At 37.6% G+C, this 60,948-nt stretch overlaps 2 protein-coding genes across 2 annotated transcripts in view; one reads left to right on the top strand and one right to left on the bottom strand.

The window, feature by feature from the left end:
- The window catches only part of LOC139718147 (COMM domain-containing protein 6-like), a 10,837-nt gene extending 3,565 nt beyond the window's left edge, over nt 1–7,272 (top strand). The window contains exons 3-6 of the mRNA XM_071629631.1: nt 218–294; nt 1,945–2,056; nt 4,875–5,081; nt 7,079–7,272. Of these exons, the coding sequence (XP_071485732.1) occupies nt 218–294; nt 1,945–2,056; nt 4,875–5,081; nt 7,079–7,129 (447 nt within the window). The 3' untranslated portion in view covers nt 7,130–7,272. The remainder of the gene's footprint in view (nt 1–217; nt 295–1,944; nt 2,057–4,874; nt 5,082–7,078) is intronic.
- A 5,178-nt stretch (nt 7,273–12,450) lies between these two features.
- LOC139718158 (calcium uptake protein 3, mitochondrial-like) lies at nt 12,451–59,568 on the bottom strand. Its single transcript, XM_071629642.1, has 12 exons — nt 59,466–59,568; nt 48,188–48,235; nt 44,242–44,324; nt 43,669–43,758; nt 28,720–28,785; nt 22,706–22,788; nt 20,505–20,544; nt 17,618–17,755; nt 15,918–16,026; nt 15,096–15,185; nt 14,114–14,181; nt 12,451–13,066 (listed from the first exon to the last, which is right to left on the bottom strand). The coding sequence occupies exons 1-12, from the start codon at nt 59,530–59,532 to the stop codon at nt 12,992–12,994; spliced, it is 957 nt and encodes a 318-aa protein (XP_071485743.1). The 5' UTR covers nt 59,533–59,568; the 3' UTR covers nt 12,451–12,991.
- Nucleotides 59,569–60,948: the final 1,380 nt, after the last annotated feature.

Below are 60,948 nucleotides of genomic sequence, written 5' to 3' on the forward strand. Positions count from 1 at the left end.
GTTTTTTTACTGCTGTGTGTTTTTCGCTGTCCTGTACATTTGCCATTTTTTGAGATACAAGAGTTTGTCAACCCAACTGCCATAAGAAGAACTTCATTCAATTTAGTGTGATATGATATCCCATATACGTGTATGTGTGAGTATATATAAATGTATATTGACTCGCATTACATCATTGTGCATTTGTTTTCTTTCTACATGAATCTCTTTGAGCTAGAAATTACAGGCAGCTGGGCTGGAAGCAAGCACAGAGTCAGTGAGAGGAGCTGCAAATGCATTGTCATATCTGTTCAGGTGAGAGGAGGATGAACGTTATTTCCCCGTGACACCCGTTGATCTTCAACCTTTGTCTTTGTGACCATTTAACATACAAAACTGTACTTGTCTTGGATATCATTACATGGAATACTGGAAAATATGTGTTCTGATATGAAGGCAATAATTATTTTTTAAAGTTCCATCCAGTAGAATTCTCATCATCTTTAGATCAAGTGATTTTCACCACTGTCAATTTTCCGTCCTTTCCATTGCCATTAAGCATCAAAATCATCAGAGTCTGGCTGTTTTCCACTGTAAGAAAGTTCACACCATAATGTTGCATGTGCATGAGCCAACATCACTCAGGCCAGTAGTTTAGTCTGCACATTGTGTACAGCACACAATTCAGTTGGACTTCTGGCGTTGTTGCACAAAAGTTTTTGGCGACAGCTGAGAAATGGTCATCAAAACACGAGTCAAATTGAGCCAAAAGTGACCTTAGCTTTCAATCCTAGCAGAATCTTTGTCAGGGCAAATTGACAAACCTAAATGCAAGTAAACACCAAGGAGCTTCAAACACACTTATACAGACTCCAGGCATGATTATGCCAACATAACTTGCACCATCTGGGACAGTCTGTGGACAAGGAACAGTGAAAACAAAAGGTGTAGGTTGGGTGTTTCAAGCAGGGAGCCAACAAGGTTAGAAGGGGGATTAAAATCAATGGAGTGAGCAAGCACAAAGGAATGGTAATGTAGGGCCACCAGCAGTGATTATCCCTGAGCTCATGGGTGGGCAAGCTGTGAAGGGTAAAGATGAACGGGGAGGCAACATCAAACAAGACCAGGAACAATACAATGATGGTAGGTATTTAACCCGTTGAGGACGGTTTGATTTTGCTACAACACGCATTTCCCATAGACACCTGCCCGAGTATACTCGGGACTCGTCCTCAACGGGTTAAAGGGGGAAAGAATAACACAATTAGTGAAGAGGGGATCCCAAACAGGTAGTGTAGAAAAGTCCAAGCACTGGTGAACAGAAGTATGGCAAAAACATAACAATTGGAGCCAGCTGGTGTAATTATGCATCATGCATAACATTGAAGAAAAAACAATTAAGCTTGCATACTTAGGATGACCCTTAACATACACTTGTATGGGAGCTGAATTTACCAGTATAGGAGCTTTTGTTTTTAGGAGAGGGTTTAGGTGCAAGGGAAAGTCAGACTTCATGTTTAAATTTTGTGATTTATTTTTTAATTGAAGCAAATTTTTAGATAGAAAAGCGATTGAAACAAAATGTAAGGGATATCATTTACAGCATAAAATATTATGTGCCATGGTTGTATTACAGATATCATTTGAGATATGGCTTCAGTGTCACAAGGACTGCCTTTCTCTGGCAGCTGTCTTGACCACACTGCTTCCTGGTAAATGTCATCTGCGGGGGAGAATTAAATGCATTGAACATGCCGTGTCCTTGGATGAACTCATATAGATGAATCAAAATATATTTGAGGGCACTGCCGATCGAGTCGAGTGAAGCCTCATCCACATCGTTAGAATAGATCTGAACTTGTATGTCATCTGCAACATATATCAACATCACCAGTGACCATTCCCAATTGACACATATGAATTCTTGTTTTTGTTTTTGTTTTTTTATTCTTATCGCCCACTCAGGTTGGCAGCGAGGAACCAAATCTCGGGAGAGGACTTAGGGAAGGAGTTGAGTGGTAGTCTAGCCTGGTCAGACTCAAACATTGCTGCAATCAAACATGTCTGGAATCAGCAGGTAGGCAGGATGCCTTGCATCGTGCATCCTCTGGGTAGTTGGGTAGTTCTGATTTCAGTTAGTGGTCATTGACAAACATAAGAATGGAGCAATAATGTGCATCAAGGAGTATTAAGCTTGCACTATTTTAAATTATAGGGGATGCAGTGGAGATTTTTGTCTGTTCTTCAGAATTCTAGTGACATTCATAAATATTCATCATTTTTAAGTGTTAGTTTTAATTAAGTAATTGGTTATCATTATCATTATTATTACTGTTTTGGCCCTTTTTTTAATGATACTTTCAGTTTCTGTAGTCTTATTGGTTTCCAAATATCTGGAGGGTATTATTTGAGATATCAAAACAGTGTAGGTAGCCTTTACTGACATACAAAAGTCATGGTCAGACATGCCAAACACCATGTTTTCTCGATCCTATGTGTTATTGGTCTCTTGAAATGCTCGTTCATTAGCACTTGTTAACTGCCCAGTACATAATTTAATGAGAAGTTAGTCAATAAAAACAGTTTGATATCATAAATCCTCACACATTGGGTGGATAAGTTATGGTGTGTCTCTACTGAGGGTACAGAAATTTTAAAGATATTCCTGGGCAGTTGATCAAGACATTTTATCCTTGTATACAATTGCTTGATATGTTCATATTGTGCTTCAGATCCTCTCTGTCTCAGTGTGCAAAAGTTGCTTTGAACAGGATTGCTTCTGCAAAAACCAAAGTCCAAAGAAAGAGGAAGTTTATGCTATGCAGTCTTTAAATTACCTTCATGTGGGTCATATTTGAATCTAGACTTCATATATTATAAATGTCACCAGAGGTAACGATATTCTCAAGCACCTTTTTTTCTCTAGAGTGCCCAGTTCTCTGTTGTGAGACTGCCGATAGCTGTTTTCTGCCCATAGTATTTCCTAGGACAGATAAAAGGTATTATTGTGCCATACGTATTTGAAAACTTGCAGAGACTCCAACACCAAGCACCTTTTCAACATGAGATTCTCTTGCCTGGACTCTCTAGCAAGCTGGAAACTCTGATCGCAAGAATATGTGTATAGTACTGTAAAAGGGGAAATTTTCACGATGTTGAAATTTCCGCGCATTTTGTGTAACCAGAAGCTAGCATGAAAATAAAAGCACACAAATATTTTTCTTTGCCATATGTGACCGTGCATCACAAAACCAACAAAAAGTCGCCACCCTTGATTTTACGTGAGGGCTCAAAAAAGGTTAAAAGGGTCAACTGAGTCAATCTTGAAGTTTTCATATTTTCTGAAAGAGCTATCCTTCTACATTTTTCTTTAGTTTGGTATCATAACATGAATGGGAAAGTGTTTTCAGCAGTTACTCTACAATCCTTTTGGGGGAGAGTAGAATGATCAGGTATGTCTTAGAGGCCCCTTTTCATGTCTTGAAATCCTTTGCACAATCTTCACGTTCAACTCTAATAACTTTTGAAAGGATAATGCTACTGCTTTGAATGTTGGCATCAATCATGGACAGAATGTGTTAATAGAACATGCTCAATTTCAGCCTAATCTGTTTAGCTTAATCTGCTAATCCCTTCATTGTTGTTGCTCAGGTGGCTTACATCCTGTGTTTTCTCTCTTTCTATGCACAGCTAGCACAGCTTGGTGAGGATTAAGCTCTTGAATTGACCCTGCACTTCAAAGCCTCTTTTCTCAGTTCACACTTTTCCAAAGGGTGTGTGCTTTCTTTCCAGTATTTAGGTTAGGGGAGCCCATTTGAATGGAGTAATACATCATTTTAATAATCTGTCCGTAACTAAAATTTCACATCTGGTGACCTTTTGTTGGTTTGTGATGCAGAGTCACATATATTCCAGTAGTTGATGTCTTGATTCTGCGGAATTAAAAACACGAGAAACTCTTCTTACCTGGCCAAGGGCAAAAAATTAGTCGCGCGAAAATATCCACTTTTACAGAAGTATGTGCTACCCTTGTGGCTAGGGTCAGACTCTAGGGTTATACTGTGCACTCCAGTTATAACGAACACAATAACAAAATTTTAAATTTACAAATTGAAATGCGGTGCCCCAAATTATCAAAGATATCTTTATACACGTAAGTTGTTTGGATATAATGAAATTTCGATAATTATAACCAAAGAAAACTGCCAGTCCCGAGGACTTTCTTATAATGGTAGTTGCCTGTAGAAGCTTTTGGGTGCTATCCTCCTGTTGTTTTTAGTCATATTTTGACAAACCTAAATGTTTGCGTTTGTTACATACTCAAAAAGATGCATCACTTTGGTGATCCCTCGCATTTATCCCCAAGTTGAATTATCCTTCGGGTTTATGCCAGGTTTAAGTGTGTCCGTGTGTGTCACACACAAACACAATGCTATAGCTTCTGACCATCCGAGCATTGAGAATTTAGGGTTTCTGGGACGACACTGAACTAGAGCTTTCCATAGCTCAGTCAGTAGAGCACCGGCCTAGCTCCTGAGGTCTCGGGTTCGAATCCCAATGGAATCCCATTTTCTTTGCCCATTTTTCCACTAATAAAACTAAAGTTAGGTAGAAAGCTAACTTTTAAGCCAGGAAAGAGTACATAGCTACAGTGGGAGAACTTCAAACTCGGGTTGGAGAGATGGAGATTTTGCAAAAATGGCCTCAAAGCTGGAGATCTTCTCTCACAAGTGGGAGAGTTGGAGTCTTAATACTTGATTTCAATGTAGTAATTAAAAGAGAGCCATAAAAGAAATGTTGAAGTTAAAGAATATCAAACTAGTTGGTGCAGTGCAGGTCATGTGCTTCCGTAATCAGTTGAGTTTTTGTTTTCCGTTGTGTGTTTGTTTTCCCAGGGAAGGTCACTGATGTCTCCAGAACTAGCGGACGTGGTACTCGGGGTGGGCAAACTCGTTGACCTGAAGTGGAAGCTAGGGGTAGCGATGAGCTCAAACAACTGCAGAAACCTCAACTCGCCATTCATCAGCATCAGTCTGAAGGTCGCCGACCCCTCCGGCCAGGTTCGGGAGAGGTCCTTTGAAATGACCGTGCCAGAATTTAGGGTAAGATGTTGCACTCACCCAACATGCCCCTTCCATATCTATATTCTCCCTCTTTAGTGTATTTTTTTCTGTCACTCTAGCTGTTTCTTTTTACACCACAGTAACATGTTTGCATCACTGTCCCATATGTACATTCTCTTGATAATGGCAAGAACATGCTTGCCAAAACATTGGGAATGGGTAGCCCTTTTCAGGGCCACATACATACCCAAGGAATAATATATGGTGCACCATCAAGCCTTCTACCACCCATCATCATCATCATTTATACATATAACCTGCATTTTATTCAACTTACTCATATATTCAATTTTTTATTTTTTAACTTTATTTTTTGGAAGGGATATCTGCCTTTTGTAGCTACCCAACAGGTACTGCTGCTCTGCTTCTCACATTATTCATTACCAGTGAGTGAATATTCATGAGGTATGATGAAATAAGTGATTTACAAAATGCATGTGGTGTAGATAGCTTCAGAGTACACTTCAGAGTGTGCCACAGAAAGGTGCTGGAGGGTATAATTATACTTCGGTTAATAGGATACTCTTTCTCACAAGCAGTGGCAGCTACAGTTGAACCATGCTTGTGCATACACACGTGTGTGTAACCAGGGCTGCACACTAACCCATTTTACTGGTCCGACCTGTCTGTTGGACCAGTACGTACCCAGTTTTTCAATCTTTTACTGGTCCTTTGCTGAAAAATTTACTGGGCCAGCAGCGATTTTTACTGGTCCTCAACCGTCGGACCAGTGCCAGTGTGCAGCATTGGTGTAACCTTCAGAAATCATGTGCTTGAGTGTGGAGTTCACATGTTGGCAAGCGCGTGTAAAACACGCACACACACACACACACACACACACACACAACTTTTCCCTTGTTTGCCTTGGGGGGAATTTTAAAGGAAGTGTCCAGTGTTAACAAGCATGAACTTGTCTGTAAACTTTGGCAGTAAATCAATTCAAATGACGAACTAAAAGAGAAAAGAAAAATGAGCAAAGGAAAGAGTGAAGGACGGGGCGCTGTGATCCACTTCCTTTCTGATGGGCTGGAATTGTAATTCTCTGTCATGCTGTTGGACTTCAGGGGTACAATATGATGGCAACTACTAGGCACAATCATGACAGCATTTGATGATAGGAATTTGTTTTTATATGCCCTGGTAACCAACCTTTCTCCATACATGTATCTATCAGCCAGATGTTTTTGATGTAGTGTCCATCAGCAAATATGGAACCATGGAATCTTTCATGCAACATGTTTATATAGAACTCATAGTCTAGTATCTGCTGTTAAAAGACAGAGATACGACAACCCAGTTCTGGATGTTGGCAAGCTGCACAGTCTGATGCTCCTAAACTACTGCAATCTACCTCCACCTCAATCACAAACAGAACATTTTTTGACTAACGGTAGTCAGTCAATAGTCAACACTCTACTAGATAGACTCTCGTTGCCTCCGTCTCGATGACTTGTCGAGGCATCTTTTGAAATGTGTGCATCTCCATCGCTGTCCCATGCATATTAACTGTAGAACCAGAAATTTTCGTGTGCATGAAACTTTCACCAATTTCCTGAGCTAAGATTCCCAAAATTAAAATGCATGCGAAAGTTTTTTTTTCCCCCTACAAAATGTATTGAATGCCAATGGCAATTAGAGAAAGTTTCAAGTAAAAACAAACAAACAAACAAACAAAAAAAACCAAAAAAAAAAAACTGTTGGCTTCAATTTGCAAAACTTTCATGTCATGAATGCTTCTGGTTTTACAGTACAGTACAAATGTAAGTTGCAGTTATGACAGAACTCCTTTGCTAGTGTTTATTGTGCCATTCTAATGTTTCAGGTTTGAGTGTATAATTGGGTCAGAGCTAAAAGATTGATCAGAATTTGACTTAAATGGATCTGTTTGCCATATTTCTTTGCCATTCTAGTATGTGTGTTGTGAAGTGGTGTGATTTAATAATGATGTTCACCCTTTTCATCTGTTGTTTTGGCAGAATTTTTCCAGGCAGCTGAAAGAAATGGCGGCCGTGCTGGAGACAGTATAACCCCGGAGGACAACACCCACTATTTTGCAACGTTTCCACCACACAAGAACTTTATTATACACAATTGTTCTCTCAGAGTCTTGAGGATTGTTTATATTTTCATTATGGACATGTAATAAAAGCCAGAAAATAATGTTCTTTCTTTGAAGCACAACCGTGCTGTATTATTTTACCTTTTTTTTTTTTTTTGGTCACGTTTCTCTTGTCAGCATACTTGCCCGTGACACACTGTACACTATAAATGCAATATGTACACTCTGCATATATTTACCACTAACATGAGTAGAGATAGCAACTGTATGCAAAGTTTACTGCTGACCTTTGAATTGCAGAGGCCTGCCAGAGAAAATATACTTTATAGCTCAAGTTGCACTTTGTACTCTTACCAAGCCTCGCGAGTGAATGTGGCCTTGCATAATTATAGACGGACGGTTTCAGTTTCAGGGGCTATAAACTCACTGGGGGCTTTAAAAGAGCAATGATGATGAGTGTGGGATAGTCAGCGTTGTTATCATAATGGAATATCCATATAATGCACAGGCGTAAGTGGGTCAGTGAAAAATGGATGCACATGTTAATGTTGGAATGGTTTCTGCAATTTAAAAATGGTCTAAAATGGGTTTATGGGACTGTTTCTAAACTTACAGTAACAAGTGCATCTAGTTTCAGTGAAATACAAAATAGGCTTGTGCATCATATGGTTTCATAAAATAGGTGCATTAAAAAGTATTTTGGCAAAATTTAACCCAAATCTGTGAAGATGTAGTAATAATGATATCTATCTGATGCTAAAGTGATGATATTGTAATCATGGGATGTGATTATTTGCATACTGCTACCCTTCAAGAGGCAACCAAGAAATGTTTGAAATAGTATGCACCATTTTCTGTACTTCTCCATATAATAGTTAAATCAGGTTTTAACGATTTATCAAAGAGCATAAAGGTTTTGTATTTGTTTCAAAGATGTGTCAAATTAGACACTTCTGAGCAAGAAGTATACTGCTGGAGATCAGCTTTGAAGACAACCCTAAATTTTAGGGTAATACTACTTTTGCACACATAAGATATGGCTCACCTGCATGCTGAAAATGGGACATTCAATAGCAGTGAAATGTAATTTTAGCATAGCAATTACTATGCATAAATCCAAGGATATTTTTCAACAGGTTTTGTACATCTGTTAATGTTTACTGATTTTTTTTTTCATAAAGAATATCAATTTGTTCATTTGATAATTTGTCAAATTTACCTAGTCTCGATAGCTGCCTCTACGGTTTCAAGATTTAATCATTGTGTATATGTGGCAACTTGTCCTGGCAGTGTTTTCAAGTGTCACAGGGGTTGGTGGACATCCCCCCCCCCCCCCCCTTGGGTACTGATACATTGCCAAACTATATCTATGAAATAGTGACCATAATACATTCATGAAATAGTGACCATAATACATTCATGAAATATTGACCACTCACTCGTCAACTTGTTTAGAATAAATCTCAAAAGAGAGTAGTCAGTTCTATAGTGATGATTTTCTAAAATCCTAGAATACTAGTATGTGTTGAATGTGAATATATTTACAGGGAAGACTGATATAGCTTTCACTGTCTCCATTACAGTGGAATCTCATTATAAAGAGGTTTGACATAACCCTCTTATAACAAGGGGATTTTGTAGCTCCTAACTCTTTATATCCCTTTGTCTTTGTGTCCTGGTATAGTGGAAAATCTGAAATAACAAGACAAATGTCAGTTTATTGGTCCTCGTAACGAGATTCCCCAGTATGATCAACAGTGCCATTTTGTCTCATCATGCACTCTAAAATGAGGAATACTCGCGTTCATTTTAATTTCGCGAGCGTCGACATTCGCAAAATTAAAATGCACGCGAACATTCTTGCCTACACAATATGCATTGGATGCCAGTTGCAATTCACGAAAACTTCATGCTGCGAGAAAGGCCATCGGCTGCAATTCGTGACATTTTCATGATTCGAATATATATCGTGTTTTACCAGTAACTTGCTTTAAGGGAGATAGGTGAGAAAGTGGTGGGGCCAAACAGCCTTTATTGCTGCCCCAAAGTCTCAAATTCTTTGACTACATGTCATGAAATTGTAGTTTGAAATCATGATGATCAATATAATTATCATGATCAAAAGTTTGACACACTGACACAAGTGTTGTTTGTTGTTTTATCACCACCATGTTCTCGCCTTGCATGTATTTTGTGGTCAGAAAATATGTATTCAGTTTCAGTTTTCAATCAGCATCTGATGAAATCAGATGTAAATATCAGTTAGAGGCAGTGGCATCTCTGTAAAATTCAACATAATTGTTATATCATTTCCAAGCAAATCTATGTATGTAACATGTGTAAATAAAATGCTTTCATATTTTACTCAAATATAAAAAAAAAAAAGACTGCATCTTAATTTCTGTGTGTTCAGTATTTCATCTTCAATATACCTGTAGATGTGTTACAAGTTGAAGCTGAGATCGATGCATGCACATGTACTTGTATTTCCTTTGTTGGCAAACGTTTTCTCACTTCTTTTTTTTCTTCTTCTTCTTTCTTTCTTGACATGCGTTACCTCACTCTCACAACTTTTCGACTGGTCCTGTATGTTTTCTGTGTAACCTTTATTTTGAAAGTACCATGAATTACGACACTTGAATTTTGGGCAAATATCATTTATTGGCCTATAAAACTTTTGCATATGACTTATACACTATAATCAGCATCATAGCATGGTTCATAAATAACTTTTACAACTCACTGTAATGACCATTATTAGTGATGATAATGAACATTTCACTGTGGTACACAGTTGGAATTATGTACATTTACCCGCTAGCTATAAAAGAATACTGTATTACTAAGACACCTTTCTCTAAAATAATGACATTTTTTTTTTTGCAGTTAATCTTTTAACCAAAAAGCCCATCCTGGAAATAATAAAATGCTTCTTGCACCTAGGCTAAATTGCCAAACATGACATGAAGTCAAGTTTTGCCAAAAACTAACTTGATAAAAAAAAACCAAGCACACAAACATGTACAAAGGAACATTTCTCACCTACAACCTCTATGAGCACTAGTTTACTTTAAATAGGGGGCCTAACTAGAGTCAAAAAGTAAAAAAAGAAAAGAAAAGGTGAAATGGTCAAAACAACCAGATAACAACAAGGATGAAGAAAGACAGGGATAACTTACACCCTGGTTTTTGCTAATCAATTGAATAGAAAAATGTCCTCTATTTTAGACAATTTCCCTCTTTCTTTTAATCTATTTCATATGATGCATTGATACGGTACTTCATCCCCCCCCCCCTCCACAAAAACAAACAAACAAACTTTAATGGCTTGTTACCATGGTCATTGTGAAAGCAGTGTCATCTTTACATGACTCCAAATACAAGAATGAAAATGTGCATTCAAACTACCAATACCCTTGTAGCAAGCTTTAGATCTGCAACGCAAACGCTAAGACAACAGCTGCGTTGATCGTTCTCCTCTGCAAAGAAACTTTAGATTTCATGAAGACGCAGCCTATAAAAAGTGAAAAAGTGCCCCCCATTTATTGCTCGTGGCATTTGACATTTCTCCTAATCAAAACTGCAAGCTGATGTCATAATGGCATCAAGTAGCTCTCTGGGTCATGAATTTACTGAGTGGATGCTAAAATGGCCCAGAACCATCGTGAAAACTCAGATGGCGCGAGATTGATTTTTATATTAAAGCGGCCTTGACACATGTGCAAAACTTTTTTTTTCCTCTTAATGTTTGTGTGGCAGATCCAAAGCTCCCAAATGATTTGCTAAACTTCACAGAAGTCAACCTATCTCTGGAGTTGAATATTCTTCTTAGCAACAGCCCCATTGAAGTACCAACTACGCTTGAAAATGATACAGGTCACACATTTCCAGGTTATCATAGTAGAAGTTGAACTGCTGGTGACCAAATGAATCCCTCCCCTGTTGGAATAACTTAAATTGTCGATTCCTGTGCCCATGTGATTACATGGGTAGTTATTTTCTATATTTGATAGGATTTCACTTAATCTGTCTCTTTTTTTTTTAATGACTGATCAATGCTGATTAAACATATTGAACAAAGTTGGTGATAAGCTCATTAGCTAGAAAATGAGCGGTTACATCATTTACACACAAGAAAGATCTTTGATATTAGCTACCTAACTCACATAAGATTTTAATGCTTGTAGACACATAAACTGCTAAAATTTTAATTCAGTTCTATACCAACTGTACTTTGCTATAAAGAACTATTTCATTCTAATAATTCAGCATAAAAAATTGTTACCTCATGAACTTTTTATCCAATATCAAACTAATGTGGGCTACTTTACATTTTCCTCTTTACCCTACAATACCAATAATTGTTGAATACACTCGGGTCATCCACATAATATTGTTAAACATAAACATGACCAAAACTACCTGTGTAAATAAACCATGGTTCTACCAAACATAGTTGCTGCATTTTTCTCTGATGCTACAGCTACTTAGGGTCAGTAGTACAAAAGTCAGCTGGCATTATAACAAAATCATATTTAAGCTTTGATGCATCTTATTAACATAGAGAGACTGAAGGAAACAAATTTCTCTTTACTTTTCCACATCAATTCAATGGCAGGAAAGAGAAAACTTTGAAATGACAGAAATAAAATGGACTTAATGTGGCCTATGAAGACATGACATCATTGAAGCCAAATATGATTTCTACTGATGCTATACCTACACTTGACATATTTTTAACAACAACAAAACAGGCAGAATATTGTAGCTACACTGCTTCCATTGATGAAATAGCCTGACAGTGCTTGGATTTGAATGTCGTACTTGACATCGTTTTCATCTGCAAAGTACTAGTGTTATGGACCTGCAGTAAAAAAAACCCAACAACCAAAGAATCATACTGATAGATACTAAAGCTCATGCAATGTTACATGATGAGACTTTGCAATGAAGTTGGATTCTGCTACATGTGTCCATTCTTATCTCTACTATTTCACTGTTTCAGTACAAGAAAAACAAACAAACAGACCTTTTCTTTGGGGGAATATTCTCTTAAAATAACCACTAAAAATGCAAAGTATCTTAAGAATGGGATCCTGCTGCAAATGTACATCACACTTGGACATGACTTCAGAGGGGACTTCAAGCTGTCGGTCCTGTGGGTGCTTTACATACAAGCATTAATTGCTTCATTGATGGCCACATGAAAACAATCAATTTAAATCAAATTAGACAAGAATTAGAAACCAACACTCAAAGTGTGTTGTTCTGACTGGTTGGTATTCGAGCTGTGTTTGCCTTTTTGACTTGCAATCCATGGCAACTTTTTATGTCACAGCATCACGAGCCAGTAACATCCAAATTTAAAATCATTATCTCAGCTTTGCATTGAAAAAGTAGATTCTTTTACAGTGACTCTGAAGTATAGAGTACCAAAGTGATGATGTCATAGTCTTTTGTTAAAGCTTGGGTTGGAACCAGATGTGAGGATGGTTAGCAACAACAGTGTTCACAGATATTCAGGCCAGGTAAAGTTGTTTAGAACCAGTTTCCATGGTGATAAATGACTATGACATCACACTTTGATACTCTACATCAGTTGGCATCCTAGTGTATACTGTTCCCAAAATACATCGGGTCACATTTTACAATCAACGTGTAAATGTCACACAAGTTGGAAAGAAGTAAACAGGAGTAGAAAATGCTGCCAATGTTTGACATAGTGACTATAAATTGCGAGTATATTGCACACGCAGGGTTGCATGCTTCTTTTTGACTATTAGGGGAAGGTAGCATGTTCCAGCAAGCATCTGCCTTGGCGTGGAGAAGTTTAGCTGGCATCACGGAGCTCCTTTCGAACGCATGCCTTGAACCCGTCCCATCCTTTAGGTTTCTTCAGGTGCTCCTGCAAAAAACAAACAAACAAACAAACAAATCACACAAAGATTAGATGAAGATGAAAAGTGACCAAAGATGATTATTCGTCGTTAGCCAGGTGTACACTAACAGACATCCAATGGCAACCTTGGATTGATATTTGCATGTGTGAGGTAGGCCTTTTCACGCTTATTTCACTCCATGAACTAAATTTAGACCATGGTTTTGACTTCAAACACCTTCGTGAAAAGGGGCCCTAATGTCTAAATTTATCCAAATACTAACATTAATCTCTCTCTTCATATATCTGCCTATCTTTCTATCTGTCTGTCTATCCATCAATCAATCTTTTCATCTATCTATGGGATAATCCATTAATCTATCTTTTCATCTATCTATGGGATAATCCATTAATCTATCTTTTCATCTATCTATGGGATAATCCATTAATCTATGTATCTTTCTATCTATCCATCTAACTCATTGTATCATTGGAGCAGAATCTGACATCACATAACCTCGCAACAAAACTGAGTCTGACATGTCTGGTACATACAATTCAATGTTTGATTGCTCAAAATTCAAGGACTGAGACACTTTGACTCATGTTGACAATAAAAAAAAACAAAAAAACAAAAATGCCTAAAGCAGGTAGAGCTTTGTTGTATCATACTTTTGACTGTACTTTGGATATCTAACCATCCATGGATGCATTTGCATATGGAAAGAAAAATCAGAAGCATGCACTAAAACTCTTCTTGCCCACAACAAGTGGATAATCCTAACTAAGACTTTCATTTGTGAGGCAAACAGTGTTAAAAATTGTCATAGTTTGAATGTGAAGAGCAAGGAACCATTGCAGATGAAATGAAATTGGAGTTTCAAAGTATACTGATCACACAGGGCAGGAAAGAGAAATAAAATGGTAAAAAATTTGATTCATAGTTTTTCTCCTTATTGATGATGACTAACTGGCCATCCTTCTAGAATACAAAGCAAAGATATCACATACATGTACTTTGTTGAATGTTTCACAATTATTTAAAACTATTTCTTCTGGAAATCACTTGCATACCCTGAATCCACGATGTATTCTGTTTTTCATCACACCAAGGAATTCCTTTTGACTCAGCTTGCCATCCCCTGTACAAAACAGAAGTGATCAGAAGTGATATGAAATTTAAAAAAAAAAAGTGCAAATGACACATGTATGGTTATCAGAAGTACACACATGATAATGCAAGAATGAACAATACCAATTGCCAATGTAATTCTATTAAACTAGAAAAGCACTCTGAGAGTGCAGACCTCCGCCAAGCAGCTACTTTCCACCCGTCCATTGATCTTGCTCTTCCCAAAGAGATTTTTCTCCTCTCCACCATTGGGGAAAAGCTCTTTGGGCTCTGCCATAGAGAGCAGTGATTTCACTGAAATTGTCTGATTTCCCAATATAGAAGCCTTTGTTACGTCATAAACCCTCAGCTGCGCAGTGTGCCTCGCCCTAGCAGAAACTAGAGCAAGCACTGTAGTGTGCGTTTGAAAACCTCAAAAATGCGCAGTTTGAACTCCCAAGTTCATTGACCCTACTTGCCAAAATATCAAAAATCCTTCATAAATTCCCCCAAAGTTCTCGGATCACTACCAAAATTTAAGTGTTTGTTACTTGTGTCATTTTCAATCTTTCCTGCAAGTTTCATCCAAATATGTGCACAACTTTTTGAGTTATTTTGCACACAGACAAGCTAACTAACAAACAAACCAACCAAGGGTAACGAAAACATAACCTCCTCCCTCGGCGGAGGTAATAATCGTGCCAAATGGAAATTCTGCTGAAAACTGCAATTTGGATCATCCCTTTGCGAAAAAATGTTTTGATTTTTCAGCAAATCGAAGGCGGTAAGAAAGAGAGTACTAAAAGTAGAGCAGATTATTCTCTCTTCACTCATGCCATTCATCATATTTTGTTTTCATTTCTGTACAAGTTTGTGCACTACATGATTCTGTTTCGGTTATTCTTTCTGGATCAAATGTGAGCAATAGTACAAGCAAACCATTACCATCTTTGTCAAAGATCTGAAAGACTGTATGGACAACATGCTCATCCAGGTTGTGTCCTGTCGTCACATGGACCGCACGGCAGAATTCAGCTGTAAACAAGAGTGCCAAGGGTGGAAGGGAGAGAGAAAAAAAGAATGGATAAACATATTTCTTAGAGTAAGTATTTTGATTTATAGAAATGTGACATCATTATGCAGTTCTTCTCCAGAAGCATACGGCGTTAAAAAAAGAATCAATGAGGTACCCCAGAAACCAAGAGCTAGTGTACATGTATATCTTACTTGTTCATATATGCATCTATGATGAGATGAATTAATGTGAAATTAGACAAGGAGGTGCATCATGAGCAATTGATGATAGTGACAGAAACTGAGCAATTTAACCCTTTGTGTGCATTGAGTGCTGATTAGCACAATAAAACCCAAAGCATTGCACATACTGTCCAAAGTCCCAGGCACAGAAAGGGTTATGGGAAAGACAGATTATCATTTTAAGGAGAGGCTACAGAAGAAACAAAAGCAGCATCAAAAGAGCATTAAAGAGACAACTTGAGATACTGTAAAAGTGGATATTTTCGCGTGACTAATTTTTCGCGCTTGGCCGGGTCGGGAGAGTTTCGCGTGTTTTTAATTCCGCAGAATCAGGACATCACGCACAGGTACATATGGCAAGCAAAAATTTTCATGTGCTTTTATTTTCGCGCTAGTTTCTGGTTGCGCGAAATGCGCGAAAATTTGAACACCGCGAAAATGTCCACTTTTACAGTAGTCTCAAAGTAGCTGAGTGGTAGTGTAGGAAGAAAACTGATGGAGTGTAGGCACCTTGTGTGATGGGCTGATCAGCAAACGTGTACATCCGCAGGACAATCTCAAAGTCGTCCAGATGGTTGATGAACTGGAAGAAATCCTTGAAGATCTCAAAGGAGATGCCCTGGAATGCAGCAAAAGGAAGAAATTCTGTAACAATCCACCCTGTGATTTATGCTTGAAATCTTGTTATTGTAAACAACACCTCCTTGGTATTAAACAAATGGTAGCACTTTGTTGAACAATTTAATTATGTGTATGACACACTTTTTTGGTTTGTTTTGTTTTGTTTTGTTTTTTGTTTTGTTTATAACACAACCAGGGGGGCATTTCATGAAGCATTTTGGTCAGATGCTTTTTCTGACAAATTTTCTCTCTGCCAAACAGATGCAAAGATTTCAGTAGATTATAAAGCTGGTCAGAAAATTTTTTTAAACAAAATGCTTCACGAAATGCCCCCCCCCCCCCAATCAATAATAAGGGCACTCCCAAGAAGCATAGTAGTTTGTGGGCCAACATGAACACAGCTTACAACATGGTTATGATGGAAAGGCTTAACCCTTTGAGCACTGAATTACTACCAGTGTATGACCAATTACTGCAGAGTATGCATGCTATTGGGGTCACTACATTCGGAGCACTTCACTTGCAGCAAACTCTTCTAGCTCATTGTCAGTGAACTATGAGTCCTTTCATTAATGATATGCACAATGCTCAAGTAACATGTAGTTTTGATCTCATTTGCCTATCACTGATGATAGTATGACCTTATGAACACAGATATTGAAAGGTTCCTTAAAACCCCTATACAGGCTCATTTGCAACTAGGCTGACAACTTGCATGTTACACTTTTCAAAATTGCTCTCATTTCAAGGGGAAAAATAAAGATAAGACAGCAAGATTCATCAACATCAATGTTAGTCATACATTGGACATATATTTTTTATTTAGTAGTCACTGAATCATCATCTTTTTAAAATCAAATTGATTCAATAATCAATAATTCAAAATTGCTTTAACTCAGTTTAAAAATCCTTTCAGTACTGATCGATGTGATGAATGATAGTTGTCCCAAATAGTGGTCCTGGTTTTATCAACAGAAATTGACATGGGGGGGGGGGGGAGGAGGGGGTGGGGAGGGGACATCATTGAATACTGTAGAATATTTCAGCAGCATGAAATTTTTGCGTATTGGAGCCGATGGCCTTTTTGGCATGAAATTTTTGTGAAGTGCCTATGGCATTCAATGCATATAGTGCAGACAAAAGCCTTTGTGTGCATTTTAATTTCATGAATCTTGGCTCTTGCGATATTCGTGAAATTTAACATGAGAACATTCCTTGTTTTACAGTAAATATATATTTTTATTTCCACAACATTAATGTGAGATAACATTTAACCAAAGATAACAGGACTAATGAACACACCATGCTATTCATCTTTGAAGAGGTCTGTAGCTACTAAAAGTCCAAATCTATCTATAGCAGTGCCTCAAGTGTCAATCAGATATGCATACTTGGGTGGCCACAGGGCTCTGCGACCATTTACTCTCTTGTTGCATTTGCCCTTCATAAACCCTTACATTACCACAAATGATGCATTTTCATTGTTTCATATGAAAATTTGGACATGGTAGTCCTGAGGGGAGTTAACGGCAAATTATTCCATCTGACTTTCCCAGAGGACCAGTAGGATGGACGTCACGAAATCTCACCTTTTCTTCCGGCATCCTCTCCCGGACTCTCTGTATGTACTCGGCCATCTCCTCGTTATCCAGGTGGGTGTATCGCAGCAGGATGCTGGCAAACTCCGCCTCCCCGATGCTTGGCATGCCGCGAGAAAACTCATAGAAGTGAACATTTTGTCAAGGAATCACAAAGAGCATATACATAACAAGTATCGCACAGATGGCTGCACCTCTGAGCTTGATACAGCATTGACTACCTTCCCATAGAATTAGGTTTTCAATATATCCACACATCTGATTAATGCTTACTTGCTGACTTGTTTTAACTTTAGTGGAAAAGGAGTACTCGTACCTGTCCATACCTACAATTCAATTTTCCAATACAGCATTACTGTGCAGTCATTGTTTAAATAAAATGTGTACCACCAGATAATGTCTTAAAGATAATATAAAGTTTTGGTACCTCAAAAGTTTCCCTGAGTTTCCTTGTCTTAGTTTGTGTTTCAGGTTAAAGTAACTTTCATATAACTAACACTGTGAGACTTACTCGCCCCAAAGTGCTCTCATGTCTCAGTAATCATGCAATAATGGTTTCGTACCAGAGCAGAGCGGGCTCTGAAAAATTCAAACGAGCCGTTAGTTTGACTCAACGTGGTACCGCGAGAATCAATATACACACGTATTGTACGAAGCCATTATTGCAAGATTACCAAGACATGAGAGCACTTTGGGACGAGTAAGTCTCACAGCGTTAGTTATATGAAAGGTACTTTAACCTGAAACACAAACTAAGACAAGGAAACTCAGGGAAACATTTGAGGAACCAAAACTTCATACTATCTTTAACACTCACGTACATGTACATGTAGCTATTATATGTTGTAGCGATACAACAGACAATCATATTTCAGACTCTTTTTATTATCATTTTTTTTACTTGTTGCAAAGTATTCATAGAGTAAATATCATGCTTATTTTCTCTGATGGGGCCAAGCTGGCTTTTTTGTTGTTTGACATTAAACTTATCTTTAAAAAAAATACATAAATCGATCATAAAGAATGGTTATGATTAACCATCAATGTGCCATATGAACCAAATTCAAAACTTGCCAAGCTGTTTTCAATAGGCATTCTATCAAATTTTCCCTCAAACTTGGCTGTAATATGCAGACACACAACTCTTTTCAGTTGTTGCAATTCAACTACCCCACACGGAGGCCAATGTGATACAATGGACATTGACAGAATTAGATAGATAATCCCTATTCATTGGTACCTAGTTTAATAGGACATCTGTATTGATCAATTAAAGTATTAAAGCTGATATGGGGACAAGTGAATATTAAGTGATAAGGGATTAATTATAAACTTCTGTCACTGAAGTTATCAACTGCTGTCTATGAAAAATATAGAAATATACTCTGTCAAATAGGGACAGCATTGTAGATATTGTGACCTCCTTGATTTTACTGTACCAGCTGCACCATTTGAAATTCAAGTACCTTTTTCTCAGTGTGCTTGAAGTCACACGTAGGTCTGCAAAAGATGTGGTTGAATGAAATTTCTGAGATTAGGTTCAGTGGTGATACTGCTAACGGATATGTTAAATAAAAAACAAACAAACAGTAATACGCAAAGCTTTAAATGTAACCATTTTTATACACATATCAACTCTTACTTTCATTGTTTTATGTTTGTTTGTTTGTTTGCTTGATTGCTTTTTGAGCTGGTGTTCCCTTTTCAGAATGTGATCTTTGGCAAGGAAGCAGCCTTAGAAACAAGGTACAAAAATAACTTCCATTGAACAGGAACATGTTAAAAATGCACCACAGCCCACATTCTTACTAATCATGTCACTCAACAGAGTATCGTGGAGTTTGATTGGTCCAGATTACATCCCTCTCAGAAATGAGATGCAGATTAGATGCAAATGAGTCAAACTGCCTTGCACCTGTGAGGTGGAAAATTTTCTGGACTATACACACTACCACACTTAACATGCTTCCTGCAATCTACCGGTGAAAGTATGCCAAACACCTGTGCAAATGTCACAAAGTGGACATTTGTTCTGACCATATTAGGGCATGCTGTTGGCCACTTTTTCTTCTTTGTGGGAGGGGCCAAATATGTCTTTGCTGTTGTTGTTGTTTTTCGTTGTGGCTGCTATTTCCTTTTCAAAGATTGATGAATGTTTGAACAAGCAAAAACAAGTTGCTGTCCAATTATGTGTGTTGAGTGGAAGCTCTTGTTGTGATTACGGTACTAGACCGAGACATTTTTGTAATCATAAATGATACACATCATTGGGCAATGGCCCAAGACATCGATATGAGGTCACGGTAGGCATGGGCAAGAACAGTCTTCATTCATTCCAAGTTATTCCACTTGGCATTTAGTGTAAACTTGCCTGGTGACTCAATCATATTTTCGGCACCAGTTTTTGAATTGCAAGGGGCTCAAAAAGGGTAAGGGGTGTGTGTGTGTGTGTGGGGGGGGGGGGGGGGGGGCTTCCTCTTTAAACACAGGCCTTTACGGCATCACAGATCTCGTAAACTTCAGATGCTTGTCATGACAGTTTAAACACAAACACAGATGAATTCCCAAACAGATAAACAATGCTTTATCGACCCTTGTGAGAAATTGGAGCCTTGTCTGGAATCATTTACAGAGGACCTTACATGTAAGGTTCATTATTCTTCCCTTCCTTGCTGCCAAATTAACCTAGTTTATTTGGACAGTGGAAGGGAAGTTTTGAAAGAAAAACAAAAAATCTAGATCAAATTTCTGGGGCACTATGCACAGTAATCACATGTTTAATGTGTTACAATTCCTACTGATTAGTAACAATGATCATTCATACTAACAATGGCATATTATTGTTTATCTTTTTTGTTAATTCTGTCAAAAAGGATATTTCCAGTTCGAGAACTTCAGTCTGAAGATTGTCCATGAACCTGTGAAGAACATGTCAGAATTTTGTGAGAAAAATCCATGATAACGTGAAATGGCCTTAGAATATATTCTAATATTGACTTCTTTGATAGATACAGACAGATAAAGAGAGAGAGAGAGAGAGAGCCAGACAGAAGGAAACTGGAAGAAAAGAGACACAGAAATAGAAGAATATGAAAACAACTAAGCCATCATGAATACTTTTAATACATCATACATTAAGATTCATTCCATTTAAAACCTCTTCGCCAAGTGACCGTACCTATTATTCCACACTCTGGTCAAAGAGAACAACAACAACATAATTACAGTCAAATATTACGGACTCCTAGAAAAAGAGCATTGTCAGGAGTTAAACTTTAATAGCAAGATCACAAGTCAACCGCTGCCCATATTTTGAAAAAAAAAAAAACACCTTAAATATCATTTTCATCTCTTTCACTATAATACAGAGTCAAGATCAGTATTTAAAAAAAAGAAAGTTTTGGATGAGTGACATCATCAGCTGTCCCTGTTTATTATCTGCTGGCTTTAAACTTGACAAGATAAGGAAAATATACAAGGTGAGGAGTATAATCAGTTAATTTGCAAAACACTACTAAGGTCTTCTAGCATCAAATACCAAATTATCGATTATTACTTTAACCCTGAACGGCTTAGACTTGTGACTTGCTACATCAAGTGATGGGTAGATTTTGATGAGCTCTGGATTAATACCACAGTGGCCGTCATCGGTAACCACAGAAAATGGCTACAACCTTATCTGTCTGAAGTAATTACATGGGAGCAGTATCCTTAAAATGTCCCAGTCAGGTTTCGTAGAGTGAAGATAACACACCTGCACACAAAACAACATCGGTTCTCAAACTAAGTCTACCAACGTTGCCATTGCAACAACATGATGAAAAGAAATACCCGTGGTATTTTTCTTATTTCATTAGTGTTCCCAACATCTTGTGGGAATATTATCTTTTTGTTTTTAATTGGATAAAGAATGATGCCTTTGAGGTGTGAATTTTCCCAAAGATAGTTTCAAAGAGCAATTCCTTGCCGTGTTTGAGTTGGCTTTGATGGGTAAAATTTAAAAAAAAGAAAGAACTGCAGAGCCAACATCCAAATTAGACCTAAAATTAAGAAGAAAATCATGGAATGTTACAGTTCCATATGTTTTCATCAGTGATAGCAGCAGCCATATAAATTTGATGAGGTAAAGATATCATGGTCTCAAATCTTTAAGAAAGCTTCATTGAAAAAAAAAAAACTTGGTATAGTTTGTATCAATTTTTTTATTTGGGGGGGGGGGGGGCAGGAGGGGTATTGGAATAACTAATCTTTTTCTCCTCTTCTTTTTGTTTCCCCTTTTTTTAAGGGGGGGGGGGTGAAGGGGAGAGCTGTAGTTGTTAGATTATAAATCAGACCCTTTATTTTCATATTTTTGTGCACAAACCAATGGGAGAGTTGTGAGTTGAGGATGTCCTCATCTTAATTTATATGCACATACGGTTGTCACCAATATCACCACACAATGAAAACATGTGGTGTAATATTAGAATTCCATAACTGTGTTACTCTTAAGCGTAATACTAAAAATAACATGATTTTGGGGGTTGCAATGCAACCAAATTTTCAGAAATTTTACAGTATAAACAGAAAAAACAATTTTTTTCCCCCTAGCTTTGGGTCACAATCAAATTGGAGAAATCAGCCTGATTTTCTGCAAAAAGCTGTGAAGCTGTCTAGTGACAACAGTTACTGCAAAAAAATTTGAGATTTTATATCTCACAATGCACCATGCGTGTGGCTCCTTGCTATGTTTACCATGTTGTGGTGCGTCACAGAATATTGAATTCAAGCATACCATTCATAACATGTGCGGGTCAGCTCTTTACAAATAATTGCAACCTAAAATTTTATTTATTCATTTTTTTTTTTCAGAGGGAACGCTGAATCAAAAAGTCGCAAACCATATCGCGACCAAAATTTCAAAATTTTTGCAGTGAAAATGGCACTACTGTTTATTAGCACACAGTGGATACCTCTTTGTTGACAAGAACCTATCATTCTCTTTCTTCATTTTCTCATAGCTATTATTCAAGACAATAACTATAGCACTGGCAGGATAGATGCCTCTAGCAAGTAATACAAAATATTGACAACACTCACGAGGAAAATGTCTTGTAGTCCAGCGTATCCGTCCCCTTGGGCCCGAAGAAGTACCTCAGGAGAGTGGTCTCGTTAATCTTCAGCTTCAGTGAGGACAAGACCAGAAGGAAACCGCTCGTTAGTGAAACAATTTCCACAGGGAGTGAAGCAGAACAAAGCAAATAAAGATTTTTCTTGTAATGCATAACAAATACTTCTGAAACAATGAATTCGGTCATGGAAATATGTGAAAGGGACACAATGGGAAATGACTTAATTTCATAAACTTGATGGATTTGCAGGAAGATGAAAAAGAGAAAACATAGCTGGGAGGACACTATTTTTACAAGCAGGGTGGCCCACAATGTGAAATTTTGGCATATTGCGTGGAAGCACGCCAATCAGAAAATCATCTCGATAATGTGTGTGAATGTATAGTTTAAAGCACACACGACTCACATTAATACTTTTGCAGCCAGGTTCTTGAAGATCTCTGGTGATATTTTAGCATAATTATTTACCACTTGACTACTACAGTGTATGAGCTGTATTCCAAATTCAAAAATCGTGAAATTTGTGTTTGTTTGTTTATTGACATATTTGCAATTTTTTTGTTCATTTCATCATGTTACAAATTTTAGGCAGGGTGCTTTAAATAGAATGCTGTGTGCTTCTGGGTTTTTAGGCTGTTGCTGTATCACCCTAAAAACCATCACGGACCACCCTGCATATTAAAGTCACATTAGGAGGAAGTCATGAAGACAACTGTGTACATGTGATGCATGAGTGAAAGATGGACTAACTATCACTGACCAGTCTGGTATCAAGTTTTCACAGAGTTTGACTCATACAGCTAACACCCTTCAGCTCCTCATCAGCTATCATTAAAAAAAAACCAACAACCAAAAAACAAAAAACAAAAACTTCTAGAGCTGCACACTCATTTGCTCATTCTGTCTTTCTTGCACCCAAATCTCCTCTCCCTTTACCCCCCCCCCCCCCCCCCCCCCATCAGTGTATCATTGTGGTATGGCTGCCTATGAAAGTGCATAGACGTGACATATTGTTCAAAACCCCCTGGCAGGTGGAAGTAGAGCAAAAGAATGGTACGCATTCTCTCTGATAACAGGCCGAGGTATATCCTTTCATCTGCAGCGTGCTATTTTTAGTGGAAACACGACGAACAGATTACGTCGGCTGCTTCAAGGTTCAAGTTCAGCTGCCGAAGACTCTTCTGAGAAAAATTGCTATAAATGATCATAGAGAAGTATTTTTGAACCCAAGATGGCACAGATGGGGTTGTCTGGCTTTATACCCATTCAACTGCCTCTGAGGTTGTTTGAACAGTTTGATGACTTTTGCTGTTTACAGATTTCATCAGCAGAATTTTGACAGCTGCCAATTAAAAGTACACATGAGACCTCTTCAGATGATGGAATAGACTGAGGGTGAAATGAAGGGCATTCCAGCCAGCTTGTTACAGTTCCCTTGTATAAAACAATCAACAAGAAATTGCAGTGAGATATTTGATGACATACACTCCCCTTCTCACCATACCACGGCATGATGATACGTTCATGCACAAGGTAAACATATTTGTAATGAATATAATACAGTTGCTTCATCATACATTCAAACCTGTCTGTAGCGGCCACCCAAGGGAGAGGAAAAAAGTGGCCATTATAGACAGGTGGCCGCTAGGACAGGTTTGACTGTACATGGATTTGTCCGCTACCTCATTAAAGGGAGATATGTGTAGCATTTGCATTGTGAGCAGTTGACAAAACAGCACCTTTTCCTGAGTCTGAAAGCTCTAATTCAGGTGCGCAAAAACCACTTTGATGAGCTTTTAAACCACCCGATGCAACCTTCCACTATCTTCAGGCACAGCTAAGGTCTGTTATTTCTCTACGTAAAAATAGCAAAATTAGTCACAAAATTGCACTTCCCTCACAAATTCCACAACATCAAAGAGTTAATCTGCATACCAATTCGTACCCCCAAGTCACTGCTTAAACTAACAAATGTTAGACAGCAACATAAAACAGCTGCACATGTATTCTGATAAACGATCTAACCACATGCCAAGAAATACAAATGACACATCATTACATCCATACGCCCATGTACAGACCAACACCTTTAACGATTGTTAGTCCCTTCTACTAGTGCACTTATCAACTCACAATACATATGACAAGCCATCTAGATTTATCTGTAAAAAATATCAACTTAAAAAAACAACAATGCAAATACTATGTAGATGGAATAAATTGATGCACTGAAAATTATACTGTTGATCATTGCAAAATGACAATTTGACAGATGGACTTTTACTATTGATAGAAAGACAAAATGAATTTGAAAGTTCTCAAGTCTTGAACCGAAACTACTTTCCTTACACATAGCAGATGGTAATACTTTGATAAATAAGTTTGTATGTTTTTGTTTGTTTGTTTGTTAAAGAAAATGCTTTAGGTACTGGTTGAAGATTACAAACGACACACATCACTGTTTCTACATGACATCAATTCTCTCAATCATATTTGATACAAAAACACTGTCAGAAAAAAAAGGACAAACAGAATATTACAAACAAGTCTGATATGTTCTTCAACGCAAGTCTTACTGCTTTCTTCAATAAGTCTTGATATTTCTATACCCTTCAATGTCTGTGAATCTAAACATGTGAAAGAGTAAAATGTGTATTGCATGTTCCTGGATTGCCAAATTTGATCAACGTTCTTGTTTTGACCAGCATCATACATGATTAATCCACTCCGTTTGATTTCCATCAAGTGCATGAGCATCCTATATCGAATAACTGAATGCACTTACTGGATTACACCAGGAAATCTGTCTGGTCATGAATGAAACACGGTGTGAACCACTTTTGTGTTACTTTTTCTAATGCATGCTATGGATGACTGCATTTACGATATCATACATAATGAGTACATGTACTGTAAAAGTGGACATTCTTGTGCGATCAATTTTTCATGCTTGGCCGGGTATGATGAATTTTCATGTTTTCAATTTCATGGATGCTTACAAAAAACGAGTGAGCACTTCAAACAAGTCACAGCTGCCGCAGCAATTAAGAGGCAACTGGTTTGAATCATAAATTCATGTGGTTTTATTCTCGTGCTAGTTGAATGTCACACCAAATGGCCAAATATTTGCACATCACAAAAAATGTCCACTTACACAGTATACCATATAAAACTGGTGAGAGCTGATGTGTATCTGCAACTTTCTTTCTACAGCTATGTTAGGGATGGCATCACTACAGCAATTGATGCGGTTACCAGGCAACCGTTGGATTGCAGAGTTAGAGGCGGGTTGGTTTAGTATTCACATTTTTTCTTCTTTAAAACTTCCAGGTATGTATCATATTAGTATGTACTAATTCTGACTACAGAATACAGCTGAACCATGGCATATATACAATCAATGGGTGTTAGCTTTGCCCTGTAATAACCCCTAAAATGTAAAAATCAAACCCTTAACAAAGACTTGGAAAACTATTAAAGAAACAAAAAGATGAATGTTGTTGCTTTTGCATCATAATCATATCAAAGAGATATACCATATATCAATATGAGTAGAGATTATACTTAAGGCAACAACACTGCACTAAGACTAACATATCACAATCTCATTCAGTAAGGTCACAGAGTTTACCTCCCTAGTAAGGCTAATGAATAAGAATCCTACACAGACCCCCCCCCCCCAAAAAAAAAAAAAAGAAAAAAAGAAAAAAAGATGATAACCATCCTGAAAAGATTACTTGTTCTTCACTGAGAAAAATCCAAGTCCTAATTGGTAATTTAAGCAGTAAAAATCTGCACCAAATTTACGGTTTTTACTTATTTCTTCTTCTTTTTTTGAACAGGGACAGGTTTCAGAAGGCACAATACTATTAGCATAGGCACCCTTCAGAACACAAGTATATACAGTTTCTCTTGACATACTGTGGAATTATCCCAACCATACTTGACATGATTGATGGAATGCCTCATTCCATGTCTTATATTTCTACTAGTCTACTATTTCTACTAGTAGTAGTTCATGAAACTAGCAAAGATCCCAAGTTTCTCTGCAGTATGAATCTAAATTTTTGCTTTCATATCATGGTTAAAGTACACATTATAAAGTCATTAACTTTGTACGAACAATTATGTAGTCACGTCAAATAAAGAGTTTTGAATTCATCTGCACGAAGAACAAATACCCCTCATTTTTATATCAAACAACCTTGTGGGGAAAAGGCTTACGGTGTAGACAAAAATAAATGCATACTGACTAAAACAATTCTTGAAATGTATCAACATTATTCTGTTGCTCATAGAAAGGTCCATGCTATTTTCACTGTTTATTTTGTTGTTGTTGTTGCCAGAATTGATGATAACATTATTAAAACATAACACTTGGGGAAGAAATCAGCCAAAGGGATGGTACAGTATTGGTGGAGATGAGAATTGGGCTTTTAACTTTTTGCGAGATATCAAGAAAACACTTATGAAATAGTACAGAGCATACTATTCTAAGAGGAATTCAAAGTTTATTTGATGAAAATCGGGTTTGGAATGACTGAAACATCCAAAAACAAAGTAAAACAAAGCGATCGTAATAAAGTGTGGGTCCCACACTTATAAGTATCGCTCTGTTTTGGATATCTCAGCCATTTCAAAACCAATTTTCATCAAATAATCGTTGAATTCCTCATTAAATTACATGCTCTTTCATATTTCATAAAAGGTTTCTCATTACCTCACCAAAAAATGTTAGAAACCTGAAATTAGGTCTCAACCAAAACTATACTTTCCCTTTAATGTATTAATAGCTTACAAGTTTTCACAAGAGGTATCCTTATTGATTTTTGCATAAAGACATGGTGGGTTATTTAAGTAACAATCTCCACGATGAGGGAGACTGATATAAAAAGTTGTCAGCTGAAAACCAGAAGGGCACAATCAACTTTCATGAAATAAGAAGGTTATCCAATTAAAAGGGGGTGGATTTATATGCATTGTTCCTAATATCTGATGAAATAGCGTCCTTGTGGTTTTGATTTTTAACGTTTTACTGAAAATGAAAATAAAAATTTGACCACATATGGTAATAAAGAGGAGATCGAGCTCTACAATGTGATAACACTAATTGTATACCCCCCCCCCACCCCCGCACTGCGATAATGGTTTTCTTGCTCTCAGCAGAAGAAGTAAGCTACTGGTGTATGAGCCAGGGAGTTAGCAATTATCTCCCATTCTGTGTCAATGGGGAGAAGAGAAACTAATCAACTAATCTGAATAATAAATAGAAGGGCAACGTATGGACTAGAAAAAAAAAATACTCAGACAGCCCAGCTCTAGGAGAAGGTTGTCCGTGTACATGACATCAATTAGCCACTGTGATTTTCTTCAGTGATTTATCTTTTGTATAATATCTTTAAGCGCGGGAAGGAAAGGGATTATGTGGTGTGTGATTGACTATTAAGATACTGCGATCTTGGGTACAGCCACAACATTTAGAAGAAGCACAACATTGTCAAAACGGAATACACGACCATACAGCTAGGCGAGGACTCTAGTTGGTAGTATTGGCATAACCATGTGCATGGGTATCAAAAATGGAGGGGGGGGGGGGGGGCTGGGAGGAGGAGGGGACGCAGGGTGTGACGCTACTCACTATCTCTCGTATGGCATTAAATAACAATAATTCAACACCAGGGTGGTGAGGTTAGACAATAGGGACAGGATAAAAATGGCATATATTCATGCATACGTCAATACATACATAAATACATAACATCGTTGAATGTCAAATTGGGATGGGAGAGGACAAATCCTACAACATATGGGACTGGGGAGAGACGGGGGTGGGTGGTGGGTGGGTGTTGGCAGTTGGATGGGGGTTGGTAAAGAAGGGACAGTGCATCATAATTTGTCTACTTTATGCTCTTTTTGTCTATCATGCCACTATGGGGTGGGGTCACAAAAGGGGTAAAAGGCAAAGATGCAAAGAATTGGTACTTCATCCCACACAGGTGATTTCAAGAAATCCGTCAACGGCACAGCATTCGGTGGGTAACCAGAGCTCTGGGGATGGTATGAGCAAAAATAAAAAAACAGGAAGACACATTAAGAGTGCCAAGCAGTGAGAACGCGGACAGGCAGAGCAACCAAATCATCCAAAAACATGATGCTGGTTTACATTCGTTTGGGACACAGGTCTAAGGCTGGAAAAGAGAAAACATTACAAAGGAGATACAGACACACACGTACAAGTGGAACACACAAGAGAGATTGCACATGTCTGTAGAAACATTGTGTCTGTGCACATGAGACATACAGATACAAGGCAAGCAAAGAAAATTAAAAAAATTCGCAGAAGGTGTGGCATGATATACGAGAGAGACAGAGATAGATAGATAGATAGATAGAAAAATAGATAGATAGACAGACAAATAGATAGATAGATAGAAAGACTGACAGATGGACAGTCAGATAGATAGATACTAGATAGACAAGTAGATAATGGACATATAGATGGAAAGAAAGATAGAAGACAAACATACAAATACTATAAATGTACAGGTAAAGGATATGAGACAGATAGATAGATAGATAATTAGATTAGATAGACAGACAGACAGACAGACAGATAGACATATAGATCAGAGACTGAGAGGTAAATAAATAGAAAAAGAGATAGATAGATGGATAGATAGATAGACAGACAGGCAGAGAGATAGAAAGATAGATAGATGATAGATAAATACATTACATAATTATATTGAACATATGAGATTTACATGTCCTTCAAAGCCAAAGTGCAGATGCACGGCCAATGCAAAAAGCAAGCAGCAAAGTGTCTTTCATTCCACTTTGTGAGACCAATATGTGAATGTTGCTCAAATCATGCTATAGAGAACAGGTAGACTGGCATACCAGCTGTCTCAATCATTTAACAACCCAAGATGTGTGTAATCTACGATAAGAGTATCATTTAATCCGTTGAGGATGAGTCGCGAGTATACTCGGGCAAGTGTCTATGGGAAATGCATGTTGAGGCAAAATCAGCCTGTCCTCAATGGGTTAAGTGTGACAATGGTCTTGTCCTACAACGTCATTCCATCAAAGGAAGCAAAAAGAAAACAAGTAAAAACTATATTCAAACAAAAGGAAATAAAAAGGATAAGCTGAAAATTGTTTTAATATCACAGACAAGATTTACTAGGCACATCTCAAGTTTTTTTCTACCCACTACCCTTCCCCTATCAAGAATTTAAAAAGCCACAGAAGAGCACTCGAGTGCTTGGATTCGGCGTCAATTGTCTTGTTGTCTGAAGCTATTAGCTGCGCTTGTTGTCGACATAACATCTTCACTCGGCATCGTGAAAAAATGAGAATGACAGAATATTAATTGTGTGGTGCCACAACGCCAACATGCTGGCAGCTGCCAAGATGCTCACTCGCGTCAGCTGATGACACATGCGTGGGAAAGATCCGCCTTTCCAGGAATTTGCCCTGGTGATGACACTGTTTGTTTTGTTTTGTTTTGTTTACAAAAACTTACTCATGCTGAGACAAGAATAGAGGATCTACATGTATGTCTCATTAGTAATGGCGATCATGATGATTTTATTGTTAACTTCCACTAATGATATGTATGAAATTATATATGTTTATAACTTGCTTTTTAGGACACACTGGATAATTGTAACACTAATATTTGTGGAGTTAAACATATTTTGTGACTGTGTATGTGCATGTGCATTTGTATGCATGTTTGCATGTGGGCTGTGTCTGGATATTCATGGGTGTATGTGTGTTCGTGTGTGTGTGCGTGTGTGTTTGTGTGTGTTGGGTGGAAAAAGAGATGGCTGGATAGTTCCTAGACCAAGGATTAAATATAAAGGATAGCAAACTAAAAAAGTTGTTTGCTACGAGGCATCACAGTGGACTTTGAATATGAGCAACAGGGATATGGTCGAAAACATCCTTCTCTATTCTTCAATTTAATTTTGATTTGAATTGATTCGCTTCACATGACCGCTGGGGGAAGCAATGAAGGCTTGTATAAGCAAGCAACCTGCCAGATCAAAAGCTCTAAATCTCATCCAAAGGACTAGACACATTAAAAAAAGTGCCTTGTGTAGGCTAGCAACCGATGCAGCCAGGGGACTAGAACCAATGAGGTCTGAGGTCTCTTCTCATCTCTACACATAGCATTCACACATACTGTGCTGAAACTGAAACATGATTGTTATGACGACCACTAGAATCTCGTTTCAAATGAAGTATTCTTGCTGTGTGAATGAAAACTGGTGTCGCGGAGGGTGATTTGAATCGCAATTCCAATCGTGTTTCAAATGACAGTATGGAGGTGTTTTCCAATCACGTTTCACCAGAACTACGCAACGAAACGACTGTGTGAAGGTAATTGAACCCAAGTCATGTTTTGGGGGCGGAGATTGCAGTGACCTTCCAACCACTCCCGCAGAAAGATGGCTCAAGAGTGATTGATAGGAACTTGGTAAGAAGCCAACCCTCCCCTCCTTGCTCTGAAATTCCAAACCGGAGAATACATGAAGCCTTCCTCTGTCGTGCAAACGAACAATGATTCGAATTGTAAATGCAATTGTCTTTCTAATTCAGCATTCAAATTAAGCACTATCGGCACATGTAAACGCATGGACCAACCGATCCACAAAACGTCGGCCTCGTGCCAAAAGGGCCTTAACACCATAGACTTTGTACACTATTAGGGCCCTTTTGGCATGAAGCCGACGAAAAGCTCCTTGGGCTCCAGAACCTCTACATGGCATCTCTGCCACGCTTCATCGAATATATTTCCTTCATCCAAACATACTGCACCTCCCACTGAGACGTCTCTGCTTTTCTTAAAACTTCCCCATGCTACTTTCACCCTATCAGAACCTCATACTGTGAGGATAATCTACAAACACATCTATGCAGTCTTATTCTAAACTCTTCACAGATTTAATCAACCTTCTAAGCTATTCATAAGGAATAGCATTGATGTAAAAAACAAAAAAGAGAGATGATGTTATTGCATGTAAAGTATCACTCATGGTGACACTAGGTAGTATACGACATACAAGCTTGTTCTTTTTCCTTGTGAGTTGTTATGACAAGATGCACTGTGGGATTGGTTTGTGATTTGAAATTCTGGAGTAGATGAGATGTTTCATAAATAACGTTACTCTCACTAGGCGTTCTAATATAGTAACGAGAAAAAAAAAAAGAGATTTAAAAATTTGAATAAAGGTGAACTAATATCATTAGCCTTGGTGATGACTTGAGTGTGTTTTTTCATGCACAATTGCCAATACAAAAGCCTTGGTAAGTATTGAGGTACTCCCACATGATTTTTTGGACAAAATTGACACAGTGAACAAGGCAAAGGGTTGACGATAATAGATATGGCATATGGGTGAAGGGGAGGAATGCTCGTCAAGCAATGCATTGTGGGTGAATATGACTGACAGTGGTTGGTGGTGCATGCACAGCAGTAAACACAATGCACGTGGGGGGGGGGGGCAAGGATGTGGATCGTGCTTCGATGTATGAATGAATCACAGTCACATCGGCTGATGATGACCGCTCGATGGAAATGCCAAAATGACCAGTGACCAATACTACAAGTCTGACCGCACAATGGATGAGTCGACGGTGAAATACTGTATCTCCATACTGATATGTCATTTCAATGTCTTGTGCAGAGCAACATGTCATTGCTCTGCAGGTTGTAAAAGATATCTGAACAGACTGTACACACACACATGGAATGTTTCTTGATGATTCTAGCAACATGGTGCTCTAAAAACATCACATCATATATCAGGGATGAGGAAAGGAAAATTTGATGGTTGCAGTAATGTCCAGCTTCTCTTTTACTCAAGAGGATGGCTTGATAAACATATAAATTAAGAATGAAAAACAAATCTATTCCATCATTAATCTCACACACATGACACTGTAACACTTGGGCTGACAATGAAAGATGGCTCAAAAATGACAATCACAAAACGGTGTCATTACTCAATACTAAAAAAAAAACACTTAATCATATATAAACACCAGCACTGTGATGATAAAACTCAAATGCTTCCTAATCTCATAACTCTTTCTGAAAATCCCTGCTACAAAAGGATCTTTGCTATTGTTTTTCTTACCAATCATACTTGCCAATTTACAAGGTTGGCTTTAACATGGGCTACAGAATTTTGAAAATGGCAATCCATGTGCAATTTATGTAAATGCTGATATCACTTCTGCTGCTTAGAAAAAAAAAAGTATATCTTTGTTTAGCCATATCAATACTAGTTATGTTTCAATTTCCTTCTGACAAAAAAATGTCAAAGAAGATACTATGCATAGTTTAAGAAATAATTACACTAACACCAATACTGTCAGGCAAAATTAACAAAGTTGAGCAAGGATTTTTTTTAATATTTTGTTTTTGTTTTTGTTTTTTCTTTTGGGGGGGGGGAATGGGTGGGTAAAGGAAATTATACCAATGATGTGAAATGATGACATGATGACATTTTCTTGGCAGAAATAAGTAATCTAGAGGCAGTAAACTCTTCTCTGGGTGAAGTGTCTTTAGGACAATATCAATATGTCTCTCAGCATGATGTAGTATACCAATTATACCATATGCAGCATTTGTAGAATTAACAAAAAAATAAATAAATCAAGTGGTGCCTGAGAAAATTTCACACTGAATCTTGTATAATAAGCTGAGATGGATATGAACACAGACATCATAATGGTAATGTCTTTCTGATTCTCCCTAGACAATACTGATCAGAAAAGAAACTAAACATTCAACAGGATTAGTGCAAATCCCATGTATGACTGCTGGGACAGAGTTTAACATTTTTTTTCATACACATGTAGACATTGAACTATAATCAGTTGCAAGATAGCACAGATTTTTAAAATTTTCAGGGAAGCTCGATACTGTCAAAAAAGAAGAAGAAAAGAATTCATCAACATTGTTACTATACAACAATCCAACTAATCCACAAAGCTTTGTACTTCAAGGTACTTTGTGCTGGTGCTCTACAGTTGAAAAAAAAGAAGAAGAAAATAAATGAAGGGTAATGTGACCTTAAATGTGCTGCAAGAGAAGAGTTTACACATAAAAGTCTACTTTACACTAGGTTTCCCACAAAGAAAAAAAAAATCATATTACATATATTCAAACTGATCAATGAGGGAAGGTGTAGGGTAAAAAAGAAACTCATATGGGTTGATAATGAACACACAACTGACATCTCTACCATACTCATTGTAATCTAATGGTTTGGTTACATCTTTTCCACTTGTTTGTTTGTTTGTTTTTGCTTTTTTTTTAAAAGTCACATCTGTCAGCATGTGCAACAATGATCGAAATGACAAATTGAAAGAAAATGGACACAGGAATTTGACTGAAAAGACTACTTTATATTCAGGGTTTTGTTGTGCTTTTTTTTTTTACTACAGTGAGTACACTGTAAGAAGATGAAAGACTTCACCACATTTTTAAAAGTATATATACATAATTGTTTATGTCAAAACATACTAAAATACATTCCTGCACATTTTGTCTTGGAAATGCGGGAAGGGTAACAGTGTGATAGAACAAAGAAATTGTACGTCTAAGCACCGCTCTTTACGAGTGTGATGATGACATTAACAGCACATGATGGAAAATAAGGAAGAAGACCCTAAAACTCAATTTATTGCAACAAATGACCAATAGAACACTATACCAAACATCTCAACACTCATACAATTCTTCACACTTACATTTTTCACTCTTGCTGCTTGCTATAAAAGCACATAATATGTACACAGAGAGAAGTTGATTGTTGTTGTTGTTTTCAATTAAGAGTACAAATTTATAGGGCACATGACACTCAATTCTTGGTTTAAATGTAATTATTTTTGGGAGGTAATAAAACCTTGAAAGCAGAAAAATGTCTATAATTATTTGGTTTGTGAAGAAAAAGTATTCCATTCATTTTAAAGGGTGTGTACAGTTCTGGTCAAGGGGTAGATTTAGCTTTTAACATTTTGCAAGATATTCAGAAACCACTCTATGAGATGTAAGGGGGAATGCACTTCTAAGGGGTATCAAAAGTTTATTCGATGAAAATCGGTTTTGAAATGGCTGAGATATCCAAAAACAAGGTGAAACAAAGAGATCCTAATAAAGTTGTGGCATGTCGCCTTTTATTATTAGCACTTTTTGGATATCTCAGCCATTTAAAAACCAATTTTCATCAAATAAACGTTGAATCCTTCTTAAAATTACATGCTCTTTCATATTTCATAAGAGGCTTTTCATTATCTCACTTAGGAATGTTCAAAACATGAATCCCTACCTCAACCAGTACTGTACAGTCCCTTTAAGGCTTGTATTCCTTTAGAGATAAATATACGGCACAAGTTACTGTAAAGCAAGAAATATTCGCTGCATGAAATTCTCATGAATTGGAGCCGATGGTCTGTTTTGCGGCATGAAATTTTTGTGAATTACCACTGCCATTCGATGCCTACAGTGTAGACAAGAACTTTTGTGTGCATTTTAATCTCATGAATCTTGGCTCTCACGAAATTCGCAAAACTAAAATGCAGGCAAAAATTTCTGGTTTTACAGTATTCTTCTATACCAAATAGTTCATGTAACCAAAGTTATTTTCGCTTAAAAAAATATAATTTTGGCCTCTTTCCTCCTTTGCTTTATTTGCTTTATTTACATTCGAAATATGGAAAAAGATGTAAATATGCCAAAATAAGGAATCGGGAAAACACTGTATTTTCCTCATGTAGGAAAATACGCCAGGAGTTTAGAATGATTTGATTTCACTAACACCAGCATCCTCATAATTTACGATCTGACTTCTCACTTTGTACTTCCAACTTCCTGAGGATATATTCCCTCTATCCCTCTCTCTCTCTCTTTACTGTATCCATCTACTTCTTTCTCTCCCTCTCTTTTCTGTCTATCTATCTATCTATTTATCTGTCTATTTATCTATCTATCTATCTACCTATCTACCTATCTATCTATCTATCTATCTATTTATCTATCTATCTATCTATCTATCTATCCATCCATCCTTTTACTAGTCTCTTTCCCCCTCTCATTCTATCTCTTCTCCCTCCCTCTTTTCATCCTTCTTCCTGCAAAGGAATGTCTGAAATGATATGAATGGTTTGGGCAAAAACCTAGCTTCAGTTTACATTGTTTAATGACAGAATTTTCTCTTCCAGGTCTGCCAACATTCCCACATCCAAATCAGGGAGATTCCATACAGCAATCAGGGAGATATCTGTGTGTTGTATGCATTTAATTTGGCAAAAAAAAAAAAAAATTCCCAAATCAGGGAGATTTTAATATTCTCTTATTCAGACATGAACAAATTTTGACATTTTCAGGGAGACTCCTGCAGAATCAGGGAGACTTGGCAGCTCTGCTCTTCACTGGTCAATTTGAAAGTGAAACATATATGGGCCAATTTCAGAAATTGAAAGAACAAATGCAATTCTCCACATTGCATATAAATGTAAAAACTCAAATGGCAGCAGAGCTATTCTATTCCTGTAATACTGTGTTGACAAAGCTGTGCCGGTGTAAAGCTTGGCGGGCACAACGTCAGTTCTATTTGTAGATTTCATCAGAAACTATTAAGTGTTGGGGAAAGAAATATCAATTGCAAGCTCTGAAAATGTATTTCTATTGCAAAGTGACAATAATTTAGTCATGAAAAAATGGGAATATTTGGTGCCACTACTGCATATAATGCTCTGTGCTAGCCTACTGGACAGTAACTCTGCATTACCGGAAGTGCACAAGTTAATATGTGACCCTGCACCTCAAAACAAACAAAAAGTTGCCAGACATGAATTTTTAGTTAAGACCATATTCTGAAAGAGCAGACTTTAAGCTTTAAAATGATGTATAACTCAAATCAAATAGACTCTCCTAACCTATCTAAATATTGGAAAGAAAGCACAAACTCAGGAAAAAGGTGAACGGAGAAAAGAGGCTCTGAAGTACAGTGTCTACTCAAGCGCTTAATCTTTACCAAACCGTGCTGGCTGTGCGATGAATGGGACAAAAAAACAGGAAGTAAACAACCAGAGTAACAACAATGAAGAGATTATCAAATTAAACTGAAATTAAGCATGCCTCATTAACACATTCTGTCCATAATTAATGCCAACTTTCAAAGTAGTAGCACTATCCTTTCAAAAAGTTATTAAAGTTGAAAGTGAAGAGTGTGGACAAGGTTTTTCAGAAATGAAAAAGGGATTCTACAGACACACCTAATCACACTATTCTACCAAAAATGTTCGAGATAAACTGCTAAAAAAAACACACACACACTTTCCTGCCCGTTTTATGATACCAAATTTTAGCATAATGTAAAAGGAGACTTGTTCTTTCAGAAAATATGAAAAAGTCAAGTTCGGCTAGGTTGACCCATTTCACTTATTTTCAGTCCTCACGCAAAATCAGTGTGTGCGACTTTATGTTCGTTTTGAGGTGCACGGTCACATATGGAAAGTGTGACCCCGCATGACCTCCATATGTTGCCCTTGGGTGCTTAAGATCACATCATTAATTTGCATGTAGTCTCTGGCAAGCATACATTATACGGACCTGACTGCTAGCAACAAAGTGTTTACATTCATGTGACTGGGAGAATTGTCTCATAATTTCAACTGTCAATGAGATGGTAAATAAGAATACCCTTGTGCAGCATTCCAAAATCTCAATGCAACAAAAATTGTCTCCTGTGGATTTAACAGAAATACATGATAAACATTCATTTCTTCCCAGCATTTTTCAAAAAGAGGCACCATGGAAACTGGCAAGCTTCTAGAACTTATAGAGCAAGGCTTTGTGAAGATTTGTTTGTTTGTTTGTTTGTTTGTTTGTTTGTTTTTTGTGTTTGTTTGTTTTGTTAGCTCTGTTACAGAAATATGTAGAACATATTTTTGTTGAAGCCTTGCAACCATTTTTTTGTTTTGTTTTGTTTTGTTAGCTCTGTTACAGAAATATGTAGAACACACCTTTGTTGAAGCCTTGCAACCATTGGTGATCAATATGAACATTAATTACTACTTACCGCACAACATGGCTGGTTATTGTAGCAACATCGGCATGGAGTATAATTTCTGCTTGGAGTCAGTATTCTCCTTTTTAAATCCTGTGATTAATAATACACTATAAACTCCTCCTTCCCTCTTCAATCATCATAATATTTAGCACCAGTAGTATGTTACTCTATCCAAAATTAGGTACTGAGGCCTCTCAATTAAAAAAAAAAAAATCATAACTACATAGTAATAGATAAAAAAATTTGGGGTTGAGTATAAGTGTTCTATGCAAAAATCATGTTTGAAGGCCTCTGAATACCAGACTAATGAAAAAAAAGAAGGTTTTACGAACAAGAAAAGGACATTTAGAATGAATTGTCATGTATAATTGTAACCAAACTTTCATTAGAGAGCACTGGTTTCCCATGTATTTTAGCAAAGCTGTTAGCTAAACATAAAGCACGTAAAATGCTTTCAGATGCAAAAATCATGCACTTACTCTAGTAAAAACAAGAACCTAGAAACAAAGCCAACAACTTAATTTTGAACTCTCATAGTACCTATTATATGACTCTCTGTTTCAAGGATAGCATTATGCTTTACACATCAAAGAAAAAATAATTGAGAATAAGTTAGATACATGATGATTCAAAAACAGGCTCTTCATTACTTCTTTCAACTTATCAGCCAAACAGTATAAAGAAGAAAGGAGAGCCTATAAATACTGCTAGGACCAAGAAAATTGCTAGAAGTTTAACTCAGGTGGAGCAATTTTAGAAATAAAAAATCCTTCAAATATTAGCCCAAAACTTAAAAACATTCCTTCATCTTGCACAAGGACAAGAAAGTGCTTCTGACCAAGTTCATTTGCTTGGCCAGATTGTCAGTTTCAATCCTGGTTCTACCCTCTGTGCGACAATGGAATCTCCCACTCCCCCTTCTTACTACTATACTTGACCCATGAATGGGGAACATTCCATTCTGCACATGGAGGAGGGAGAGAAGATGGCATGATAATGACAACAAATGCAAGAAAAACATATCAAAAGAGGATAGATCCAGACTCTGCAATAGGTAAGGGGGTCTGTCTTCGTGCAATTGCCTTGTTGCTTTTTAAACCACTGGCAACAAAAACATGTGATGGTTTAGTTTTGGAGCATATGCATTAGATGCAACAACTAATATCGCGGAACATAACTGTTAGTTCTTTGCTTGTTACGCTGTAATGCATGGATGGGAAGGTACATGTAGCTGGTTATCATAAAACAAATTTGGTTGGTGGGTTTTTTTGTTTGTTTTTGTTTTGCTAGCAATGAAATGCAGGTGAGAATATGTTAGTTAATGGAAGAATCAATAACTGTATGTATGATCCAAAGAGTTACTGAAATGGACTGTTAATAAATTTGACATGATGCACATTGCTTGGTATGTGTTTTCTTTCCTTCTGAATTACTGTATGTAGCCTGCCTATTCAGAGTGAAGTAGCATTGATGACTGATTACATAAAAATTCGGACATGTTCACCACATGAGAAATCCTGGATAAATAATACATTACAAAATCGTAGACACAACAATAAATATTGCATTTTGATCTACATTGTAAGTGCCTAACACCATGCAAAACATAATGAACCTTTAAATAGATTGTTATGAAGTTACTTGTAAGTGCATTAGACAGCTTCAACAAAATGGTCAACTGATATAGCTAAAACCGATTGGGACAACACATAACAGTTTGATTGGACACAATGATTGCTCCACACAACATTAACATTGGCACAATGAACTCATTCTAGTGCAGTTGAAGTAGTGACAGGCACTCTGAGATTTGTGTAGCGCCATCTTGAGTCAAAGCTGTGAAAGTGCATAACACTGATTATAAAGAAGAGCATCATAATTATTCTGCTCAACACAAACAGAAGACAGAGGGAATGGAGGCATTATTTTGATTTATGGAAAGTGCCTAGCCATAAGGGAGTGCTCTTCTAGGACTAAAAATTATACTTATTAACCTTGATGAAAAGACTCAAAGTATATGAATCCACAAAGTAATCAAAATTCTTTTGATCTCATTTTCAGTGCTTACTTGTCACAATTTGATTTCTTGTGAGAAGTTTTCTTCACACACCATTCAATAAGGTTGCATGGATGGTGAACTGATTAGGTGATTCAAAAGTGTAAGTCAGGTGACTTCAGCGTATGATAGAATTGGAATGTGATCTGCATGTGATTGCACATAATGATCTTCCCACAGAAGTTAAGTGTCTAGGTGCCACAGGGGAAAAACACAACAACAAAGACAGCAACCAAACCACACCTAAGAAGTGAGTCTAAGTGTGACATCAGCCAATTTGGTCGTTATTCTTCGGTGAAATGAAACTCTTAATTTCAGAGCATGTTTTTGTTTTTGTGTTTTGCATCATGTTAAACATTTTGGAAATTACTCAAACAAGTACTATAAGAAAAACAGCCCCTTTCACGTGCACACACACATCAACCAACATACCAATTATCTGTGAAGTTCAGCATTTTTTTTTTTTTTTTTTTAGTCACTCCTCATTAGATGTCTAGAATGAGGTCATTGCTAATGTGCCATTGGGATGGGGTGGGGTGGGGTGGGGTGGAGTGGTCTCAGTAAAAGTGCCAAGTGCAGAACTCGGTTACCTTCTTTGACAAAGTGTCAATACTGGGTTTGTCGGGCTAACAAGGGGGGAAGGATGCATAGAAATGAACAATGAAAGGAAATAAAAAGGACATGCAAACACCATGCATGAATGTGCAATGTCAACAAAACAACTGATTCTATTCCCCCTGCCCCCCCCCCCCCCCCCCCCTTGTAATAACAAAAAAAGTTAGGAAATGTTCAAAGATGTTACAAAGCTACTTTGGACAATTTTGATTCAGTTTACATGATGCACATGATGCACTGATTTAACATCCTCTAATTCAACACACTCTAATCTAACATCAATTTGTTTTTACCATTAACAGCCACTCTCAACTGGAGTGACACAGATGTTTCAGTCTGCAGAAATATCTGTCAAATATCAATAATTTATAATTTATAATAGAAATATTGATAAATTAATATCAATATTAACAACTTTTTTAATTGTGAATTTAATATATGTACCAACTGATAATCACTGCAGGCCTTTTTTTTTTTGGCCTGTGTGTCGGCGTGATCAAATATTTAAATCTGCCTCACATTTGAAATCAATGGATAATACCCAAAACGAGTTACTGTTACAACAATACACATGATGCGCCAGTACATCAACAAATTTCAGGAATTAGCAATCAACTCAAAGATCACATGAAAAATCACTGAATAGAAATTCCATGCATCTAATGTTCACATGCATGAGATGATTCCAAACAAAATCTCTTTCTCTTTTGTTTCAAAGGGAAATTGCATGCCTCACATAGAAGAGCTTACTGCAGATAGAATAGCTGACAAGCATGCCTGAGGTATAAAAAGTCACACAACCAATCATCTTTAATAATAAACACATAATATTGAGTCACAGTCACAGCAACTACATCCAACTATTGATATAAAAAAGAAAAAATGCAAATATGAAAGACATAAAGAATATTCCACTTTTATGGTTTTTCATGCAATTAAATTTAGTTGAACCCCAGTGATATTTAAATGAAAATTCCAAAGGACAAATAAGATTAATCAGTATTGAAGTGATGCATATATGTCAGTCTGCCACAAATTCGCATGTGTAATTAACATCTCAGCACTGAGGCTGGTAAATATTTGCACTTGTCATGTAAAATTTCTGAGCTGAAATATGAGCTTAATCTCTCATTCTAGATGAAACATATCTGGGGCATTAAACATCCAAAGAACTTTCTGAGCATGGGTGTGATGGATACTGTGATTAAGAGCAATGATTTTGAGTAGATTTCATTTTCAGTTTTGAAAGAAAACTCTTGTTCTTTTATTTACTAACTCAATGAACACCTGCATGAAAAGTGGAATATTCCTTTCATAATAACAATAATAGAAAAAAAACAACATTCATATTCAAAATGAAATCAGTTTTGGGTGTGGCACATTACCCCTCCCCCCTCCCCCTCTTCTTTCAGTTTGAACCTTTGATTTAAACATTCCAAGAAAACTGGGTCACTGCAACAGATCTTGGACTGTGTCACTTCAAACCAAGAAAATTCTTTCATGAATTCATTAGAAGATAATAAGCCTGTATAGCAGCAATGCTGCAGTTTCTTTCCATTATTGCTGCTCTCAGAAAAACCAAGTCTAAATGTGCAATATCTGTTGTCTTCCCAAGAAAACATTGAGTGCTAACATTCACATGCTGCTGACATTTCTCCAGTTCTGAATTACTTCCCACAATGGAAAACGCTCCCACTTGCTCTGCTCTGAAGACTGGCGAGTAAATTTTTTATCACTATATTTTATGTGCATACCCTTGTGTCTCATTTGGATGGATACCTAACAATGACTGGTAATGGCATGACTTTTGAACCACACCCACAAAATTTTCCAGTGCAGTGTGAATATTATCCATGCACTTTGAATGATTACATAAAATGCTTGAAGACTCTTTCTCCTCTAACTATCAATTTATCAACCTCAAAAAAAAAAAAAAAAAAATGTTTTCAGCAAGCTTACGAAGGTTTTTACAACTGACACAAGACAGGTCAACATGAATAATTTGTGTAAATCTTATAGGCTGTCATTCTTGGATTTTCTATCCCATTCTTTGGAGTGGCAGGAAACCAGACAAAATGACAAACTGCACACGCATTACGGTGAAATAGATTGTGAGAAAAATTAATCACAAATTAACTTTAATGTTGCATGACCAGTATGTTTTTGGTCGTCGATATGAAATGTGTGAATAGCAATACTAGTAAGTTGAAATAGATCCCAAAACCACATGATTTGGAGAAATGGGTACGGATGACACCCCATGCACCAGAGGAGATCCAAATAGGACTCCGATTAAAACATGATAACAGAGTGGAATAATGAGGGGGGGGGGGGAGGGTGAAGTTATCACACCCCTGGCCATCACCGAAAACTGACCCCTGGAGACTAGGGTGGATGTATGGTCAGCTGTTTAAAAAAACAAAAAAACAAAAAAACAGGCAAGCTATAGACAGTCCCATCTGATGATTCATAATGAAGTAACATTTTCTTGCAGAACTCATGGTGGTGTTCAGATAATGGCTCTACCATAGTACATGGAGGTAGATACTATTAAAACTGAGAACAATTGTTTTTATATCCTCTCGAATAACACTTTCTTCTGCCCCACGTGCAGTTCATTTACTGTATGTTCAAAGTCAGCAACATGGTTTATCAAATTTGTGCCAGTCGCTGGTAAACGCGTTTCTTCATTTGGCAGTGATCTGAACAGAAACAGCACAGGTGGCTCAAAAGGTCCTCCTCTGGAATTTCCTTAGAGGGGCTTCTATGCAGAAAACAACAACAACAACACACAAACAAAACCCCAAAGCAACTGTCTGTAGCTTGCCCTATGCAGACCATACATCAACCCATGACACTCTAAAAGCCAGGCTACACATCAAGTCATCAAATTTCTCCAGTTATAGCCTACATCAATGTCATCATCATGGAAGAAAAAAAAAAGAGGGAGAAAATATGGAATGATTTGCCGTATATTTGTTTGTCTGTTTGCTTTTCTGTGTGTGCAAATTGCATGTTTGGGGATTTATATTTCACCTATAAACTACACTGCTAAACCTGCATTTTCTAACTTGCACATGCCATGTATTCTTTACAGATGTTTTTGCTGGAATGGGATGAAGGGGAAAGTAAAAGATTTGGGCAAATCGGGGTCTGGATACATACAGAGTCTGGATCGGCGGCATATCTGCTGAGTCCACTCACTGTGTCTAGCTCAGAGCTCGACTGAGACTTCTTGCGGAAGATCTCCTCCATCTGAAAAAGATAACAAGAAAACAAAAACAATTAAACAGAATAAGATGGAAGAGTTATGAGAAGACAGAGGAAAGACATGCAGAGAGAAGGAGAAAATTGAAAGGGAGATACACGAGAAACGTACAGATATTTTCGCGAATGACGAGGTCATACACGTTTTCGCGAGATGTTGTTTTCACAAATCGACGCCAATGCTTATGTTAATGCTCTACATTGTATGAACAAAGCGCATGGAGACATATTCACGTGTTGTTAAATTCGCGATCCAACTGTGATTTGTGAAAGTCGTGAAAATTAATAAACCCTCGCGAAAATAACAATGTATACAGTAAGAGACAGTAAGTACTAAATATTTAAGTTGAGTCACTATTATCATCTTTAAAAAGTTATTTTGTGACATGAAGCATTTGAATGGCAAGTATTTAAATCCTGCCACATTATTACTATACCATTTGCTTATACAATCACTACAATTTGACAAACCAGAAGGAATTCTTTCCGATCGATGCGTTGATTCCCATCTCGATCAAACATCTTGAAAGCAATCTCATAGCCAGCCCTTGGTTCTGGAAAAAAGAAATGACAGTGAATAGGTTAAGAGCAGACAGAATCAGTTGAATATTAAAAAACCAGCCAACCAACCAACCAACCAACCAACCAACCAACCAAACAAACAAACAAACAAACAAACTAACAAACATATATTTCCTGCCATAAAGGACAACATGTCTATCATATCAAGCAATAATAACAATGATTTGCAAGTGATGAGTTTTCTAGATTGTTTGCAATGTGACAGATCACTTCCAACTTACATGTCATAAAATCAGGGGCAGACTTTACATATCTTTCTTGCATATTTTACATAGGTGCTGCATATTTCTGTGTTCTGCAAAGAAAATATAAACCTGCAAATTACATCAGACCACTTGGCACAATATTCTAACCACAGCGTTCACAGAATCTGATGCCCATAAATGGGATGGTAGCGTGCCCCGTCAATCATCGTCTCGGTATCGGTTAAGTTAAAGTTCTACTCGCACGTCACACATGGCAGCTGTGACGTGATTTCCGCACTCTTGTTAATGTTTAATGTCAACGTCACACTTCTCAACACAGTCATTTTTCCTCCACACCCATTCAGTGATGTTTCTTCCGGATACTCGGCTATATAGAGTTGGCGATGCGGTGAGGAAGGTTACGGCGTGGTCGGAAACGTGGGAGGGGGAGAAGGAGGGGACATCAATTGTTGGCACCAATTAAAGCGAGATGGACAATTACTTTGCTGGATAAATGTCAACCTGTCGAGAGCAGATCTTGGCACTTGATAACAACGACTCTTCCATTAATAGTTCCTTCAAGATGCTGCACAATATTGGTTTTGTGAGGTTAGATCACGACCTACAGCGCTGGTTCCCACGGATACCTATGTTTTGTCCATACAACTATGGGAAAAAAAAATCAATTATGATTTGCAACCACCCACAGGAAAACACACACCCTTCCGCTCACCCTGATTAATTCTTAACCACTAGGCGACAGACTTTTCAAACTTCCCATCTAAGACTAGTCTATTATGACAAACTCTTGTAATGCTCCTTAGCTCTTAGCTTGCCAAAGTCACAATTTTGCACCATATTCATTAATATATGCAAATCCCACGGAGCAACAACTTGTCTGGCACATAAAGAGTTAAGATCTGTGGTTCAACAGCTTCCAATCACCAGGAATACATGACAAGGTGAAAATTAGTGTGATGGGGCTCTTTTCGTCGTAAGTTTTGACAAGTTTAGTCGAAGGCATAGAGAATCATTGATATCTTCTACAGATATAAATGTAGCCTTTGTGTATATATACTCAAATATAAAGCGGACACAAGGACTATCCTGAATGTTGTAGATAAATCTTGGTTATTTATACGACAATCTCTTACTAATTTAGAGTAGCATCGTATCATCTGTCATGACCACATAAATCTCCTTTAAATATGTATATATACCTGGTAAACATTTTGTTTTTTTGGTTTGTTTTTTGAGCAAGGAGACTTGCAAAGTTGCAGGATCCATGAAGCAGACGGCAGGAAACGTGTTATCGTGGCATTAAATGGCCCGTCGTGTTCAGTGCCGGAAGTTCGGCCCGTCGTGAGAATATCATCAAACACTCAGACACAGTTTGTTTGTGCTCCTTCATTCTCTCTCAAAGTAAAACAAAACAAGGAAAAATCTTGCGACACACACGATAACGGCAAAGGTAAACAGTGACGTGAAAATTGCACCCTCCGCACTGACGTCACTCGCACGCAAGGCTGAGTACGACCGACGCCCGTTAGCGTCAACTCAGACTTGATGAATGGGTGCAGTGGTCTTTACTGGGCCATCTCAGTGACATTAATCTATGAAAGATATTCCTCCCTATGAGTTTCTTGTCATTTTCTTTTCTTTTCTTTTTTTTTGTGAAGAATTGATGCACCTTGGATGGAAGAAAAAAATATCACTTTGATCACCGCCCACCAGAAATCAGCTAAACATTCATAAATGACAGCACTTTCAGCACAAGGCAAATGATAAAATCTCCTTGATGAACATAGTATCGGAACATGAAAAAAAAAATAATACCATGACAAGAGTATGAGAAAAATGACAAAAGCTGCTATGTCAATGGAACGCTTATTACAAATAATGCATATTCTATGCTGGGGAAACAAATCTACACAATTTCATTTTCATGGGCAAGATATCTTAGGATCGACATGGATTCTACATTTCAAAAGAACTCAAGTTTCAGCATGAACTTCAATGCACAGAGTGATTACCTACAAGCAAAGACAAAGTACACAAATCAATGCTTGGCATGATTATGAAGTGTAACTCTATCAGCAACTTTACATATCATTTTTATTTCAGCCATGATGTGTACAGAAAAACAGATCCTTTCACTTCTGAAAATAAGGCATAGGTGATCAGCAAAATGAAAATGAGGTTATATAAACACACAACATCTTACTTATTTTCAGGGCATACCGACATTTGCCACAGGCCTCTTTGTATCAATTCAGCATGAATAACTAGAAATGTCGCTATGGCGACTGGTATGCCTCCGCCATAATGCATGATTCTCCTAATAGGTCTATAGTACATGTGGACAATGTGTGATTACATTTTCACAAAATTGGCAAAATATTAAAATGACATGTTTGTCACAAATGTATTGAATGTTTACCTTCCTTGACCTATGTTTAATTGGATGAATAGGAGAGCATGTATTTGGGGATTTAAGAACTTTAACTTGACTTTGACCATTTCATAAGTTTATGCACTGAGTAATTTTCAAGGTATGGAGAAAAAGCGCAATTTCTGTATTGAACAGTAAATTGTTATCATTTTCATCTGGCCTTTGATTTATAAGACAAGCACTGTCAGGCAGAACATACATAAATTCAGCATGTGCTAAGTTTCAAGATAACTTAAGCCACTTCCGAGATATGGAGAAAAAAGTAAGTTCAGCACTTTCACTTGATCTTTGACCTTTTGACCTTTGACCTTCTTGGCAAAAAAAAAAATCCCAGAGAATCTCTATTGGGTTAGACAGGCATACATCAAGTTTAAAAAAATATATATCCTGCTGGCATTGCATAAATATAAGGAAAATAGTAAGATTTTGAAGTATTGCCCTTGACCTTTGACCCCTGACCTTTGACCCCATGAACCCTAAATTCCCTAGATAACCACTGCCAGTCAGTAGATGCATATACACTATGTTCCATGAAGATACCTTGAACAATTTCCAAGATACAGAGAAAAAAGTGAAATTTTAACATTTTACTTGACCTTTTGACCTTTGACCTTTTGACCTCATGACCCCAAACTTTCACCAGAGAATCTTAATTGGGTAGTACATGTATACACTAAGTTTCAAGAAAATATCTTCCGGCATTGCATAGATATGAGGGAAATAGTAAAATTTTAAGCATTTGACCTTGACCTTTTGACCTTTGACCTTGAGCATGTGCACCCAAAAGTTGATAGGCACAACTTCACCCCCTAATACACATACATGCCAAGTTTCATTAGGATACCTCAAAAGGTTTTGGTAGTTACCCTGTCCACAAAATTCATTACGGACGGACGGAAGGACGGACGGACGGACGGAAGGACGGACGGACGGAAGGACGGACGGACGGAAGGACGGACGGACGGACAACCCGAAAACATAATGCCTCCGGCACCACTTCGTGGCGGAGGCATAAAAAGTTCCTGAAAGGACATAATGTCCAAGGCCAAAAGAGTTTTGTTTTTATTTAGTTTTTTTTTTGTTTGTTTTTTTGTTTTTTTGAGAAGGGGCATTACAAAAAATCAAGGGTGTGTCCAACGGTATGGTAATCTAAGTCTAGTATGCGGACAACTAGAACCCAGGATTGAAGATGACTTACTTGTTAGGATGCACAGCAGGAACAGGTATTCTGTGTAGGACAAGATGCCTGGAGGAAGAAAGTGAGAGGGCGAAAGAAAAAACAGAAAAAGAAAACACAAGTATTAACATGCCAGTAGCTAATCAACCAGTTGAGACTGGTGGCATATCAATTCTTTGATGGATGGTTAGGAGACATTATACAAATTTATCAAACAGAATGGTGAAAGTATAATGATCTGTTTTGGAGCTTGCACAGATATTCAAAAAAGTATATAGGCAGTGTAGTTCAAAATCTAAATGACTGGGGGGTTTTTTTGGTTAGAAAATATGCAGGGAAAATGTATCCGAAAATGTATCCTAGACCAAGTCAGCTTGAAAGTCATGGTACATTGTATGTCTCAAAATCCTCTAACCAAAACATTTCACACCAAGGTTTCTCATCACAAAGGTTATAGACAAATGTTCTTGTTCTACCAACACTGTACATTGTGAGAAATGATGCCAATCATTAATACCCTTTATAGAAAGATATATTTTGTAGTTGCATTGATCCAGCTGACAGAAAGTATATTGTCGAATATACCATAAAACAACAAATCTTCTCCTGTAATGACTCTAAGAAAAATTAACTGTTGGATTTCTTTGCGCACAAGTATTATGCTAGAGTCACACACGGCCGGGTCACAAAACGGATTTGATCCGAGTGAAAATGAGCCGGATTAGTCCCGGAATGGAAGGTAATTTATGCTACAGTCACACATGGCCGGATTACGAACCGGGTCCATAAGGAATTAAAACCGTATCGACCCGTATCAATTCCTTATCAACCCAGTTTGACTCGTATTGACCTGTATCGAACCGTATAAAAATTCGCTTTAATTCCTTAACTGAGTCCTTTCGACCCCTATCGACCCATGTCAACCCGCTTCGACCCGTACCGACCCGAATGTAAACCTTGTCATCATCCGTTGCATGAAGGCAATGCGGTATGCGGGAAGGGTCGATACGGTTTTACGCTGCAGGTTGCAGCGGGTCAATGCGAGTCATTGTGGTTCGAACCTGGTCAATTCGGATATCAATACGGAATTGAAATCCTTGAGAAAATTTTGAACATGACCAAAATTTTATCACCGCCATATCATAGCCCCCGGAATCCATCAGGAATTGACGCGGCTTACGATGCGGGTCAATGCGGGTCTCTACGACTCGAACCGGGTCGATACGGTTTTAATTCCTTATCGACCCAGTACGAAATCCGGCCGTGTGTGACTCTAGCATCATACAGAGCTATATTCACTGGCTAATGAACTCACAGTAACAATACAGATGAGCTAAAAGGAGTTTCCCTCCATAAATCCATGTGATGATTTTTTGATGCAAGGTTGTAGCTATTTCATTTCTCTTTAAAGTATACCTCCAGCACTTTCGACGTGGAGGCATAACTAACTGGCTAGTTATAGGGTGACGAGCCCTGGCAGGGTCCTCTGGTAGAACAGAGGCAACACTGAAGAGGCTACCCTCGCTAAAGAAATGAAGACCTTGTAGCTTACCAATTTGTTACTTATTTGATTGCTTATTTTTTTTTCTTTTCAAAGTTTTATACAAAGGCTTCAAGTGATGAAAGAGCATTCACGGAAGTAACTAGATATTACGTTTCCATGTACATTAACGATGGCACATGCCATTGGTCAAAACCTCTGATAGCTGTCTCAGTGTGTAAAAACATTCTCTCTCTGTTTGTTACACAACTGGTGTAGCATTCATATCTAAACATGAAAGAGGGATAGAAAAACAGTTGAGCAATGTTTAGACTGCATGGAGAAGGCAGTTTGTCATATCGGATTTTGAACCTGCTCCAGGCTGGAACATAGTTAACAGAAACAACTACAATAACAAAAGCAGGGAGAGGAAATTATACTCAAAATAAATCTAATCCCCATAAAACAATGATGTCAAGCAAACCATCAATTAGGCAGTCAAAATATATATTTTAGATATTCCTTTATCAGTTGATGCAGCTGGTGAATAAGAGAGGCATTGAAGTAATAGTATAGAGCTTTAGAGCTACAGCCGTACATGTATTGATGTAACTTTGAAGAGATATCTCACACACTTTTTTTCTCCACCTCTTTAGATGAACTTTGTATCAGTTTTCACTGACAAAGCCATCAGTTTTCACTGACAAAGCCATCATCTCGAAGCAGCACACGCTGTACCATATGTTCAAGTAAATTGTAGATGAGATGATTACAAACACTTCTGGCTTCAAAAACAAACATATAAACAAACAAAAACTCAAGTTTTTCTGACCAAAGTGACAGTTGAAATCTATGATATCCATTTATGTAAATAGGTATCGGGCTCATTAACACTGTCAGCAAAAGGTTTTTTTTTTTTTCTTGTGTTTGCACATTCCAGTTGTTACAATTGTGTGTGTTTTTTCCTGTGCATGCACATTTACTACCATAACATCAGAAAGTTACTGGTTTTTCTGGAAGTGTAAATGGTTCATTGAAAAACTGTTTTCCAATCCATTTTTTTTTTTCAGCGTAAATGCCCTTATTGTCACATTTGTAATCTTGTAATTCTTCAGTCAGAATTATTTTCATAAAGGGAGTAGAAGAGAAGTACAGATACATAGGCTGTAGCAACAAGTGGTGATGCATTGCTCGGTGGCAGCAACACTCTAGGTAAGTTACCACCAAGGGTGTATGATCAGAGTAGGGTTGATCACTCAGGGAGTCAAGCTGACAATCATCCGCCCCTATGTAGTAATCTTATCTCCCCACAATACATGTAGGCTGCAGCAACAAGTTGTGACGTGGCTGCTCAGTGGCAGCAACAGTCTGGGCTAGGCCATCACCAAAGGAGTATATGATCAGAATTGGGTTAATCATTACGCGAGCCAAGCTGACAATCACCCACTCTCTGCTGTACCGTATGTCCCCCCCAAAAAAATTTCAACGGGACCCTCCGCAATGATAACTTTAAAGGGACTGTACAGTACTGGTTGAGGTAGGGATTCATGTTTTGAACATTCCTAAGTGAGATAATGAAAAGCCTCTTATGAAATATGAAAGAGCATGTAATTTTAAGAAGGATTCAACGTTTATTTGATGAAAATTGGTTTTCAAATGGCTGAGATATCCAAAAAAGTGCTAATAATAGAAGGCGACATGCCCCAACTTTATTAGTATCTCTTTGTTTCACCTTGTTTTTGGATATCTCAGCCATTTCAAAATCCATTTTCATCGAATAAACTTTTGATACCCGTTAGAACCGCATGCTCTTTGACATCTCATAGAGTTGTTTCTGAATATCTAACAAAACGTTAACAGCTAAATCTTCACCTCGACCAGAACTGTACACACCCTTTAAAGATAGTGAATCGATCCAAATACAATTTCAGGGTACAAAACTATAACTCACTGCCCACATCTTACAGAAACCCTATTCGATTCACTTCAGTGGTCAAAGAGAAATGAGGAATTTTGTAGAGCATGTCAGGAATCTCTTCTCTCCAAGTTCTGTCTATTGTGTACCCACACAAGAGCATCCAAGTGCTAAACTTGGAAGAATCAGACTCATGACATGCTTTTACAACAATCCACATTTCTATGTGACTACTTAAAGGGACACAGTCCTCACGAAATTAAAAAAAATATGTTGTTGTTGGTACCTCCAATGAACTACTTTCACCAAAAACAAACTTTAAAATCACCAAATAAGCTCGTACATTTTGGTTGAAAAAGTGTGACTCTGCATGGTGAATATGCTAATGAGCAAGTCTTGGCGGAGAGTCATACGTCGTCGATGCACAACTCTTCCCAGCCGTGTTCTGCTTGTTATCCGTACGCTCCCTAGTTTACCCGGATGCATGAAGACGTCGGTGGCTACTCCGACTCGTATTTGACATTGTTTCTACGTTGTGTGTGTGTGTGTGTTTGTGTGTGTGTGTATGTATTGTGTATTATATTCGCACGTGTGGACGGTACAACTAGATGATAGATCTACGGTAGATACGCGTACGCACCCCGTACGCGGTTTGCCCTTCGCACTTTTCCAGTCTCAAGCGCAGCTGCAGCCCTACCTGTCGCCGCTCATGCATGTTCTATAGTACGTACACAGTGTACATATTTGTAGGTAGAAACGATTCTACACAGGCCTGCTAGTACACTACAGGGGCGACCGCATTCAGCGTCGTCTGGTCAGGCTATCTTACATCAGTAGTTTTGCTTGAATCGTGCAGAAAATTTCCCAGGAAAATCCTTTTTTCCGTCCCAGACCAACAAAAGTATCGTGAAAGGTGAGCTGTATGGCTGGGAAATATCGGTACAACGATGCCGAACATAAGAAACTTAGGGCCTACAAAATCTCGAAATCGTGTTTTGACCTACCTGTGCGTGGACAATTTGTGAAGCGATGTTTTTACGTGGACCGGCAGGCTGTGGCCCTCGGTTATAAACCGAGAAAACTCCTGAAACCAGATGCAATCCTGACCATTTGCTCACATGAGTTATAAAACAGAAACACCTCGAGCATCGACTTCGAAGAGAACCGAGGGAAAAAAGCGTAGAGAGGTAAGGAAAGTGGCTAGCTATGTTTAATTTACCGTGGGCCTGCAGCCGGGGTTGGACTGCAGTACAGTGCCACTGAGCTAGCTGCTGCCAGTGCCGACTGGACATGCACGGCAAAGTGGAGCGAAATCATATCCCTACGACCCCCTGTGTTTACCCTTCCCGGCTCACGTCATATTTTTTTTTTCCAGGAAAGGCGATTATCTGACTACTTACAGAAATATTGAGATACAAACAATATTTTCTTTGAAGAATTCGACTCTCTCATGCACAGGTTATCTTCGGTTTGAATGCCACAATCGACTGGACGGAGTCGAGTGTACTGTGTATGTACTAGTATACATTGGTATGGTAAGGATTTGCGCGCGAGAGTGGTTTCTACGCTAAGAAGTATGCAACACGGACGGAAGCTAGAAAACGACAGTGCCTATTTGATGTCAAGTTCATGGTATATTTGGTTTAAAAATACATATAAATTTATGTTTACAATATCAATTTTTCGTAAATTATATATATCTAAGCTTGAAATATTTTGTTTAAAATTATAAAACCACAAACTTTCACATTATATGATAAAATTGCAACTAATCATTTGAACACTTAAATTGGTTTTTAGAGGCACGGCTGTCAACTTGGTGAGTAGGGCATGCACTACGTAGCATCTTTTTGCCGGCTCTTTCACGATCGCTTGCAGGAATTATTTTTCAAAAATCGCGTACGGAGACAATTTTTGATGTCCAAGCGTATAAATTGGTGAAAGTTTATATTTTTTACTCTTCTTAATTATCAGTACAGTGAAAATCTCAGGACTGCTTCCCTTTAACCAGATTGAATGGGGTTTTCTGCAAAATAGAGCTAAGATGTTACATTTTAAGACCCTGAAGTAGCATTTGGACAATTTGATCATATTGGGTGTTATCAATGCGAAAATCTGATTGTAATTTTTTGGGGGACATACTGTACTCTCATCCTCCCATAGTAGGTTGCAGCAACAAGTTGTGACGTGGCTGCTCAGTGGCAGCAACAGTCTGGGCTAGGCCATCACCAAAGGGGTATGTGATCAGAATTGGGTATGTGATCAGAATTGGGTTAATCACTCTGCGAACCAGGCTGACAATCACCCGCTTCGATGCGTACTCTCACCTCCCCACGTCTGGCTTCTCCATCATTATGTCCTCAGCATTAACCAATAATGATCGTGGTTTTCTTGATAACTCTCATCGACTCTGGCTGATACATACCATTATCAGGAAGGCTCTGCTATACTTAGCTTAATTTGGTCTAATATCTCCTCTTTCCTCCTGTCCATGCCTCCCCCTCTTTTTTTCTTTTTTTTTTGAGCCAGATATAGATATGTCAAGCATTAATCACATTACATCAATCCATATTTGACAGTGATTGATGTGATATACCAGTGTAATGGCAAAGCCATTTGTCACGGCTGGAGTACTAATTCTTGTGTGAATCTTTTAATCATTTCCCTGTTTTCTCTTTGTTTTACTAGTGTGTTCACACACACACACACACACACACACACACACACACACACACACACACACACACACACACACACACACACACACACACACACACACATAAATCTTGTCCAAGGAGTTTTTTAACAACTTCTGTTTCATACATTCATTTCAAGCTCATGTACAACTGACACATGTGCTTTCTGAAATGATAGTAATGCTTTAATTAACTGATTCATTACTCGTGTCTTCATATTCTCATACTATCAGGTGGACTATCAACATCTTTAAAACTGTAAACTTCAATGTTCAATGTCCCATGCGAACTTGAACTATCATTGTCATGTCTGTAGAAAAAGTTTCATTTCTAGTCCCCTAGACCATTACTGTTTTTTCACATGATCTTGGAATAATTTTCAGAATGTATCATGGGGATAGTGGCAGTGCATTACAACAAATTTGAATGCAAGTCGATAACTTCATCGTATCCGAGGTGGAATTTCACTAACTCTATTTTCTCAAAAGGGAATAAGCCTTTCTCAGTTCATTGCTGCAGTCCTTCAACATGTATTCTGCCTCTAACAAAACTTTGTTAAAAACCCCAATTCCTCCCCCCCCCCAAAAAAAAAAACAAGAAAGAAAGAAAGAAAAAAGATATGATGACAAAATATATGGTGTATACAATACTTAAACTTATGGGGTAATTTTTCCCTGATAAGTGGTATCCGTCAGCTTTTTTTTTCTTTTTTCTTTTTTTCAAGATGTCATCATCAGAGTAAGCCAGCCTGATTTGGCTATACATTACCTTTGGCAAAGGAATGTGACAGCATTAACTGCCAAGCTGCAAATCTTGCCTTTGGCACGACAAAGTTTCAGGCACATATATTGCTCAGACACAGAAAAACAAAACAAAACAAAACAAAACAAAACAAAACAAAAACAAAAACAAAAACAAAACAAAACAAAACAAAACACTACACCCAGATGCAGAGGTAAACATCATGCACCTGCATTTATGATGGGCAATACTATACTAGGAAAATAGGCTCCGAAACATAATTTTTTTAAATTCATGACTCATATAGATGCATATCTTTTAATGAATATGATAAGATCTCATATTGGAAGAGATGAAAATATATTCACACCAAAGGGATTTGCATTAGAGGAAGAGTTCGTAGAGACCAGAGGTAAGTATTCTAAACTGAAGAGAGGGAGGGGGAGGGGGTGTCATTCCTTAAACATAATACTACTTTCCTCTCAACTTCCTATTTTCTCAGCCCTAGATTTCACCTTTTCACATTTGTTACCCAGCCCCCCTAAATCTCAAATTAATCATCAGCATATGTTTGTGCATTTGTTCACAGGTATCAAACCAGCCCCCTCCTTTCCCCTCCCCAGTTCCTGTCATCAGTGCTCTTTAATACACCTCATAATGATGTCATAGATGCCAAAATTTGGGCAGACTTATCAAATACTTCCTCCCCAAAGGCACACATACTTGGCAGATGCGACATTATATAAGAGAAGACACTGGCGAGGATTGTCGGGGGAGATGGGAGAGACACGGGAGACTGAAGTGTTTCCTTGAGACATAGTTCTTGGTGTCTCTATAAATCTTTCCAATGAGTACTAGATTGCAGGTACAAACAACTCACGGCGTTAAGTACAAATGTCGGCATGTTTCTATTTGTTTGTTGCGACCATCAGCATATATTTCGAAAATGCGCCCTTGCTGTCTCGACTTCTCGTTTGGCATCTGAGTCTGCCTATTCACTTTAATTGAGACGGTGAATCATTGGAGAATGTAGTGTCAGAAGGACATCATCTAAAAAGGATTTTCGAAAGGGCCATATGTGTCCTAGTTTCTTTTTGTTTGCTCTCTGTGATGGAGGCTGAACACATGTACTGTCTACAAGCTCAAATTATTCATACTACATGTCATACTACTACTCCTACCAGGACTGATTATAACAATGATTTTTATTATGATAATGATGATGATCACAAGTGGTAACAGTAGAAGTAGTAGTAGCAGTAGTTGTTACAAAGAATGATGACGATGATAGATGATAACAATGATGATGCTATCAACAACAATAATAATAATGATTATTATTGATATAATCATCAGTACAAGTACTAGTAAACATATATTCTACTATATACTCCAGTTCTCCAATCATTCCACTGGCTCCCCATACATCAATGTATCACCTTTAAAATCATTCTCATTGCTTATAAAAGATATGTAATAGCGTTGCCTCATCTTGTCTCAAAAGATTTCATTTCCCTCCACTGCTCCATTTCAACCCGATCTCTTTATTCTTCCTTTACTCTGCATTTATCACATGGTCCTTGAACCTGTACCCATTATGGTGATAGGGCCCTTTCTGTTATTTTGCCGTCTTTTTGAAAAAACTCCCTCTTTCTTTATATTCCAAATGTTGGAAGTATAGGTAAGTTAGGATCATTGCTTAAGACTTATCTTTTTACTCAATCCTATTTTTTTGTTATATATGAACATAATGCTGTATTTTGATTTAATATTTTCTGTATTAATGCACTTAGAAACATTAATATTAAGTGCTATATAAGTGTTATTTATCATTAACATCATCATTATCATCATTATATCACTGCTGCTTCTACCATATTAGCAGTGACAATTATCATCACTGCAATTAAACAGATGATGAACAATGTCCATGGATAAGCCATGTTGATAGAACATATTAGTATAAATGAATAATTCTTCCAAGAGGACCTCATACTTTGCAATTATCCATGTATTAAACTTGTACCAGAGGATTCTATAATCATGTTGTGGAGTGCTTGCAAATGAAGCCTGTAGCATATAACAAGAAAAGCTGATGGCAGAAGGTGTAATGCTGTCCGGAAATGTCTCTTCAAAAGCAATCTCATAGGGATAATTTTTCTGTAAGATCATAATAGGGCCCTTCATTACATATAATTCACACTCTAAACTGAATATGTCAAGTAAATCAATTTAAATCTCATTTCTCTCTCCTTTTCATGAAAGAAAGGCTAAAAATGACTAGAAATTACTGAAAATGAGAGCAAACCTAAGTTGCTATTTTTCATCATGTTAACATGCATCCACGTGGCACTTGCACTGGTGTGATCAACAGGCAAAGGGGGAAACAATAATTTGGCAATTGATTTGTACGTAGCTCTGTACTTTGCATCAACTATTCAAGCTCTGACACAAACACCTCTGTTTGTCTGAATAACAACAGGTGGGAGAGAGGACCCCAGAATTTTGCACCAATGTTGGAAAAGAAGGTACTTCTTTAACTAACTAAATGCCTTTTCTTGTCTTTCTCCCTGCAATGGTCAGGGGTGAGGGTAGGGGTGGGTGCAAGACAGCAGTTTTACTCGGTGATATTTAGACTGTGAATACTCCATGACATGAAATCCATTCTTCTCTGAAAAGCAGGTGGGGTGGGGGGTGGGGGGTGGGGGGGGGGGATAATTAACGTGACAAGGCCAGATGACAACTGTAACTTAAACAGTTGTCTGCCAAAGGAACATCGGCAGGTGAGCACTGGGGATCGCTCGGGGTTTTATCTTCATTTTATATACTGCATTTCATATTGACTGATAAACCAACAGAACTCGTCATTTACATAACTACATATATGTGTACCTGTGTGGGAAGTGGAAGGATATCTCAACACCATTCTCTTTATATGCTTTCTCATTCATTGGGCCTGTATGTTAGTCTGTCTCCAAGTCTGTCTTTTCTATTTCTTTTTGTCTCTCAATCATTCATTCGGTGAGCCACCATATGACAGGAAACATTGGCGAGGATCATTAGCACATTCTTACATAACGGGCTTGGATGACTTGCCACTCACAATTACCTCATTCACATGTCACGACATGAGAATTAACCCTCCTGTTGCTGCCTGAGATAAAAACACTATACTTGGTGCTTCTCCATCAAGGATTGTCTTCAACATAACAAGCATTTAACATACATTGTATCTAAAGAAGTAATCACAATATTGTACATGACTAATGTCTTTCAACACAGTGATCTTCTTGGACACTGCATTAGATCAGCACTGTAAGTGCCTCCACGGGTTTGCAGAGAGGGTAAAATGGTGGAGAATGACCTTCTGGTATCAGGTGGTGCTAGTTAAAAATAGGGACTTTTCATACCAGGGCCCCGTTTTATCAAAAGATCAAATCGATTTTAAATTTCCTTACTACACACGCTGCCATAGACTTACAGTTGAAATCAACTTTATAATCAATTTTAACTCTTCATAAAACAGGGCCCAGGCATCACATTTTGATGTGTGTGCATTCATATGCATGTATGTGTGTGTGAGGTATTTGTGTGACTGCATGAAAATTGAATGAAAAAAAAAAAACGATAAAAAACAATCTCTTGTAAAAAGTCACCATAAACATTTTAATCTATTATTGAAACAACTACTGCTTAAAACTCCAACAATCTGATGTTAACAAAAGAAGAAATATATTCACCATGTGCTAGATTGTTGTACATGTGATGATATGTGATAAATCACCATTTAGTCAATTGCAAAACAGAATTTCCTACTCCCTCCCCCCCCCAAAAAAAAAATATGAAAAACATCTTTTCTAAATAATTGCAATTCTACAAGAACTTAATTTGCAAATGTTCACTTACTCTTACTTAAACTGCTTGAAAAAAAAATGAAACGAAGTGAAGGGTTCTATGCAAGCCAACAGGAGGGGTGATGAAATTATTCTAATCTCTTATTCACATATATGTGATTGTCACTGATAAGATTGCTTTGTGAAAAACACATGAAACGTCCATAAATGTCCTCTCATTTGTCTGATTCAACATACACTGTAACTTTCATCCTTCGATGTTTTTTTGTCTTACTCCAACAACTAAAGTCAACTTAAACATAAATAAAAGTAGAGTCTCACCTATACAAGTGGAAACTTACTGTCATTACACTACAATAGCAGAAGTAGCAAAGAAAAACTCAACTTTCAGGTGAAATTTACATTATTCACAGGTATTTGTTAGCATCAAAAAGAGGAGAGATAAAACAAAAAAGAAATCTATGGAACGCAAAGCATAGATGGTCATCCAAAGCTAAGTGTTGCAATATGGAGTAGATTTAAAAATAGGCAAGTTTTCCTGAAAATCCTTGTTCACAAGCTCCTCTTAATGCATTCACAAAATGTGGGATTACTGTCACAAGAGTGCATTCACCTTTGTCCATGATGGAGCGAAAGAGATCCTTGGTGGACTTCTTCTTGTTGGGGGTGTTCTTCAGCATGTTCTGAACCTGGCTCTCAGTCAGCTTGAAGCGTCCAATGCGGGCTGGAGAAAGAGAAGCAAATAGTCAGACCAGATGGATGGTAAGAACAGAAATCATCAAGTCTGAATTTGATTAAGTGGCTGACATTGTGAAATCACAACCCGTGAAACATCTCTAGCAAAAACTAGAGATGATGTATATAACAGAAGCATGTCATTCATGATAGACATGTAACATGAGCAATGTGGTACTGAAGAGCGTGTCCAGGGTCCACATGTTTTACGTCAATCAACTAAGAATCATATTGCAAATTATTTTCCTAAAAAGGTGAATGAATATGCTTGACAGAGCTCATAGCCTATATCATACTCAGCTACAATATCTAGTATCTAAAGTTTTAAGAAAGTTTTGATAAAGTTTAAGAATCTACAAAGAAATAAAAAACTAATTAAGTCGATGTCCTCACATACACACAAACAAAACAAACACACTAAAAGGCTGACTTAACATTTTCAATGAATGACAATTCCACCTAATTATCATTGGCTATGTGATGATTCATAGACTCACAAGCATAGGAGAATGAAATCTGACAGACATTATGAAGAATTAACGACTCAGTGCACACAAGTTAAATGTCTTTATCAATTTGCAAATTTACCTTGGAACATTGGAAACTATAATCAAGAGATGTTTAAAAAAATATCATGAGCTGAATAATATGGAAGGAAAACTCATATTTAATGTTCATCCCCTAAACGAAAGGAATGCAAATAGAACATTTGTTTTGGCATCCAATTTGTCAAAGTGATCTCAAAATCATGTAAACTATTGGTGACAAAATTTCACACAAAGATTGGCATCAACTGTATGATTGAATTCATAACTAAAATAGCTGCAATAATTGAAATTCCTAGATTGTATTTCACAGTGAGAGATGGATAGATAGATCTGTAGATAGATAGATAGATAGATAGATAGATAGATAGATAGATAGATAGATTGACAGATAGGTAGGTAGATAGATAGATAGATAGATAGATAGATAGGTAGATAGATAGATAGATAGATAGATCTGTAGATAGATAGATAGATAGATAGAGAGATAGACAGAGATAGAGAGAGTATTATATGCGTGCTTTCTTCTTAACAATATACGGTGTTCTAGAAATATATCACTATATCCCATCTCATGTCACTTTACGAGGGCAACAAAGTGATGGTATGAGTTGAAGGGCGGGGAGTGGAGCACGACATCGAAGGAAATAATCCTTTAAAGGTATAATGAATGCCGGAAACAGGAGTGATCCATCTAGAATCATCCATTTGGAAGAAAGACTAAATATTGATGGTATCAAGTCACTTGCCACACTACCCCCTCCCCTACAAGTCAAACTTCAATAATCTTAACCCAGATTTACTTTCCGGCACGAA

Source organism: Diadema antillarum, unplaced genomic scaffold (genome assembly GCF_040938485.1).
Source record: "Diadema antillarum isolate AM-2024a unplaced genomic scaffold, OU_Dant_1.0 scf00000090, whole genome shotgun sequence".
Taxonomy (NCBI): domain Eukaryota; kingdom Metazoa; phylum Echinodermata; class Echinoidea; order Diadematoida; family Diadematidae; genus Diadema; species Diadema antillarum.

Bases quoted from the DNA above. Each gene is read 5' to 3' on its own strand.
- LOC139718158 (XM_071629642.1), bottom strand. From the start codon at position 59,532: ATGCTGAAGAACACCCCCAACAAGAAGAAGTCCACCAAGGATCTCTTT. The intron at 44,325-48,187 runs GTAAGTCATCTT...TCTTTTTTCCAG, and splicing joins CCTGCTGTGCATCCTAACAA to AACCAAGGGCTGGCTATGAG. The intron at 15,186-15,917 runs GTGCCTACACTC...TCTTGTTTACAG, and splicing joins TGATCAGCCCATCACACAAG to CTGAATTCTGCCGTGCGGTC.